Source organism: Melopsittacus undulatus, chromosome 11 (assembly GCF_012275295.1).
Source record: "Melopsittacus undulatus isolate bMelUnd1 chromosome 11, bMelUnd1.mat.Z, whole genome shotgun sequence".
In the NCBI taxonomy this organism is placed as follows: domain Eukaryota; kingdom Metazoa; phylum Chordata; class Aves; order Psittaciformes; family Psittaculidae; genus Melopsittacus; species Melopsittacus undulatus.
Window position 1 is genome coordinate 13,857,354 of NC_047537.1, and position 64,055 is coordinate 13,921,408.

General features: G+C 41.8%; 2 protein-coding genes across 5 annotated transcripts; both read left to right on the forward strand.

Moving 5' to 3' along the window:
* The first annotated feature begins 6,399 nt into the window (after nt 1-6,399).
* Nucleotides 6,400-22,039, forward strand: LOC101873100 (myosin heavy chain, skeletal muscle, adult-like). Of its 4 annotated transcripts, none has more exons than XM_034067710.1 (38): nt 6,400-6,603; nt 6,689-6,832; nt 6,925-7,081; nt 7,438-7,465; nt 7,564-7,678; nt 7,772-7,864; nt 8,713-8,776; nt 8,927-9,025; nt 9,129-9,232; nt 9,309-9,447; nt 10,547-10,665; nt 10,759-10,908; nt 11,585-11,755; nt 12,527-12,840; nt 12,952-13,030; nt 13,537-13,624; nt 13,717-13,834; nt 14,003-14,126; nt 14,212-14,348; nt 14,445-14,700; nt 15,666-15,908; nt 16,120-16,296; nt 16,379-16,524; nt 16,612-16,702; nt 16,789-17,178; nt 17,296-17,422; nt 17,526-17,644; nt 17,904-18,100; nt 18,507-18,690; nt 18,777-18,942; nt 19,115-19,239; nt 19,438-19,746; nt 19,903-20,106; nt 20,466-20,591; nt 20,687-20,857; nt 20,944-21,048; nt 21,179-21,274; nt 21,884-22,039. In XM_034067710.1, exons 1-38 carry the CDS (start codon nt 6,400-6,402, stop codon nt 22,037-22,039), a joined length of 5,835 nt encoding a protein of 1,944 aa, XP_033923601.1. The 4 variants fall into 4 exon arrangements, with proteins under 4 accessions (XP_033923601.1, XP_033923600.1, XP_033923603.1 ...); XM_034067709.1 differs by having other exon boundaries at nt 12,527-12,836; nt 12,945-13,030; XM_034067712.1 differs by having other exon boundaries at nt 12,527-12,836; nt 12,963-13,030.
* A 15,159-nt stretch (nt 22,040-37,198) lies between these two features.
* LOC101873057 (myosin heavy chain, skeletal muscle, adult-like) lies at nt 37,199-52,669 on the forward strand. Its single transcript, XM_034067761.1, has 37 exons — nt 37,199-37,402; nt 37,492-37,635; nt 37,729-37,885; nt 38,247-38,274; nt 38,373-38,487; nt 38,581-38,673; nt 39,775-39,838; nt 39,931-40,029; nt 40,123-40,227; nt 40,968-41,086; nt 41,176-41,325; nt 42,214-42,384; nt 43,522-43,828; nt 43,937-44,016; nt 44,453-44,540; nt 44,630-44,747; nt 45,316-45,439; nt 45,525-45,661; nt 45,758-46,013; nt 46,579-46,821; nt 47,009-47,185; nt 47,268-47,413; nt 47,500-47,590; nt 47,673-48,062; nt 48,180-48,306; nt 48,547-48,665; nt 48,949-49,145; nt 49,423-49,606; nt 49,693-49,858; nt 50,031-50,155; nt 50,352-50,660; nt 50,816-51,019; nt 51,381-51,506; nt 51,602-51,772; nt 51,859-51,963; nt 52,106-52,201; nt 52,511-52,669. The coding sequence occupies exons 1-37, from the start codon at nt 37,199-37,201 to the stop codon at nt 52,667-52,669; spliced, it is 5,694 nt and encodes a 1,897-aa protein (XP_033923652.1).
* The last annotated feature ends 11,386 nt before the right edge of the window (nt 52,670-64,055 follow it).

A 64,055-nucleotide genomic window follows, 5' to 3' on the forward strand; every position in this document is an offset into this window, starting at 1 on the left:
ATGTTTGCAGCATTGCCTTCTGAGATGTCACAGTTTCCTTCAGATGATACATCCTTGGGAACTATGGCTTTCCTTGCTACTTCAGTGGACAGAAGGTGCAGTTATCAGAACATCATTAAGATACTTTTAATTGCACTGAATTTTCTCTTTGAACTATGGCACTGACATAATTGACTCAAACATAAGACCACATTTTTCAACACACATAGTACTGACCAGGTATACCTGAGTGAACAAAAATTATCTGCTACTGAGTAGGATCAGAGTTAAGTCAAGGATAAAAATACTGGAGAATTTCAGTTCTATTAATGTATGAACTGTGACTGTCTACATTACCTTGGATTCTAGATCTTGTAAAGCAGATATCGATGCACTACAAACTTTTGCCATGATTGTTCAACATGGTGTTATTTCCCTCAGAAACTATGCTTGATCATAGAATGAGATGTGAGAGGGACAATGAGAAGGGTTCAGTTATATATCACCCTGGGAATGGGGGCAAAGAGCAGGAGACATTAATACCAGAGAGAGGACATAAGAAGGAATTAATTTCTCCAGCCACCCTGTGCTGAGTTTCCATTAAATCCTGGCAGCAGTTGGAATCAGCTACTTCTTTTCTCAGCTGTTGCTGTAACCTGAAAAGGGCCTTGAAAGGCTCACTTCAAGGTCATACTAAGAAGATAGGTCCCTGCTGCCCTAGACCATGTGGCTACTGGTAAAGGCAGTGGGACAGTTTCTTTTATGAGAAGATTTCATTTTTTAGGTGAGCTCAGTACATAGGCATTTTTTTCAGCTTTCCTGCAGAGCACAGATGATTATATTCTTCCCCCTACACATTGAAAATTAACTGAATTTGCCATTGTGCCTAACTGCACATACACATCATCAAGTTTAAATTGCTATTACTCTCTTCAAATTCATTTCACTCGATGTGTAGAAATTGTGTGAGGCTCCATAAGCTAACCAAAACTTATTCATCATTTTGTAATTTGAATTTTTTCAATTGTCTTTTGACAATATAAGACAACCACAGGGGGAAACTGCCTATAGTTTGAATTTGGTAACACAATTCAGTAAAAAGATAGTTCTGTAAAGTAGACTTTTAAGTAAAGATGAAGACTGGAAAAATATCCAGATAATTTAGAGCATTTGAAAAGACTGAAAAAGCACTCTGTCTCTATTTATAACAATAGAGGTAATCACCTGAGTTTAAGACTGTGAAATACAGAGGGTACAGTTAATATCTTCCTGGGAACACTGATCAAACCTACTTGAACTTTAACAGTTCTTTACAGCTAAACAAAATGTCATCTGACTGTTGAGAGGATATTAGGGAGCAAGGAAGGAATTCTTTCCCATAGCCTGAGTAGTTACCTTGGGGTTGGAACCAATTCCACAGAAGGCTTCTGGTTTCTAAACTCTTTTGTGAACAGACCTGCATTGAAGTTTGCCATTCTAAAAGCACTGCTAAGTGACTGCTAACACCTAGAGACGCCTCAACTCACCAGCTACTTCCCTTCCAAATTATACCTTCCCTCTGCTGACCGCATGCCCAGAACTGCCTGGCCATGTGCCTTACTCCTGCCTGTTACACACTTGGGTCCACAGACTAGACAAAACCCCAGCAAAACCCCAGAATAGCTTTACTGAGAAGACAGGCTTTGACACTGGCCACTGGAAATTCAAGGATTTTCAGCCCACAAAGTCACACTCAGCTAGACTCTCTATATAGCTCCTGGAGATCCAGGAACATCCTGAAGGCATTTTGTCCTTGTAGTGCTGCATTAAGACAGACTTGCTACATATTACTGAGAGCAGGACCTCAAGGAAAAGCAATACAGCTTACTCAGGGAAGAACTTGGGGATACTACTGGACATGAGCCACTAACGTGTGTTTGAAGCCCAGAAATCCAATTGGATCCTGGGCTGCTTCAAAAGAAGTGTGAGCAGCAGTTCAAGGGAGGTGATTCTCCCCTTCTACTCTGCTCTTTTAAGACCCTACCTGCAGTATTCCTGTTAACTCTGGTATCCCCACCACAAGAAAGATGTGGACCTGCTAGAGTCAATCCAGAAGAGGGCCACAGAAATGACCCAAGAGCTGGAACATCTCTCCTACAAAGAAGGTTGGGTTGCTCAGCCTAGAGTTGAGAAAGGTTTGAGGAGACCTTTCTGTCACCTTGCAATACTTACAGGGGGCTTATAAGAAAGACGGAGAAAGGCATTTTATCAATGCCTGGGGTGACAGGACAAGAAGCAATAGTTTTAAACTGAAAAGGGGTATATCCTGAGTAGATATAACAAAGAAATATTTTACTATGAGTGTTATGAGACATTGGAACATGTTTCCCATAGAAATTACAGATGCCCCACCGTTGGAAGCGTTCAAGAGCAGATTGGATACGGCTTCTAGCAATCTAATCTAGCAAAAGATATCCTTGCCCACAGCAGGTGTGTGGGACTAGATGATGTTTGAAGAACCCTTCCAATGCAAGTTATTTTATCGTTCTACTTAATACTTAACCTGTTGCTGCTGGAGGAAGCTGCCTTTACAGTTCAGATATTACAGCTTCTGTGGGAACAGGAGACCAGAGCTCCCTTTCTAACCTGATGGGAGAAAATCCTCAGCTCTTGTGTCCTGGGAGAGGTCTTAGATATCCTTGCTTCTCCCATGGTCTTCTTAACCCTATTCTGTGATCTGCCAAGGCCCTCCTGTCCCCTTCTTGGCCAGGACCAATAACCCATTGGGCTGCTAGACACCACGTAACATCCCAGTGCCTCAGTTTGGAACAGGTTTGGGTTCCAGGCTGAGGCCCAGCCACACAAAATGTGGGTGCTGCAATGTCAGAGCCCTTCTTGGAGCAAGCTCTTAATGTGCAGGGTAGCACCTGATGCTGGACCCTTGTATACTAGGCATCATTTTTCTAACTTTGTCCCTGTGCCCTTCACCTCTTTCAATAACCAAAATGGCAATGACCAGAAGAAGAGTGTGTTTAGATCTGACAGCATTTAAAGCAGCTCAAATAACAGCGCCCTTTCCCTAAAACTAGATGAGTCATTCCCCAGGACTATCAGCAAATCCCCTTTTCTCAGACTATCAGGGCTGTCCTCCACCTATACCTAGTGCTCTGATACAGGCAGTAACCTGATGACAACTTTTGTTGCAGGAACTATATGAATATGTGAATGTGCAAGATTGTAGTTTCTGTGAGTTTTGAATAGGGAAGGACTGAAGGGGTCTTAGCTTTCATCCTGGTTAGTGAATTTGACATTGGGAGCATACATATGGGAGACAGGCTTCAGATGAGATTGTGGGGTTTTCATGTTAGAGGAATCAGAAAGAAGTGCCGTGGATTTATCTATACACTGACGATTCCTAGTCTCTTTACCTAGGTTGTCTTCTGGATGTGTGAGCTGAGCTGTGGAATGGTGGAAGGGCTCTGTAATTCTGCAGGAGCAGACATTTCAGTAGGAGTGGAAAAAAATCCCTTGTTTTATTTAGAGACTAACAACTCCTTGTTGAAAAGGGGAATGAATATACAAATTACATAGATTTTTACAGTCCTAAATATTTACCTCAGCAATTTTCTTTATTTATGGTACAGATTGACAGGTCAGACTTAGAAAAAAAGACATAAGAACTGATGTCCTTTCCTGAAATACCAATGTGGCTACTTTCTGATTAATTAAAATATCATCAAGAAAAGAAAGGAGCACCTGTTGTTTAGTTGCACTGACCTAGATAGGCAGAAGAAATCACAGAATACCTTATGACATCCTTCTTAGTATGAATTCATGTACAGACCTGTAATACCCCTTCTTGGACAATCTCCCATTCAAGTGTACAGATGGACATATGTGCATGAGTGTATGTGTGCTCTTCTTCATACATCACAAGTGACCTTATATCTCTCTCTGAGACTCCAATCCAGTATTTCAGCTAGTCCCCAGCCTCCTATTGTTTTGACCAAATCTTTGTCTCTTGGCTTTTGTCTCTCATCTCTTTGTCTCTCTGGATGTCTGTGACTCTCAGGCACCAGCACTATCACACTGAATGATCCACATTCCTCCTCTACTTTCAGAATTTTTACAACACAACTGCCAAATGCTTTTAGTAATACTTATTTTCCTCTTAGTGGCCTGCTTAATGTATTGCTTTCAGGCATTTCTTATAAGCCTCACACCATCACATAGTGTGATTAATGTTGTCACCTCCATTGTACAGCTGGGATAGCTGCAGCACAGACATTCCAAGCAATCCACTCTGGGACCGACAGTGGGTCGGTGGGAAAGCCAGCAATAGAATCCATAAGTCCAGTATCCAAGTTCCGTAAGTGCCTTGAAGAGTCCAGATTCCCTCCTTAACACCCTTGTCAAATTATTTATAGGACATGTATTCATATAGTCAGTAAGACAGCAAAAATTTCTAATTATATCTAGTCATGTCAAATGACAATTATGCCCTTAGTTCAGTTTGCCAGACAATGCTTTGCCAAAGAAGGTTTGCCAAAAATTTTTTGACCGAAGAAAGAGTAGGCATCTGTAGCATCTGCAGACTAGATCATATAAAACATCCCTGCGACAAGTCTGCGCTGTCTCCAGGGAAAGCTTCAAGGTAAGTGTATGGTATTCACAGGCTTGGAGGGAAAGGATGGTGCCCTTATGTGTTTGCCACAACATTCCTGCTACCTTCAGTGCTCATTTGCAGGACAGCACACATTTTCACAGCTGAAGTTTTAAATGTGCTTTCAAGCCACCTGCCTTTTTTCACTCTGGATTTCTGTGCAGCAGGAAGTAAGGATTTGCCTTTTCTGTTTTACAGTACTGACCAGCTGCCAGCCTTCAAGCCACCCATCTGGTATCGAGAGAGGTAAGAGCCTGATTTATTAATTCTTAGAGGGCAGAGAAAAATCCTTTTGGTTGGAATTTCTGGAAGGGTCACTGCTTCACCCTATATTCAAACCCAGTGTGATTACAGTAAAGGCAGTGGGGTGCCCAAGGCTGGTAAAGTTCTCAAGTGAATCATGGAATCATAGAACAGTCCAGGTTGGAAGTGACCTCTGAAGATCATCTGGTCCAGTTTTTGACTGGCTGTGTTTGAAGTCTCTGACCACTGTTGGCAAACCAGTAAATCCCCATGGGCACATTCCTAACTTCTGTTTAATTGACTTAACAAGGAGCGAGGCAAGCTGGCTTCCAATCTTTGCTCTTGCAACAGTAGAATTGGACCAAGATGAGCAGAGTAATCAAAACAGAGCATGTGAATTAATGTGTTATTATGCCCAAAACTTGTTATGAAGTAGGAGTACTACTTACAAGAAGTACTACTTACAAGAAGTAGGAGTAGAAAGAACTCTAATACGAACAGAATACACTGCTTGTTATCTCTGTAAAACACAACACTGTTGTTTTTTCCCCTTATCACTCTGCCTGTTCTCTACCTCAAAAAATGGAAGCTGCAGCCCTCCTGTGTAAGCAGCCACCTGTTCCTCCAGGGACAAAGGAAGAATTATCATGCTGCTCTCTCATTTTGATAGAACAGAATATTAAAGGTTGTGTGAATGTTAGGTACATATGTCTATACATGATAGCATTAAAAAAAAAGATTTCCTTAGCTGCTCACAGTATTTGGGGGGGGGGGGGGGGAAGTTTTTCAGAGAAATACTATTGACTTTACAATACCTAACTTTTAGAATTCCTGACTTTCAGTATTCATGCTTCAACTTGTTATCCCCTGAAATTATATTAATTTTTAAAAAGTAAAGAAACTAATAGCAATAGAGTTGTCAGTGTGTTTTGGAACAGAATTACTCTTCTTTTCACAGGCATTGTAGCCATTTATTCCTGGATTCTGGAACTCACTAAAACTAGCAAATAATTGTAGTATTAATACAATGATAAAAACACTTTAGAGAATGAAACAAAGCCAGCAAGATACTTGAGTTGTCTATATACCATTTAAGACAATGGTGTATGAGACTTCTGAGCTTTCTGAATTAGTATCACTTGGGAAAAAAAATGCATTATACTAATTTCAAGTGAATTTTAAAAGAATGCCTCAGCTGCTGAAAGGAATTTTCAAGTTCTTAACTTCACAGTGCAGTGCCTAAACACTTTACTACTAAGTGACTATGGATTATTTAAATGTAATTTCAGTATAGTGGATCCTACCACAAAGGATCTGCTGAAAAATAATTTCCACAATTTCCACAAATGTTGACTCACACCAATGCAAAAATATACAATTATATACAAAAAAACCCTATGAATAATATTAATACAGTATCTTTCTTTTCCTGTCTTTTCTTCTACTAACAACTGATTACTTTTTGACATATTTGAGCAACACATCTGCTCTTCCACAGTGTTCTCTGCTGACAAGCCTCTCCACAAGCTGCAGCCATGTCATCAGACTCTGAGATGGCCGTCTTTGGGGAGGCAGCTCCTTATCTACGAAAATCAGAAAAGGAGAGAATTGAGGCCCAGAACAAGCCTTTCGATGCCAAATCATCAGTCTTTGTGGTGCATCCTAAAGAATCCTTTGTGAAAGGGACAATCCAGAGCAAAGAATCAGGGAAGGTCACTGTCAAGACTGAAGGTGGAGAAGTGAGTAAGAAGCAAGACTGAAGGGCACCAATTCCCACTCTCAGTTCTTAGCTGACATACATGCATTTCCTTCTTCCTCTGACAGACCCTGACCGTGAAGGATGATCAGGTCTTTCCCATGAACCCTCCCAAGTACGATAAAATCGAGGACATGGCCATGATGACCCACCTCCATGAACCCGCTGTGCTGTACAACCTCAAAGAGCGTTACGCAGCCTGGATGATCTACGTAAGTACCAGCAGCAGTCTTCCTCTGGTGGCTGGGAGGAACTGCTCTGCCAGCCTAAGTGGAAACCAACATACTGTCTCCCTTCCTCACAGACCTACTCGGGTCTCTTCTGTGTCACCGTCAACCCCTACAAGTGGCTGCCGGTGTACAACCCGGAGGTGGTGTTGGCCTACCGAGGCAAGAAGCGCCAGGAGGCCCCTCCACACATCTTCTCCATCTCTGACAATGCCTATCAGTTCATGCTGACTGGTGAGTGGTTCTCTTTTTTCTCAGAGGGATTGTACCATGAAATTCTCTGAAGGAATACTCTGTCTCACTAATATGAGGAGACATTCCAGAACCAGCTTTCCTGGTTCTGATGCATACATGACACTGTGTATTTTACTATCTTCACACCTTTTTTTTTTTTTTAGTATTTTAATTGAAAGACACTTCTGCACTTACTGAGATGTTGTGGAGATATTTTTGTTTGGTTGGTTTGATTTTGAAGTCAACATGACAGCATAGAGTTAAAAATATTAAACTTACCTAGCTATGTTCCATTCTTTCTGTACTGTTCATTGTGTTTTAAAACTCAATGTACTGTATTTCTGCCTCCTTCACAGATCGCGAGAACCAGTCGATCCTGATCACGTATGTACACTCTCTGCTCTGATCCCTGTGAGGCTGCCCAGGTCCAGGGGACATCCTGCCTGACCACACGCTCTCTGCTTCTCTCTTTGGTTGCGCAGCGGAGAATCTGGAGCAGGGAAGACTGTGAACACAAAGCGTGTCATCCAGTACTTTGCAACAATTGCAGCAAGTGGGGACAAGAAGAAGGAAGAGCAGACATCAGGCAAAATGCAGGCAAATTAACAGACAGTGGCTGGAATCTATGCTGATCTCTGCTTCTGATCTGGTTTTTTGAAAGGATAACCAGCAATAATTTTTATTCTGCAGGGAACGCTTGAGGATCAAATCATCAGCGCCAACCCACTGCTGGAGGCCTTTGGAAATGCCAAGACTGTGAGGAACGACAACTCCTCACGCTTTGTAAGTGGATTAAGCAAATGAATCCTGGAAAAAACAGTAAACAGGAGTTTATGGCAGTAATTTTTTTTTGTTGTTCAGCCATTGTGTTTTCAAGAGTGAGACTGAATTTTCTTAACATGACTTTATCACTTCTTCTAAAGGTATATCTCCAGACTTCAGGAAGAGTGATTCTATAAACAAAGAATAACTTTGCTTTGCACTGAGATGCAAATCAAAGTAACTGATTGCATTCTCTTTCTCCTATTATGTATTGCAGTTTTAAACAACAGTTTTGTTTATTTTTCCTTATATCTCTGCTCTTTTCCTAAAATGCAGACAGACAGAATGCCAAGTAAGAAGAAGAGGGAGATTAGGAAAAATGTGAAAGAAAGATGGAAAGAGAGAGAAAGTGAAAGAAAACTAAGAGAAACAGGTTGGGGGTGGGGAGACAGAGGGTTCTGAGAGAGAGTTTCTACTTATATAAGTTTGATTTATGTCAAGTTTAAATTATCAAAACTGAAATGGATTATTCGATACAAGACATTTAAAAGCTGAACTATTTGAATTGTTATTTCTATATCATTAACTACTCTCTGTATGCAGGATATAGTTAGAAGACTTTGGCTAATGTAATCCACCCATTCCTTCCCATTTGTACATTCAGTATACATACAGAGCTATGCCTCTGTGGACAATTTTCATGGTCAAAAATGTAGAAGACAACTTTTTGTCAATAGTGGAAATATAACAGATTCTTAAGAAAACGTCTCTAGGTAGAAATATTGTGCCCAGCAGAATAAATATCAAACCTCTTAACTTTAGATGTATTTTTATAATGTAAGTATTAAGACACTTTTGTTCTTTTAAAGGGCAAATTCATCAGAATTCACTTTGGTGCCACAGGAAAACTTGCTTCTGCTGATATTGAAACATGTAAGACATTTGCCTGAATTATTTGTTCACAATCCAATCATCCACCCATCCATCCAACACCTTCTCACCCAACCATCTATTCTGTCTTCTCTCTTTTCCTTTCTTTTTTTTTTCTGTTTCTTCTTGGTTTTAACTAAATTTTTATTCCAGATCTGCTGGAGAAGTCCAGAGTCACTTTCCAGCTCAAGGCAGAAAGAAGCTACCACATATTCTATCAAATCATGTCCAACAAGAAGCCAGAGCTAATAGGTAGGAAGAATGATCAACCTGAAGGAATAATTGCCAAACTTCAGTTCACGCTATTGCTTGCATGGCTAAACTCAGCCTTCATGTCTCCTGTTCTTACTTTCAGACATGCTTCTTATCACCACCAACCCATATGACTATCAGTTTGTTAGTCAAGGTGAAATCACTGTTCCCAGCATTAATGACCAGGAGGAGCTGATGGCTACAGATGTAAGTAAGAATTAAAAATGTTGTACCTATTTTCATCTCTTCTAGACAAAGCTTTATTTTATTACACCTCTTGCAGAGTGCCATTGACATCCTGGGATTCACCGCTGATGAGAGGACAGCCATCTACAAGCTGACAGGGGCTGTCATGCACTATGGGAACTTGAAGTTCAAGCAGAAACAACGAGAGGAGCAGGCAGAGCCTGATGGCACCGAAGGTATTTGCAACATCTGTGGTTTGCCTGTTAGAAATAGAAGTAGCAATAATAATTAAATACATGGAAAATGGAGAAAGAGAACAATGGAAATGTATGAAAAAGTGTTTAGGTGAGCTAGTACATGCATATGAAACTGCCATCCAAAATATATTCTTTTTTCAATTACTACCTAATCTTTTTTTTAAGTATAAATTGCATGCATGTCCATAATTCTCTCCTGGGCCATCAGTTTTAGAACTTCACCTTCGTAAATCACACATCATTTAGGAATTTTGCTCAGGTAAAAGGGACCTTTTTTTCCATTTATTTTTTCTCCTTTGGAGATTCAAATCCGTAACTGCCACTGTGTAGTACTGTTATTACCTAAGTGAAGCATAGGTACACCGTGATAGGGAGGAACTGACACAGGTCTCTGCCTCTTAGCTGACTACTTAATCATTCAAATATTATCTATCATCTAATGCATTTATGGTTTAAAATTACTAAGTCTTGTCTACTTCAAAAGAATGCTCTTAGATGGCCAGCTTCAGGACTGAATTTTTAGGTTTTGCTCTTGAATGAATGAATATGCTTGGCTTTCTGCTATGACAATAATAGTAAGTCTACTGAAGAGGACACTTCTTAACTGTTACCTCTAGTTTTGGAATATATTCCCATTTAGGACTATAGCTGCTGCTGAGTAATACAGGTAGCGCAAGTACTTAAGTGTATGCCTTGGATTAGTGGCCACCACTCAAGTGGCCAACCTGTTAATACTTTGATATTTTGTTGCCTGGCTTACAAATGCCAATTAGCATGGACTGAAGTGATGAAATTCAGCTTTCAGGATGAATTTTTAATATATACACTGTTTCAGGATACTTCTGTGAGGATTTTCAAAAATACAAATAGCATTTAGTTGTACTGCTCTGAAAAGCTTTCAAAACAAATTAATTTTGTTTTAATGACTTTAGTGTTTTCTCTGAGATCCACTAAGAAGAATTTGACCACAAACACATTCAATAATGTTGTTCAGTAATTCAGTTGCTTTGGAATAGCTTCATTGCTCAAAATCCTACATGTCTTGTTAGTCTTAGTTTTTCTATTTCCTTTTCCTTAGTGGCTGACAAGGCTGCCTATTTGATGGGTCTGAACTCAGCTGACCTGCTGAAGGCCCTCTGCTACCCCCGAGTCAAGGTTGGGAATGAATATGTGACCAAGGGTCAAACTGTGCAGCAGGTAACAATCACCTGGAGACTGAGAACTTCTGGCTGGCACCTCTTACTATTTGCTCTGAATATTGTTTTTCTTCTCCATTCTTCTTCGGGTTAGGTGAACAATTCAGTTGGTGCCCTGGCAAAAGCTGTCTATGAGAAGATGTTCTTGTGGATGGTTGTTCGCATCAACCAACAGCTGGATACCAAGCAGCCCAGACAGTACTTCATTGGTGTCCTGGACATTGCTGGCTTTGAGATCTTTGATGTAAGGATTCTAGGTTTAAGGACTACTCTTGCAGGGGTAGATTACTATATCACAGAGTAATAAACTTCTGAAGGTTTAGCATGATAGTCATCTGCAATTTTCTGAGAAAAGTCCTTCATTTTCTTTTGTAGCACAGAGCAAAATCCTCAGAAGCTTCATCTGTGCAAGAACAGTTTTATTGTTTATGCAGAAGTAGCTAATAGAATTTTATATGTTGTAATATCTCAACAGTTTGAAATTAATGCTAATGGTATTTTTAAAAAAAACAACATAATTATAATAATATTATAGAAGTACTAGAGCAGAACTAAGATTTGAAGACCCATTGACAAACATGTAAGAGATTAAATGTGTAAACTGTTTAAATAATCAACGAATTAATATCTAAGTGTTTAATCAGAGCTTTAAAATTGGAGACTGGAACTGTTTTGGCCAAATAAAAAAAAATGCCAAAATGCTTCATGAATTTTAGGAGGTCCACTAGAAAGATTTGCTCTGGAAAGAATTTTTTTTCATTATGCAGATATTTCTGTGGGGAGCTGCATGTAGGTATTGTAATGGTGCAGTCCTGATAATACAGTTTTGTTTTAACTGGAGAGATTTATAAAGGGTTGAGAATGACCAAGAACTGTGCATGTTCATGATGGGTGGTTGTTGATTGTTTTCTACTGAGCAGTTCAACAGCTTGGAGCAGCTGTGCATCAACTTCACCAATGAGAAACTGCAACAGTTCTTCAACCACCACATGTTCGTGTTGGAGCAAGAGGAGTACAAAAAGGAAGGAATTGAATGGACATTCATTGACTTTGGGATGGACCTGGCTGCCTGCATCGAGCTCATTGAGAAGGTAATTTTTTAATTCAGAATGCTTGGTATTTTAGAAATTCATTATTTTAGTTAAAAATGGTAGATGCTCTTAGAAAACAAGGTTTCTTCCATGATCAGATTCATGCATTCAGTTATAGTTCTTGAAATACCTTTTAATCTGTACTATTGCTTATTATGCACTAGAGATATTAAGAAGTCCACTATGGAAGTTATTCCTCACACACCTACTCTGAGTGGAAACTATCTCAACTTGCTTGATTAAAGTATTTTTTTTCTTTTTTTTAATTTCAAAACCACAGACTACCACCCAAAGTAAAATAAAATGTATTTTAAGATCCTGGCATTAAGTTATTTGGACAATACAGTATTTTCTAGATGGTTCACAGCAAAGTAAATGCAGGCCAATACAGTCAGTACGTGACCTTTGAGTGCAAGAAACTGAAACAGATTTTTTGTAGTTGCGTAGAACTTAGGGATTTGATTAAAAGTAGAGAAACTGGAGTAAATATACAACAGACACATTTGTGAAAGATATTTTCAAATATAATATTCCTCCTCACTGTTTTTAGCATAGTTTTTGGCATAAAAAAAAAATTCCTGAAGCACTCTGCCAAAGTGAGATTCAAGCGGGTGAATCTTTTAAATTCACTTTTTTAGGAAGATATATTCTTCCTGTCAAGGATATTGGTTCATTTATCAGGTTCCTGTATTTTACTATATTTTCTTTCAGAACAATTAGTGATCACGTTATTCTACAGCATTATCTCTTCTTTATTGTACTATCTTCCAGCCCATGGGCATCTTCTCCATCCTGGAAGAGGAGTGCATGTTCCCCAAGGCAACTGACACCTCTTTTAAGAACAAGCTCTATGATCAGCATCTGGGCAAGTCCAGTAACTTCCAAAAGCCAAAGCCTGCCAAAGGCAAAGCTGAAGCTCATTTTTCACTGGTGCACTATGCTGGCACAGTGGACTACAACATCACTGGCTGGCTTGAGAAGAACAAAGACCCTCTGAATGAAACTGTCATTGGGCTGTACCAGAAATCATCTGTAAAAACACTGGCTTTACTTTTTGCCTCCTATGGTGGAGCAGAAGCTGGTTAGTTTTCTACATTTTTTTTTCTAAAATTTTGTTTGCAAACATTTTTTATATGAAAAGATGCAGCAAAAAAGAGATGATATTTAAAAACTCTTTTTATTTTTGAAGAGGCTAGTGGTGGTGGAGCTGGTGGGGGAAAGAAGGGTGGCAAGAAGAAAGGTTCTTCTTTCCAGACAGTCTCAGCTCTTTTCCGGGTAAAGTATGAATCACATTATCATTAAATTAACGTAACTATAGTTTCAAATCTGAGCTATATAAAATCCTGTTCTTTTCATGATGCTGGTTTTATAATGAAACAATAGAAATTTTTAATTGAGCAGATGTTATTCACTGCTTTTTTCCCAGTAATTATTTGTTCACATTTGGGATTTGTTTCAAGCAGTCTTCAGCTGGCCCCCTGAATTTTATTAAAAGTTCACTTAAATTCTTCATGAAGAAAATCTTTTCAGAGTCTGGGATGTAATATAAATATTAATCCTGTAAAGACTTGTGTTAAAATATTCACACAGTACTGTTTATTTCCTCCAGATTAAGGTGAAGGAATTATTTATTTTGGTTTTCTTATTTTAATGAGAATACATAAGATTAATTAAATCTATATTTTGAAGTTGAAAGATTCACTGTATTAGTTTTTTGGCATGAAGATACAGAAAATAGAAAAGTAAAAATTTAAATGAAGCTACAACATATGTTCCCACAGGAGAACTTAAACAAACTGATGACCAACCTACGGAGCACTCATCCTCATTTTGTGCGTTGCATCATCCCAAATGAAACAAAAACACCTGGTAAGATGCTTAAGCAGAAAGAGAACTTGCTCTGATTCAGCAATTCCCCTCTGCACTGGAAATTAGTGTTCATTTATGGACTATATTTCTAGGTGCCATGGAGCATGAACTGGTACTTCACCAGCTGCGCTGTAATGGTGTGCTGGAAGGCATCAGGATTTGCAGGAAAGGTTTCCCCAGCAGAGTGCTCTATGCTGACTTCAAACAGAGGTAAGAGGGCTGCTCTTCTCAGCATCATTATAAGTAACTCTGGTTCATTCATACGGCTTCATTCAGGATGTGTTCTGTTGCCACAACTGGTTACATTTGAGATGGTAGGTTCAGCAGCTAGTGTGTACTGGACAGGAAAAAGTACCCTTTTCCTTTCTCCTTTGACAGATACAAGGTCCTTAATGCCAGTGCAATCCCAGAGGGACAATTCATTGACAGCAAGAAAGCTTCTGAGAAGCTTCTTGGGTCAATTGATGTGGACCATACCCAGTACAAATTTGGTCACACAAAGGTACTAATCTTTCTTGAGCCATTCACTGCATCTCTGTGCTCTGCTCTACCTGCCAGTGATGGGCAGCAACATTCCCTTTCTCAAGGTCTTCTTCAAAGCTGGGCTGCTGGGACTCCTGGAGGAGATGAGGGATGAGAAGCTGGCACAGCTCATTACCCGCACACAGGCCAGATGTAGGGGCTTCCTGAGTAGAGTGGAGTACCAGAGAATGGTGGAGAGAAGGTACATATTCCTCATCTTCAGTTAAAATCACTTAGGGGAAAGTGTTGACGCTCGTCCACCTGAAAATATTTGACATACATTTTAATTGTTCTTCAGGGAGTCCATCTATTCTATCCAGTACAATATTCGTGCATTCATGAATGTGAAGCACTGGCCCTGGATGAAGCTGTTCTTCAAGATCAAGCCCTTGCTGAAGAGTGCAGAATCTGAGAAGGAGATGGCCACTATGAAGGAAGAATTTGAGAAAACCAAGGAAGAGCTTGCAAAATCTGAGGCAAAGAGGAAGGAGCTGGAGGAGAAAATGGTGAAACTCGTGCAAGAGAAAAATGATCTGCAGCTCCAAGTTCAGGCTGTGAGTGACTTCTGAATTACTTTTTTTAACAGAGGAAATGAGAAGATAATATCTAACCCTTCTTCCATACTGCAGAACTCTCAAACTACACACTTATCTGCCTTTACAACATATTTTACGTTGCATGCCATGTAAAAAAAAAAGGTAAAATTCAGGCCACCTTCTTTCCATCCCAGTCTCACTATTAAAAAGCCAAGGAATAACTTTTTAGTCCTAATGCATATATTTCTCCATGTGAGTTCATGGCATAAGGCATCAGTGCAGTCACTGTTGTATATTTAGTGGAGTAGACACAGTGATTGGATTGACCAACTGTACCTTAATGCAGCTGTCAACATGTAGAGCCTGATATTCTTACAGCATATCTCACTCGGGCTCCTGTAGCTCCCAGAAGACACTGATGCCCACTGTACCCTACCACACAAGTTCAGCCTTATATGTTTCCTTCAAAGCCATTTGGCCTCTCTGGACACTTAGGCAACATGTAGGCATTATCCTTGAAGTGTCCATTTGAGGCAAAGCTGAATTTTCTCCTGGAACACTGAACTCTAGTATCCACTTACTGTATTGGCTTGGTACAAATATACTAATATGAGTTTCAAATATTTTCTCAGGGGTGCAATTATTTACATTTCTCAGTGCTTCTACATAAAATTGAACATGTGGAATTATAAAATACTATCACTCCTAACTTTCTAAAGGAGAAAAGGGAAACATCAATTAAATTCAAATAAGTCACCCACATACATGCAATAAAGAAGGTGAAATGTAATGTATCTAGATATAATATGTGATGATGAAAAAGGTCAGGTAAAAGTAACGTAACAGTCATCAAAACAATTTTCAAAATTGCTAATTTGCAATGTAATTATGCAGTAACCATTTCCCAAAAAGTCATCCCAAAGGTCTTGCTGATGCACACGTTCCATCAACGAAAAATAAACTTTCCTGTATTTTCCCACCAGGAAGCTGATGCTTTAGCTGATGCTGAGGAAAGATGTGACCAGCTCATCAAAACTAAAATCCAGCTGGAAGCCAAAGTGAAGGAGGTGACTGAAAGGGCTGAGGATGAAGAAGAAATTAATGCTGAGTTGACAGCCAAGAAGAGGAAACTGGAGGATGAATGTTCAGAGCTGAAGAAAGATATTGATGACCTTGAATTAACATTGGCCAAAGTGGAGAAGGAAAAGCATGCTACTGAAAACAAGGTAAACACACAGGGAATCACATAAGGGATCAAAGAATTATCGTTTCTTGAAGCAAAACAGACTGCTACCCAGGACATGTTAGCTTTGGAAGAACTTAGCTGGCCCTCACTGGAGTAGCAAAAGGAAAAATGCAACTCCTGACTAAATACTGCAAAGTGCACATTTCACTGCATGCTTTCCACCCCGTTTTGACAATTGCTTATATGTGTAGGTGAAAAACCTCACAGAGGAGATGGCAGCCCTGGATGAGACCATTGTCAAACTGACAAAAGAGAAGAAAGCCCTCCAAGAGGCCCATCAGCAGACACTGGATGACCTGCAGGCAGAAGAGGACAAAGTCAATACGCTGACCAAAGCTAAAACAAAGTTGGAGCAGCAAGTGGACGATGTAAGTAAAGATGCATGTGAGAAGACTAAAGCTGCTACACAGTCAGACACTACCAGCAGAACACTGATGGTCTTTGCTTTAGCTGGAAGGGTCCCTGGAGCAAGAGAAGAAACTGCGCATGGACCTTGAGAGAGCCAAGAGGAAACTTGAAGGAGACCTGAAGCTGGCCCAAGACAGCATCATGGATTTGGAAAATGATAAGCAGCAGCTGGATGAGAAACTGAAGAAGTAAGTGTGGTGTGGAGCATGTGGGTGTTGGGCTGCTGTGCTTGTCTTTTTTTCTTTCAGCTCTAACATGGTTTTCTTTGCCCAAAGGAAAGACTTTGAAATCAGCCAGATCCAGAGCAAAATCGAGGATGAACAAGCCCTGGGCATGCAATTCCAGAAGAAGATCAAGGAGCTGCAGGCAAGTCTCTGTTCCTTGCCCCTCTCACAAAACCTCAGGTAAGGTAGGAGGAGAGCACGGGTGTGAATGGTCCCTGGTATCGCCAGGCTCGTATTGAGGAACTGGAGGAGGAAATTGAGGCAGAGCGAACCTCTCGGGCAAAAGCAGAGAAGCACCGGTCTGACCTCTCGAGGGAGCTGGAGGAGATCAGCGAGCGCCTGGAAGAAGCAGGAGGGGCTACAGCAGCTCAGATCGAGATGAACAAGAAGCGTGAAGCCGAGTTCCAGAAGATGCGTCGTGACCTCGAAGAGGCCACGCTGCAGCATGAAGCAACGGCTGCTGCCCTGCGGAAGAAGCACGCGGACAGCACCGCTGAGCTTGGGGAGCAGATCGACAACCTGCAGCGAGTGAAGCAGAAGCTGGAGAAGGAGAAGAGTGAGCTGAAGATGGAGATCGATGACTTGTCCAGTAACATGGAGTCCGTCTCCAAAGCCAAGGTACACAAATACCTTCTAGATATTTCTGCCCCAAAGGAATTCTATTAAATTCAAGGTTTTGCAGCTGCTATTATTAAGAATTAGCGTCATTAACTGCTTCTATATATTACCACACAGGCAAATCTGGAGAAGATGTGTCGTACCCTGGAAGACCAGCTGAGTGAGATTAAGACAAAGGAAGAAGAGCATCAGCGCATGATCAATGACCTCAGTGCTCAAAGAGCTCGTCTGCAGACAGAAGCAGGTGAGAGAACCTCCACTATGTCCTTGAATGGAGAGCATCCCAAAAGAGGTATTTTAGCTCACAAATGGCACTGTATATATTTTCTTTCTTTGTGCTTTGCAAGGTGAATATTCACGCCAAGTGGATGAGAAAGAATCGCTGATTTCTCAGCTGTCAAGAGGCAAGCAGGCTTTCACCCAACAGATTGAGGAGCTCAAGAGGCACTTAGAGGAAGAGATAAAGGTAATGAGTTTTTCTACAGCTGGCCAGGTAGAATGCTCTAAACTCCACACTGCCTAGTGGAAAAAAGTGTTTGCTTACCAGAAGCCACTATATGGGAAGATTTTCACTTCTGCATGGAATGTGATTACTGGATTTTATCATCAGGTCTACATCTGTCCTTCATTGCAAACACTCCGTCAGATGTCATGGTCACAATGTTAAACTAATTCATTAGGAGAGATTTCTTAGGATTTTACCATTCTTGTCACAATCTACCCAGGCCAAGAATGCGCTGGCCCACGCCTTGCAGTCTGCTCGCCATGACTGTGACTTGCTCCGGGAACAATATGAGGAGGAACAGGAAGCCAAGGGGGAGCTGCAACGTGCCTTGTCCAAGGCCAACAGCGAAGTGGCCCAGTGGAGAACCAAGTATGAGACGGATGCTATTCAGCGTACAGAGGAGCTGGAGGAGGCCAAGTACGTGGGAAAGTTGGGGAAGACTACAAAAGGGGTATACTAACTAATAAAACTGAAGACAAAACTGTGATATTATCACAAAAAAATTAAAATTGTGCTCTTGGGTAAAGTAAGTGCTGAAGTAAAGTATATCATCCAAAGTCTGTGGTGTAGGATATGTAGATGAAAACAGTACACTGACCCAAAAAATGGTACAGAAAGCCTTTGGACAGTAGATATAGAAGGTGTACTGGTTACTTAAGACTGGGAATCAGAAACGGTAAAAGAAAAAAAGACTGGCTAGTAGTGAGTATCTGTGCATATGATATATAATCCTGAAGTGTTAAAATGTCCCATAGTGAAAAAACGTATGGTGAAAAGCCTCTGCTTTGCTTTCAAATCATGACCTGTGCTTATCTCCTTCCAGGAAGAAGTTGGCACAGCGCCTGCAGGATGCAGAAGAACATGTTGAAGCTGTCAATGCCAAATGTGCCTCCCTGGAAAAGACAAAGCAGAGGCTGCAGAACGAAGTGGAGGACCTCATGATTGATGTGGAGAGATCAAATGCTGCCTGTGCAGCTCTGGATAAGAAGCAGAAGAACTTTGACAAGGTCCTTTAGACTTCAGACTCGGGGCTCCTGGGCAGAGCATCCCCTCCTCTTTGTCACAAGTGTACTGACACCCTGTTTCTCTTCAGATCCTGGCAGAATGGAAGCAGAAGTATGAGGAAACACAGGCTGAGCTGGAAGCCTCCCAGAAGGAATGTCGCTCTCTCAGCACAGAGCTCTTTAAGATGAAGAATGCCTATGAGGAGTCCTTGGACCACCTGGAAACGCTGAAGCGCGAGAACAAGAACTTGCAGCGTAAGTGCCTGGCCCGTTGTTCCTGGCAGGGCTTTCTCAACACCCACCAGTACCCACTGCTTCACATGGGTCTGTGCCTGCAGGTGGGCAAAGATGCCTGTCACGTTGGTGTGTGAGGGCCCTTCCCATTCTGCTCTGTGCCTGACGATGCCATTGGTCCTTGTTCCCACAGAGGAGATTTCTGACCTCACGGAGCAGATTGCAGAGGGAGGAAAAGCGATTCACGAACTGGAGAAAATCAAGAAGCAGATTGAGCAGGAGAAATCTGAAATCCAGGCTGCCTTGGAGGAAGCTGAGGTACATGTCTGTATTGACTGTTTTCCAGAGAGGCCTACTTGCAAGCAGTTTAAGATTGGGATGACAAGGAACATCAAAGGCTCAGGTTCCACATCATCCAAAGACAAAGAGCCACATTTTTATTCATAAGTGGTAGTTTAAAATAGGACAGATGAATATAAAATTATTTCATTGATACCCTGCTTCTTTCTTATTCAGGCCTCCCTAGAACATGAAGAGGGGAAGATCCTGCGCCTTCAACTTGAGCTCAACCAGGTCAAGGCTGAGATTGACAGGAGGATAGCAGAGAAAGATGAGGAAATTGACCAGATGAAGAGAAACCACCTTAGAATTGTGGAGTCCATGCAGAGCACCCTGGATGCTGAGATCAGGAGCAGGAATGAAGCCCTGCGTCTGAAGAAGAAGATGGAGGGAGATCTGAATGAAATGGAGATCCAGCTCAGCCATGCCAACCGCTTGGCTGCTGAGGCACAGAAGAACCTGAGAAACACACAGGGAGTGCTCAAGGTACAGCACAACAAAGCTGGTGCTCACTGGTTTATGAATCAACTAAATATTTCCCTGTTGTGCAATTCTGTCAGATCTATACTGATGTAAAAACAGGAAATAGGAAAATAGCAAAAAAAAAACCCACCTCCCAATCTCTTGTCTTTCCCTGTCCAGGATACCCAAATACACTTGGACGATGCTCTAAGGACACAGGAAGACCTGAAGGAGCAAGTGGCCATGGTGGAGCGCAGAGCAAACCTGTTGCAGGCTGAAATTGAGGAGCTACGGGCAGCCCTGGAGCAAACAGAGCGGTCAAGGAAAGTGGCTGAGCAGGAGCTTCTGGATGCCACTGAACGTGTGCAGCTCCTCCACACTCAGGTTGATTAATGCAATTCAAATGTCAAGAGCCTTTTTATTTCACTTTCCACATTTTTCATCTGTGTGAATTCTTGAATCACCTCATGTAGCAAAAAGCTTAACCTAAACCAGAACTGTTAACCCTGTGCAAAGAATTGGGTTATTGCTAAATGAGGAGGATTGTACATACAGGAGTCAGAAATATTTCTTAGAATTTCAAGAACTCTCTGCTCCCTAGCTCTGTCAGACCTCACAAGATGCATCATTTGAAGGACAATGCTAATATTAGATACATAGATGATAAACTTAAATTTACACAATTACTAAACCCAGTGTTTGGTTCTGGAACTAAGTGGACAATATTTGTTGCTGTTCAACAGAACACCAGCTTGATCAACACCAAGAAGAAGCTGGAAACAGATATTGCCCAAATCCAGGGGGAAATGGAGGATACCATCCAGGAAGCGCGCAATGCTGAAGAGAAGGCCAAGAAAGCCATCACAGATGTGAGTTGCAGGCTCCTTTCATTGCTGATGGTGGATGTATTGTCCGCCAGAATGTCTCCAGACCCAAAATGGCTTTGACCCTTTGCTCTCCTCAGGCGGCCATGATGGCAGAAGAGCTGAAGAAGGAGCAGGACACCAGCGCCCACCTGGAGAGGATGAAGAAGAACCTGGACCAGACAGTGAAAGACCTGCAGCTCCGTCTGGATGAGGCTGAGCAGTTGGCCCTGAAGGGAGGCAAGAAGCAAATCCAGAAGCTGGAGGCCAGAGTGCGTAGGGCTGGTGTTTGTGCAAGAGTGAGCATGTCCCTTGGAGAGATGGCAGGGAAGCTGCAAAGATGGGCTTGTGATTGCAGGTGCGGGAGCTGGAAGGGGAGGTTGATGCTGAGCAGAAGCGCAGCGCTGAAGCCGTGAAGGGTGTGCGCAAGTATGAGAGGAGAGTGAAGGAGCTGACCTACCAGGTAAGGCAGGTGGTGTCCTTGCTCTCACAGCAAGTCCCATTTTGCACACACCATCCCCAAAGGGAATTCTTAACCTCACATGATGAAGAATTAATAATTCACTTTCTTTCCTGCTTACCAACCACTCTAGTCTGAAGAAGATCGGAAGAATATTCTGAGGCTCCAGGACCTGGTGGACAAGCTTCAAATGAAAGTGAAATCTTACAAGAGACAAGCAGAGGAGGCTGTAAGTATGGCCTGAAGAATAGGCACTTTACATCGGGACATCAGGCTCATTGAGATGACTGAATAGCAGGAAATGGGCATGAAAGAAACTGCCAAGACCCACCAGTCTTAGCCATGCCATTTAGTTTCCTGCCAGGAGGCCTTTCTCATTTGTGGGCACCCTGGAGTAGTCAGGGGTGAATTGAGAGAAGTTCTGCAGCCTGTGTTATACAGCAGGTCAGACTAAACAATTCCAGGGGCCACAACAACTGACTGAGAATTTCATGACTCTGCTAGTAATCCACAGCAGAAGGTGTCAGGTTCTTCTTCAATCTAAAATGGTTTTTACTTCATACATTGTGTGTGAAGTAGTGGTAGCATAAGTACATAAACGACAAATCCAAGTGACAAAATTTATGCTCAAGTGTGACATGGTGCCGGTGAAGCCTATCACAATGAGACCCTGAATAAGGGAGGATAAGGAGGACTGTGTGGTGCTTTTGTATAGTGGGTGGAGGATGGAAGTTTGTGCCTTCCCCAGGGAAGAGCTGTAGCCTTTCAAGGCTGAGATGCAGAAGCAGTAAAACCCTTGCCTTGAGCTGCTCACCACCAACTCCCTCTCCCTGCACAGGAGGAGCTGTCCAATGTCAACCTCTCCAAGTTCCGCAAGATCCAGCACGAGCTCGAGGAAGCCGAGGAGCGGGCTGACATTGCAGAGTCCCAGGTCAACAAGCTCCGAGCCAAGAGCCGGGAATTTCATGGCAAGAAGATAGAAGAGGAAGAGTGAGCCTGTCATGAGGCAGCAAAGTGACTGAGGGCTGCACAAAATGTGAACCTCTTGGTCGCTTTCTCCTGTAATTAGTTTTTGTAGCCATGTCAATGTCTAGTGAATAAAGACCATAGATTCCTCTGCATATACACCAGAAACAGTGCTTTTGCCTGTTACAATTCAATTCTGCAATTGCATAGGTCTTAGGCATTTACAAACAGAACATTTGATTTCACGTAACCCTTGGATAGCAGTAGATTCTTAATTATTCCATCTATAGTATTTTTCCACTATCTTATTACATTACTGGGTAGGAAATAACACTGATTTAATTCCCATCCTTGGAAAGGGTTAGGATCATGACAAAGGCAGGAGAAGCATCCTGTCTGTCCTAGCACAGCAAATATTTTTCTACCTTGGGGAGTTCTTTTTCTGAATGAGTGCAGTACACAGAGGCTCTCTTTGCTGGTCCCATTCACATTTCGACAAGCTGGATTTAGAGGCAAGTTGTCCCATTAAAAAGGAAGAAATGGAGTCCCAAACCCATCTGAAAGTCTCTGAATCCTCATGGTGTAACTTATGGGAGAACTGAGGTGCTGCCTCCTTTGAACAAGGCAGGTGAAGGCCATGAACTGTAGAAAGTGGCTTTTTATTGGGCAATACTAAAGATCAGGTAAAGCTTTTTTTTATAGAAGAGGTTATTAATAATTAGTTCTAAAGCAAAACAAGCAATGTATTTGGTTAAGAAGACACTGGAGTTCCTCACTTTCTCTTAGAAACAGAATAGCCAAAATTCTGACAGGATAGCCAAAGTTAAGACATAATGCTTCTCTTGTAAATTAAATGGAGATTGATGAACAGATTGGTAGAAGTAAGTGTGAACAAGAAGACTCACTATGGGATAAACCCCAGCCAACATAATGTGTACAGCCAGCAAAACTAGCGGCTAGCTGCGGCAGACTGCTCCAGTATGATACTGTGTTTTCGGTACTGAAGTATCAATATAATTCTATAATAAGCTTTTGTGCCAAAGAATAATGTGTAGTTATGTAAATACAAAAAGCTAAAGGAACTACTTTTGATCATGAAGATAAGACTCCAAGTGGGAATAATTCTGGGAACATTACAGCTTTAAAGAAATCACAGTACCTAGAATTTACAGAGATAAAACAACCCAAATATCCTACCTGTCTGACTCTTCCATCAATGGACGAGTTGTAATGTAGATACTAAGCGCACCCAGGCTGGATAAGGAAGAAAAACGTCACCAACATAATGTGTACTGATACAAATTCTTAAAAATGACAGCCTGTTTCCTGCAGGGCAAGAAGTAGTACTTAAAATACAGAAGAGCCATTCTGGTAGCACTGGACCATTCTGCTCAAGGCAGATTCTATAGCCAAATGTCAGGAATGGTAAAGGAGAGTCATCTCTCACACTGCAGAGACACTTATGGGTCTCTCAAAGCTCCTTGCAAGCTCTACACTGCTGCATTTCCAGGAAGTACTTCAAGAAGCCTTGAATTTGCTGGGGAAAAGAGCTGGGGCTGGAGTTGCAGGAGGCAGCTGCAGAGGAGGCAGCAGGAAGAAAACCTTTTGCACTGACCACAGCTGTCAGCGTTTTTGCAGGACTGGGAGGTCCTCCTCACAAACATGCTGAGGTTCAGACCCAAGGAATCCTCCCATGTTCTAAATATGGAAGTAGTTTGCTGGGCAACAGCTAAATATATTAAAGGAAAAGATGACACCCTGTGTTGACTCCTGCGTCACCTTAAGTGATGCTCTTGAGAGAGACCGTCTTTATGGGTGAAGCTGTGAGAGCTGCATCAATGCCATCAATATCTGGGCATCAAAGAAGGGAAACAACCTCTCTCCTCTCCCCCTTCCCACACTTCTTTCTTTCCAGACAAAACCTTTGTTGTCAAAATTTGAAAGGAAGCAGAAAGATTTTGGTTTACTGCACATATTTCATTAAAGAAACAAACAAATGACCCCAAAAGCTTAGTTCGGAGGTCAGTGTATTGCAACTGTGGCTCAGTAAAAGCATGAACAAGCATTTCAAACTCCACCAGTACCTTTTTAAACCTGTTGACTGACTAGCAAATACCACAACAACTCTGGACACCATGTTTTGTTACCTAAAACTGCTGTTCCCCTCGGACAGCATTACAAGGATAGATTTGTGATTTGGATGGATTTGTAACATTTGGATTACCATCCAAAATGAACAACCTGGTCTGACTGTGGAAGAATCGGGATGCACTTCAAACACTGCGGTTCATCTCTCACCTGTAAGAAATTATGGCTTGAGAATTCTTTCCTAAATCATGCTCCAACTAATGAAAGGTAAGGCTGAAGGTTCCTTAAATGACAATTATTGGTCAGGTTATCTACTTCAAAATGCATGTGTGGGAAATGGAGAGAAGTCCCACACATTGCACTGGACTGACCTGGCCTTGCCAACAGACATTCTAGAAAGCGTGATTGGAGACTTTTTGGAATCAGAGTGCAATATTAATGGTGGGGGGGTGTTTCTCCTCACTTTGTGATTTGCTGCCTTAGCTGAGGACAGGAGTCATTTTGCATTGACACACTATTTCTGGAGTCAGAGGGCTTGTGACCTTATACGTGCTGATGCACAAGTAACTGATCTTGGGAAAAACACGGATCCATAATAGGAATAAAGGAGCATCGCTAAGAGAAGGTTTAAAATAGATGCAGCTGATGAGCTCCACTAGAGCTGCTGCTGCATGTGGGCTATAGAGTTCTCTGACCTTAAACAGCTTGGGCATGAAAGTGTGTGGTGTGTCTCCTGAGCACAAAAGCATCAGCCCTGTGAGAGGTGCTAAGACATGGAGAAAGTATTTCTGCCCTGCAGAAAGAAGCTCCTTAAGAGATTTCTTGCCAACAATGCCAAATTCTGTTTTCAGCCCTTTGACAGGTGTTGAGACATGGAGAAAATGTTTCTGCCCTGCAGAAAAAAGCTCCTTAAGAGATGTCTTGCCAACAATGCCAAATTTAGTTTCAGTTTTCTAAGTACTTACAAGCTATGCCACAAAAATACCAAAATGTGCATTCCTACCCAGTGACAGAATAGGAAAAGGACAGAGAGTGAACAATCACATGAACATCATCTAGCTTTTGGTACCTGACTTTGGACTTTGAGCCAGCTCCTTTTGATCATCTGTGATAGCATTTGCTAGCTACAGCATCAGTCCTCTTCAATATAATTGGGTTGTGGTGCATGTAGCTGCTGTTACTAGGTGCAGAATTGTAGCTTCAGTTGCCAGATATGTGACAAGAACAAAGAGAGAGGAATCCACAAACTCCAGAGGGGAATCCACACTGATCTTGTAAACCCATTGTCTCAACCCATTTCATGATCATTGAGTTTTGTTCTTCAGTTGCTGTGCTCCTGGGTAAAAGTGCCTTGGCGAACAGATCTGTTTTCTGAATCTGCTTTGTCTAGGCACTGCAGGAGAAGCAGTCAGCCTATGTCTGGTGCCTCCTCTCACCCCAAGTCCTTTTGAGTGATTGTTCCAAACAAATGCCTGAAAACAGTGAAGTGCACCTTGGGAAAGCTGAGGTACTGGTGGGAACTGGGTGGATGTGTAGAGTATAGGACGCTTCTGGGAGAGTGGGGAATTTAAGGCCACACTTACCTTTGCATGAGATGCTTTTTATGAGTAGGTAACTGAGGTACAGTTAGTGTGAATGTGACCTTCATGCAAACAACAATGAAGTACAGAGCAGCGATTTCATGGTCCTCCTCACAACTCCAACCTTCTCATAACATTGGCGTAAGTCTACCCTGCAGGGCCACAACATTATATTCCATCCAATAGACCAGTGGCCCTATGTGAGATAACAAAAAATTGAAATTCACCATTTAGTGAACGCAAATCTGATCCTGGACTGCATCCATAAGTGTATTAATAGTGGAGTTAGATTAGAGATGTGATTTTCCTACTCTAGTCAGCACTTGTCAGACCACACGTGGAGTACTGTGTCTGTTTCTGATGTCTACAGTTCCATAACGACATGGACAGAGTAGAGAGAGTCCAAAGGACAACCATAAAGGTGATCAGTGGACTGCAGAACCTGCCTGTGAGGAAAGACTAAGCGAGTTAGCTCTTTTCTCCCTGGAAAACAGATGGCTCAGGGGAAGGCCTCATCACAGTTGTCCAGTAATTAAAGGTCACTGCAAAGAGACTAGTCTCTCTTCTCATAAAGAGCCACATGGAGAGGACAAGGAGTAATAAGTGCAAGTTGCACCAAGAGAGGTTTCACCTTGGTATATGTAAGAAATTCTTACAGTGAAACAATTATTCACTGGATCAACCACCCCAGGGAAATGGGTGGACTCTCAGTCACTGGAATTTTTCACAATGTGACTGGACAGTGTGCTAAGTAATTTCATCTAGTTCTTTTTCTCATGAAATGCTGAGACAGGTGATCTCCTGATGTTACTTACAACCTCGGTTGTTCAAAAATTCTGATTTTTGAGATTTTTCGTAAAGAAGGTTGTGGCAAAAAAGATGCAATAGCTGAATAACTAAAATGAAAATGAAGCTGATATACTTCCATACAAAGACTTTTAAGTTTTTACTGTATTTAGATCACGCCTCATCATCTTTTTTCTTGTCTCAATACGAACTGTTTGCTGTTTCTAATATTGAACTTTCAACATTGATTTCTGTCATTTCTAATTCATTTTCCATCATCTCAGACATTTCCAGAGATTCTCTTCTTCCCATTGACTTCTCAGTCTTTCTACCCTTGTCCTCTTCTGTGTAACTGACCCTCCACTGTGTGGTGGAAAAAGTATCCTCTCTACCACCCTCCTTTTATTTAAAACACTGCTCAAATATCATCCTCTCAAGTCTGCCCTGATGGTAGGAAGAGGATAATTGGCTAGCACTGACATGCTTTCAAGAACTGGTTATCCTGACATCACACATCAGACCTCCTTCATGGAATATCACCTTCCCTTCCACTGCCCAGTGAAATATCTTCTCTTTAACTGCAGATTATCTGTCATTGTAGCTTTTCAGGAAGTCTTTAGGAATTCACTCTGGAAACGAATGGCATCACCTCTACAAAAATGCAACTTCCAAAATTCTGTATCAGAGGAAGTTGATTTCCATTAACTGAAGCAAAATCACGAGTACACCTACCAAGCACAAAGAACAGAGGGACAGGACTTGGAGAGGGAAAAGACAGATATTAATTTATAAATAATAAAATAAAAAATAAAAAAATAAATAAATAAATATAAATCAAGTGAAAGAACTCCCCACAACTCTCACTAGCAGCACTATCCTCAGTCTTATGCTCTAGCTGCATGGATTTTAGCTTGCATCTCTCACAGCCCATGCAATGAACATCCTGAACTGTTTTTCATCCAAGAGGATGTATTCAAGTCCCTTGTTAGTTATGATCATTATCAACTTTCTCCCAGAAGTCAGTACAAGTTTCAGACTTTTTGACTTTTCCTTCTCTGTACCAGCATGGAATTCTCTATTAGGGATGCCAGAGCAGATCTCTAAAACATGTTGCCTTATCAGGCAACACATTGCGCCAGCCACAGTATGGCAAACAAGCTGCCTGCAAGAAATACAAAATATCCCCTCACTTTAATTTAATCTAACCTAATCCTTACTGATTTTTATATGCAAAGTATGCTCTTACCATTGCAATGGTCCAGTACTCAGCTGCATCTTAGCAGAAAGGCAGTAATCAGAAGTTTTGCACTGGTAGATTGGAGCATCAGCATTTCTTTTTTGCTGCTGCTAACATTTCTGGGAGCTCTCATTTTACACAGAGGGCAGCAGAAATGCTGGTGTGGCAGAGGCTGGGCATTCCCTGTCAGAGATTTCATCAGGGTCCACAGGGTGTACTGATCCCTCCAGCATGCCCTGCTCATACTGACAGCATGGCTGACAACAGCACTTGCAAACTGCAAATCTCATGGGGAACATTTTTGAATAAAATAACATGGTGTATCAGATATATAATCAAAAAAAGTAAGAAACTTAATTTTACTGGAAATGTTGGCATGTTTGTGTGTGTTATCTGTGAGCTTTTTAATGCAGGTTATTATATAGCAGATATGTCTGCACATCTGTTTCAGTGTTTGCTACAATTTTTCTGACAGCTTCAGTATTAACATTAAAAGTGACAAAAACTATCACTGAAGAGTGACTACATTAACTTCATCACTTGGACTAATTTGTTTCAATGTGAGAAAAGGTTCCAAAATACAACCCAGATGGTTATATGCCTATTATAAGCATTTTATGAACAGAGGGCTTGTGTGGGAGATTATGTAAGAAACAGTAACAATTATATTTTTAAAAGAGCACTGACAGTAAACAAGCAGAAAAGCTGAACAGTTTGTGCTGTATTTTCCTTCAAAAGGGAGTAAGTTTTCAGAAAGAACATCTATTAATAGAGGGAAAACTTGAGAAACCCAGCTAACTTAGGGTCTTCATTCAATACTTTAGGTTGTAGGAGAAAAAAATATATTGAGTACATCTGTTTCAGCAATTTTTTATACCCAGGAATAGCTGAAACAAACAAACAGATTGAATTATTGTAGAAGTGACCTGTTGTTTAAACTGTGCTTAATATGACAGGAATTAAATGTTCTGTGATAGTAGATTTCTAAAACTTCTCTAACAGCGGGGAAGTAGATCTGTTAGTATGTCACCTGCATAAGACAAACTGGTAGAAACCACAATAGGAATAGAATTTGCAGGTGAAAGCCATGTCTCACAATACATGTGACTTCAAGAGAAATCAACTGGGACATGGATCTAGTCAATACAGTATGATGAGATTCTGAAAAGTATACACATGCCCCCACATGATATTGGCAAAAGCTGCTTTGACTGGAAAGAAATATTTACCTTGTGAATTGAAAGACAGTGCATGTAATGTGGAAATAAATGCCTAGCTGAGGTGGGAAGCCATCAAAAGATGAGTGTGCAGTTTAGCATTTATGTATAAATGGTCTGGGGAAAAGGACTTTAAAAAATTACAAAATCATGGTAAGATCTGCTGTGACACCAAAATGACACAAAACATCATGACACAGAATAGTTGGTTGATTTTCTGCACAAAATGTCATGACACAGACTAATTGGTTGATTTTCTAACAGGTGAGCTGAAATACAAGTTAGTGGTGTTTAACATTTATAATCTAATCATTTCTCTATATCCCCAGAACCTGTTTATTCATGAAAAAGGTCTTGGTAAATTTATTATGATTCTCTGAACTGTCATCCCAAAAGCAGGTTGACAACGCAGATGGATTTTTTTTTTATGTTTTTATGGAAGATACTAATAACAGATTAGAATATACCATTATGTCATGGTATAAATTCTTCATGTGCCCAATGCTTGGATACTGAATTTAGTTTTGGTGACCAGATCCCCAAAATGCAGAAAGGGGTCTCAAGTAATATCAGAAACAGAGAACTGTTTCCGTACAAGGACATCTTCAGATTGGAGAAGAGATGACTGAGGCAGGATGTGATAGACATCTATAAGATTCAGTCATGGGGAGAAGGGCAAGATAGATAGATTGTGTCATGCATAAGCAAGTAAACTTATTTTTGATGTTAGTAACACAGACATGCCTTTCTGCATTTCCTTGTCAGCTGGTACATGAGGGAACAGAAGATAAATTTTCCTGTGCCATCTGGCACGCTTTAAACAGCACCTCATGTGACAGTCCACAGTGCTCAACTGCAGTGTCTCTGGGAGACACAGCAGGATGAATCATCACAGCCTATGGCCCAGCTGTGCACCCAGCAAAGCATCCTTGAAGCACACTACGTCCTCAGAGTGGTTTCTTAACATCTCCATGATCTTTGTGCCCAAGAGAACATGTCTTGGGCACAGCATCAGGTAGTGCAGCCTTGGTACCACCACTACTGTGGCCACTTGAATGGTGTGCTGTCTTCCTTCTGTGTACGACTGTGGTGTGACAACAGTTTCACAGCTCTCTGGATTTCCACACCTTAATCTTTATTGTACACAGTGTGCATGTGACTTTTCTGCCACTTAACTCATGAGCACAATAGCATTCACTGTAAAAGGGGCTATTTCCCAAACAAATCCTAGCTTCTCCTTAGCACTTATTTTACTCTCTTGCTGACTGCTTATCTAATGCTTTCCATAGAAAGCCAATGACACTGAGGATTTGCTTCAAGGCCACCTATGTGCAGTGGCCTAAGGCCAGGCCAAATGTGACTTTAATGGCCCAGTTGCCAGCAGCAACAAAACTCAGACCTCTGTTATTAAGGAAAGTACTGAGCAGTGAAACTACAGACCTATTACAGGCAACACCAGGTAATCTCAATGGAAATGTAAGTTCTCTGGAGTCTGGGATTGTCTTACAACAACCTGTGTTGAGCTAGCAGGATGAGCAAGTTCACCATAAGCCTGCTGGTGGCTGACATCTTGCAGACCATGCTTTTTCCTGTGGTCAGCATGAGTGTGCAAGGAGCTTTGCTTAGAAAGGTTTTCCCCGCTGCGGGATATACTCCTACATTTGCAGAACTGTTGCTTTGCTCTTGTAAATAAATGAAAGACCTTGTTATTTTATAAGGCACTTTTTTATCATAGAAAATTCTTCGATGATGCAATGAATTAGGTTAGCAAAGTTTATTATAATGATGCTTCATGATGATAACATGGAATTTTTTTTGCAATGGAATACATTAGGTTTTGCACCAGAGTGATATACGTGTGTCCCTCTGGTATAGAACTAGCAAACTCCAGCTCCAGGAAATGGACAAGTTCATAGAATAAAAATTAGGTTTAGATGCAAAATACAAAGACATTATCACTGTCTTAGAAAGTCTACAAACAATACATCAGAGGGCCTGTGGAAGTATTCTCAGTAATATCACTACACACTTGCAATGTTCATATATTCTAACTGGGTATCTCCTCTTGGCAGGTGTCAGAGAGAAGATATTGGGCTTATCTTCCTTCCCATAATATGAATGGCTAGGACTCAAATGTGGCAAGGGAATTTTCACGGGGTCAGAGACTGGCATTCTTGAGACATTTCCACTTACTTCCACAATTCAAGCTGCACAAAAATGTGGCCTCTCACTTTCAGACCCTTTTTGACATACACAGAACATGGGGGAGAAGGAGTAGTATCTAAGATGTGGCAGAAAGTGAGGCAGCTGCCTGATCTGGCTCTAGGCGGCCCTGCTCTGCAGGGGGGTTGGACCAGATGACCTCGAGATCCCTTCCAACCTCAGCCACCCTGTCACTCTGTAATTTGTGATCTTCTCAAGAAGGATCTATTTTCAGCATGAATCCCCTCTCCTCGACAGGGAGTATCAGCACCCCAGCACTTTGCCCAAGCTGCATTGCTGTGCAGGGCAGTCTACACCCAGAGCTGTCTTTCAATCTACTTCTTCTCTTTCAGCTGTTCTGTGCTTTTCTTCCAGTGTGGATGGAGTCCAGCCCTGCAGAGATGGACAGGAACAAGAATGGAAGCAAAATTATGATTAGCAGGAACCACTTCGTTTTTCTTTTTGCTTCAAAGTTTGTTTCATTCATTGGATGAAAGAAAACATTGATCAAATGAAATCTGAGCAGTTTTACATGGTAAATGTTAAGACATTTCTTTCTCTTTTAGTAGGTTTAGAAAAAGAGCAAAATGCCTTCTGTTTTATTGAGAGCTCTCACAAATAAACCTGACTTGGACTTTCAATCTCACTTAGCTCCTTCAAGCTGACAGTGGCAGAGATTCATTAACACTGAAACTATAGCTCAATCTAAAGGAGTTCCTCAAGATGAGGTGAAGTTGAAATGGCAAATAGGGTCTGCATATGGTGGAAGATCCCACATCTCCTCTCCAAATCCTCCTTTTCCAGGACTGAACAAAAATGAGGAGCAGGGGAAAGAACAGGGAGAACAAAATCTCCTATTTTCCTCAGAAGTAAGCTGCTCCATTGGGTCAGTAGACTTTCACTTAGCAATACCTAAGTTTATCCAGTCGGGAGATAAACAGATAGCAACAGGCAGTGACAGTAACTATGGTAGCCCTATACTGAGTAACACCACTGAATCTTCTTAGGAGGAGTACAAAAGCCACAATCACCTTTTCAAGCAGAAAAAGTGATTTTTCAACATAAGGCTGTAATCCTTCATGTGAGATGCCTTTGGAATTCCTGGACTCTTGCAGAAGACAGGAAAAAGAAATGATCCTGCAGTGACATAGCTCATAATACCAGGGAAGCAGGAAACAAATTACTAGAATCACTCTGTGAAGCAAGAGACACATGTTAATAAGTAGCAGAAAATTTCTTTCGATTGAAATTGCAAGCCAAAGCAGAAAAATGTGATAATTCTGAAAGGGAATATCAGTGTTTAAAAGAAGGCTATAGAAGCTAGACCCAATATCTCGATCTTGATATATTCATCTAACCAAAATGTTGACAACAGCCTGAAGGGGAGCAAGAGGCTGCAAGGCAGGAAACACCACAGCAGTGGTAAATTTAACTATTCCTGTGTAGACTAGATAAATAATATATCAGGTTGTGATACAATGAGTGAATGCTGATGGCAACACATAGCATCGATAAGTGAAAGGGTGCACTTGCCATGCAGCAGGAAACTCTCTAGTGGGGTGTATTACTGTGCTGCAAATGTGCAAATATACTTCCACTGTGGCTTTCAAAGGCACATCTGAAGGATTTCCCTTTGCTTGGGAAGAAGCATTTCGAGGTAACTTGAACCTTAGAACACCAGTAATTGTAAGTCATCTTATCCATATTGTTTATTTCAGTTTGCATGACACCATCTGCCAAAACTGTTCGAGCACTAGTTCTCTCTCTCTCAGGCTTTCCAAAGCCTTCAGGCCTTTCATGCAAAACATGAAGAGTATGAAGCTATTGCTCCCTGTATCACTCACTGAGACCTAGCCTCCTGTGCCACCCAGCAGAGAATGTCAAAGTTAACAAAAAGAGAAAATGTTCAAAGTGGTTCTTGCCACCTCTGTTGGACAGGACAAGCACCACTCAAATGTCAGTAAGAGCAATCATAACTGGCTGAACTACTCATAAGGTGAGGTAACCACCACCAAGTATTTTTCCACAGAGAGGAGCCCTGTCTAATGTCAGAGGAATAAACAAATGAAATAGGAGAACATGAAACTTAAGCAGTGGTATGACCACTTTTCCTCCATCAAGACATAGCTAAGAACAACAGTATGGGATGCATCAGATACTCAAGAGTACATCAGCATCCACCGTCTACAGTTAATAGTAGTTATCCTTATCTCTCTTGTCAGCATTAGTTGAAATTCCCTCCTTAGGAATCTGCTCATATTATTTATAGGGGATTTATTCACATAGCTAGTCAGAGACCAAATATTTCTAATTATATCTAGTAGCATCACTTCCCAATTTTCAGTTCATTCAGTTTGCCAGACAATGCTTTGCCAAAAACAAGGTTTGCCAAAAATGCTTTGCCCAAAGACAGAGGGAGGCATCTGCAGCATGTGCTGACAAGACTCTATAAAAGAGGCCTTGAATCTGGGTTGTCCCGTCTCCGAAGAAAACTTCATGGTAAGTTCATGTCTGTGGCCGGCAGAAAGCAACAGCGTCCTTGCAGTCCACACATCCCACTTCAGCACTGCTGTCCTGGTGTATGCATCTGTGTCTGCAAGGATGTAATATCTGTAAGATAAAGAATGCTGTTATTTCTGCTTTCTGACCTGCCTGTGGAATTCTTTGCAGCAGTAACGAGGGATCTGCCATTTTTGCTTTACAGTATTGATTGTCTTCCAGCCTGCAAGGCATCTTCTTATTAGGTAAGGCATCTTCTTAATTAGTTAAGAGCCTAATTTACTCACAATTAAGGGACAAACAAGGAGGTGGCAGATTTCTGTAGAGCAGATTTCTTCATGGTGACAAATTGCTGTAAAATGTTATGGGCAATTGCTGTGTGTCCACGTAGTCCTGGCCACCACTTGGGTATGGTCAATACAGCATGGTTGTGTAGGCTACTCATGGCAAGAAGACTCTCCAAAGTGGCTGTGCTTGAAGCCACTAGCTACTGATGTCATGCCAGGGAATTCTTCTTGGGGATTCCTTATGTTTAATTATGGACCAGTGAAGTAAATGATACATTCTGGCACAAAGTCCAGATAGACAGAGCCAGCCAGAGGCAGAACAGGCTATCACAAAATCTTACGGGTTTGTAACAAATTCTATGTACTACCGTATATGATATTGGCCAAAAGTTTATATGAAAATACTTTTCAGATGATACTGCAGGGTGATGATCTACATGTGAGCTTTGTATTAGGAAACTTGGTAAAAATGTAAAAGCTAAGTAACTAAAAGAACAAAAAAGGAGATGCAGTGCTCCTATTCCTCTGAAACAAAACAGATTAAAATGGAGGATCTGTATGCTGCTAGGACTTGATGTAAATGTTAACTTTTGATTGCGTTATTTAGGTAACGAGAAGTCATGACATGACATCTAATTAAGTTGCTTATTTGTCCGATTTCCTAGAAATTTGGGCACTTTCTTTTACTAGACATCGGTTTGCGTTAGAAATACAGTACTGTATTTAGATATCCAGCTTTGATTTGTAGATTCTTGAACTAAGGATTATAACTTTGTATATAATTCTTTTCACAATTAGCACACAAAGAAATAGTTGATGATGCAGTATTTTAACATATTGTCTCTCCTTACATATAATTGCTCAAATACTACTTCCCAGAGTTAAATCACAACAGATTTCTACCATTGTCAAAGAAATATCAGTGCAGTTGATTCAAGGTGAGAGTCACACTAAAATTTAAGCATGAGATCAAATATGAAGTTAACTAGAAACTAGACTTTAAAGTTCTTGGACAATGGAACATGGGAGGAATAGTATTTTGCTCAAGACAGATCTCTAAAATTTTCAGTTTGACTTTCTTAAATCATTGAGATTGTTCTGTTGTCTACACCTAGGATTATTTCTAATTTAGACTGGGGTATATGTCTCTCTTTAAACCCAGAAACAAATTTGTTTGTATCCCTAAGACAGCTAAAGGACACAATTTGATAGGCAAAGGAGTCACAGAGAGCACTGATGACACAGCTAATATTTACAGATCCTTTCAACAGTAACAAAGCAGTTTTACACATTTAATTCCCGCTTTACAATCAGAGTCTATACTAAAAAGTGAGGAGACTGGAAGCTGAGCTTCCTTTAGCCTGAGGGAGTTTGATTTGCCCCATTCATGCTTCAGACGATTGCCCTTGCCACAAGGCTGAAGGCATTCTTCATCACAGGACTTTTCTTTCTGCTGGAAGAGGTGTGGCTTTGTGAAGCAAAGAAAGCAACATTGTTCAGTGTGGCAGGAGGAGTAGCAGGATGGTAGTTTCTGGAAGGGTGCAGTTGTTTGGAAAACTGCATTTGGTGTTTCTAGCCCTAAAACTCTGCTTTGAGAGACAAAGTACACACCTTATTTCAAACACTAATGCTACCATGTTGGACTACTTAAACATTTGTGATGAGAAGCAAGCAACTCTAGTGAATGATTTAGAGAAGCAGCAAAAGACACCATGCATTAGTTAGTCCTCAGAACACCTTGTGAACTCACCCATCTGTATTTTGTGTACTGACAAGTGGGGCTTTTTGGTTTGGTAACTCCAGGTAGGTGTGAATATCTTCTTCCTCTGGCATGGTGCCTCACTGTGGTGCCTCAGTTCTGCTTTGGAATCCATTGCTTGATAATTACCTGCAGAGGGACACAAAGCACTTGCAGCATGGTGTTAAAGCTTTGAGCTTAAAAAACTGTAAGTGCTTTATTGATGTTGCAGTCAGTCACAGCAGCGCTCCTCCACAAATGCTTTCATTTAAAATTTTCCTGGTGAAATCTCCAGTCTTCTGAGATCTAGCAATCTAACTGGAAAGAGTAAGGTTGTGAGGAGGATTGGGATCCCTAGACCAGAATATTAAAAGAGTGTAAAAGTTACCCTGCTTAGCTTGACAAGGCATGACTTAACCATTTTTGGAAATTATGCCGATACCTATGTAAAAATGTAAAAAGAATACTCAAATCTTTCAGTGGACACTTTCCACAGTACAGAGCACACCAGTGCTGGGAATATGTGAGTTCTAGGAGCCTGATATTTATCATCACCATTACCAGTTCAGTGACAGATAAAATGTATCCTCAGGAGCTGAGCAGATGAGATCAAACCAAGGGACTCATGAATATGCTACAGACCAGTGTTACCTTTAAGAAGGCTCCTAAAATTCTTCAGCCTCGAGCTGAAAAGAGGCTCATGAATTTTACTAAAGGCAATATGAAGTCCTGCATACAGGAAAGAATAGACCCATACACCAGGATATGTCAGCTGTCATTTGACTAGAAAATACTTTTGAGAAAAGGGTTATCTGTCCTGGTGCACATATGTCAGCAGTGTGCCTTTTGGGGGAATGGAGGCCAAGTACGTTGTCAGGCAGTCATAAAAGTGTCAGCAGGTAAAAGGAATTTGATTCTTCCCCTGCATTCAGGTCCCATATCTGGAGCATTGTGTTCAATTTGGTGCTCCCCCATGGCAAGAAAGACACTGACATTCCTGGGTGAGTTCAGTGGAGAGTTTCCAACACAGGCAGGAGCAAATGCTATATGAGGAGAGCCTAAGTGGTGAGGGCTGTCAACTCTGAAGACAATGTTGAAATGGGGTTGTCTAATTGCTATTTTTAACCAAAAGTTGGTGGTTATATGGTAAAAAGAGCCAGGCTGTTCTCATACCTGCAGAGTGAAAGCATGAGGGACAACAGACCTGTGATGAAACAACAGAATATGATTAGGTGTGAAAATGAAAATTTCACAATCAGGGTGGTCAAACATCAAACAGGGATGAAGAGGGGATGAAGTGGGATTGAAGTATCTACATGCCTGGAGATAACCAAAACTTCACTGGAAAAGGCTCTGGGTAATTTGGTCTCATATTTGACCTCCTTTGCATGGAAAGATGGACCTAAGAACTGCCTTCCCAAATCACACATACTATGATTCTGTTTAAGTTTTTCAATAAACTGTGTGGCAATGAAGCAAGTTGACATATTTGAGCAACACATCTGCTCTTCCACAGTGTTCTCTGCTGACAAGCCTCTCCACAAGCTGCAGCCATGTCGTCAGATTCTGAGATGGCCATCTTTGGGGAGGCAGCTCCTTATCTCCGAAAATCAGAAAAGGAGAGAATTGCTGCCCAGAACAAGCCTTTTGATGCCAAAACATCGGTCTTTGTGGCCCATCCTAAAGAATCCTTTGTGAAAGGGACAGTCCAGAGCAAAGAATCAGGGAAGGTCACTGTCAAGACTGAAGGTGGAGAAGTGAGTAAGAAGCAAGACTGAAGGGCACCATTTAATTCCCACTCTCAGTTCTTAGCTGACATACCTGCATCTCCTTCTTCCTCTGACAGACCCTGACTGTGAAGGATGATCAGGTCTTTCCCATGAACCCTCCCAAGTATGATAAAATCGAGGACATGGCCATGATGACCCACCTCCATGAACCTGCTGTGCTGTACAACCTCAAAGAGCGTTATGCAGCCTGGATGATCTATGTAAGTACCAGCAGCAGTCTTCCTCTGGGTAGCTGGGAGGAACTGCTCTGCCAGCCTAAGTGGAAACCAACATACTGTCTCCCTTCCCCACAGACCTACTCGGGTCTCTTCTGTGTCACCGTCAACCCCTACAAGTGGCTGCCGGTGTACAACCCGGAGGTGGTGTTGGCCTACCGAGGCAAGAAGCGCCAGGAGGCCCCTCCACACATCTTCTCCATCTCTGACAATGCCTATCAGTTCATGCTGACTGGTGAGTGGTTCTCTTTTTTTTCTCAGAGGGATTGTACCATGAAATTCTCTGAAGGAATACTCTGTCTCACTAATATGAGGAGACATTCCAGAACCAGCTTTCCTGGTTCTGATGCATACATGACACTGTGTATTTTACTATCTTCACACCTGTTTTTTTTTTTTTTTAGTATTTTAATTGAAAGACACTTCTGCACTTACTGAGATGTTGTGGAGATATTTTTGTTTGGTTGGTTTGATTTTGAAGTCAACATGACAGCATAGAGTTAAAAATATTAAACTTACCTAGCTATGTTCCATTCTTTCTGTACTGTTCATTGTGTTTTAAAACTCAATGTACTGTATTTCTGCCTCCTTCACAGATCGCGAGAACCAGTCGATCCTGATCACGTATGTACACTCTCTGCTCTGTTCTCTGTGAGGCTGCCCAGGTCCAGGGGACATCCTGCCTGACCACATGCTCTCTGCTTCTCTCTTTGGTTGCGCAGCGGAGAATCTGGAGCAGGGAAGACTGTGAACACAAAGCGTGTCATCCAGTACTTTGCAACAATTGCAGCGAGTGGGGACAAGAAGAAGGAAGAGCAGACATCAGGCAAAATGCAGGCAAATTAACAGACCGTGGCTGGAATCTATGCTGATCTCTGCTTCTGATCTGGTTTTTTGAAAGGATAACCAGCAATAATTTTTATTCTGCAGGGAACGCTTGAGGATCAAATCATCAGCGCCAACCCACTGCTGGAGGCCTTTGGAAATGCCAAGACTGTGAGGAACGACAACTCCTCACGCTTTGTAAGTTTTTGACTGGAGAAGTTGGTATCTAGAGTTGAACAAGGATGACACAACAGAAGTTGTCACTTCTGAACTATTCATGGTCAGATGATTGAATTAATTGAAATAATATTTTTGTCAACAAAAACTACCTAACTAGACTAATTAACAATATAACTTTAAAAGTGTAGTACAGCAAAGATGTATAAATATCTCTTTTATTTAATGTTGGTAAATATATGTATTTATACTCCTGATATCTGTCATACAGCATGAATAAACAGGTTTGTGTGAATTGAGATAATGTAGAACAAAGGGAGGAGAGAGGAAAAGACAAGATGGGATTGGCCTGCATGAAATCAGCAAAAATATGGACCTCTTTTTCTGTAGACACAGAATTGAGCAGGTCTATTAATCAGACATTGATACAAGTTTTCTGGAAAGCGATGACTTCAAGACATCCTACCAGATACCAAACAAACCTATGATATGTCCTTTCGATAATTTTAATGCAAAAAGGCATTTGTAAATTTTATTAGATATCCTGTGAATATCCTTGAGAAATCACAATACCAATCCCTAGCCTCACCTTAAAGTTCCATGTTCTGGGTGCATTGCCCTTATCTCCACAACTCAGAAAGTAACAGCTGTTTTTTCAGCAGCTTCTAAAAATATGGCCTAATATTTATGCCATCAAAATCCACAGTGTCCCAGCTGAGTAAAACTCGCAGCAACTTCATCTTGCATTCTCTATACCCGTCTGTCTGAACTGAGGCATAATTACCCTAATGAAATGCTTGTTTACTGTTTTTTTTTCTTGTTCCTGTGCATTCAGAGTTATCTGTTGAAAAATAATACCTCAGATCAGTTCTTCACCTAAGTATTCCTACTATAGAGAGTTTCTTAATATATTTTTCTGTTTTATTTTGCTTTTTTTAAGAAAAATAAAAACTAATGAAAATAAAAACAAAATAAAAAACACCAGCAAACAAAAAGCCCCAACTGAAACCAAACAATACAGTAACTCATAAGCTTAAATCTTGTCCTCTGTGCAGCATATAAGGTAACATACTTATCATCTTAGTGAAATTTCAGAATGCCTTTTTTCTTTCCCCTCTAAAGGGCAAATTCATTCGAATCCATTTTGGGGCCACAGGGAAACTGGCTTCTGCTGACATTGAAACATGTAAGAGACTTTCTGACCTGATCACATTCCTTCTTCCCTTTCTGCCTCAATGTACATTCTCAGACCTAACTCTGTCTTACCATCCTTGCCAGATCTGCTGGAAAAGTCCAGAGTCACTTTCCAGCTCAAGGCAGAAAGAAGCTACCACATATTCTATCAGATCATGTCCAACAAGAAGCCAGAGCTAATTGGTAGGTAGTATGAGAAATTGTTTGCTAGCATCTGAATGTGTTTAACATTTATCTTCATTCTTATGCCTAAATATATTCCATTCCTCTTTACAGACATGCTCCTTATCACCACCAACCCGTATGACTACCAGTTTGTGAGTCAAGGTGAGATCCACGTTACTTTGAGAGCTTATGATCACAGTGAAGATAGCTCTATGAGTTATCATCCATAGTTGTCCCAGAAGAATAAGATGAAAAAAGTTCAGCTAGGTCCAGATTAGACATTACTTTGCATGCGAGTCCTGATAGACATCCCTATCCCAAGCACTGATGACAACACAGATCCATCTAGCCAAACACCACACCAGAACATTATATAGTTTAAATTATTGAATGATACTTTAGTGCCATTGATGAGCACAAAGACACCACTCAAGCTGAGAATATACAACCCACAAACAAACAATAGAAAACCCAATAATAAAACACTTGAACCCATATCATACATCAGCATCGATTAGCATCAGCTATCTAAGTGGCTCATTGAACATTCCAGAATCTGATATTGCTCATGACTCTTCCCTGACGTAAGCTACATGTCATGCTATACTTGAAGTTTCATCACAAGCCAGAGCACACTGACTCCAATATGTGTTACATAGCTGGAAGCTGACATTCATGTCTTCTAACTAAGATCATCTAGCAAAACCTGCCCTGATGGCTAAACCTGCCAAGGCTTCGTCCAGCCTGGCCTTGAACATTGCCAAGGATGGAGCATCCACAACTTCCCTGGGCAACCAAGTTACTTTCATAAAGACACGAATATAATTTTCTACCATATTCATGTTTCTGAATTTTCCTTCAAGCTTTTGTAAGATTACAGTGCTGAAACCTACAGCTACATCTAACATTGACTTCCAGTGATCACTTCTCTTCTGTTCCTGTCTCTTTGAGTATAGTTGCTGACAAGGCTGCCTATTTGATGGGTCTGAACTCAGCTGACCTGCTGAAGGCCCTCTGCTACCCCCGAGTCAAGGTTGGGAATGAATATGTGACCAAGGGTCAAACTGTGCAGCAGGTAACAACCACCTACTGGGAACCTCTGTTTTGATTTATTTTCTGGCTCTGGGTATTGTTTTTCTTATGCTTCATTCTTCTTTGTTTTAGGTGATCAATTCAGTGGGTGCTCTGGCAAAAGCTGTCTATGAAAAGATGTTCTTGTGGATGGTTGTTCGCATCAACCAGCAGCTGGATACCAAGCAGCCCAGACAGTACTTCATTGGTGTCCTGGACATTGCTGGCTTTGAGATCTTTGATGTAAGTGCTACAAAAATCGTAATAAAACCTTGAAAAGGCACCTAGACCTCAAGAGAAACTGGACAATTACAGTAGTTTTTTTGAAAAAATTCTATTCACTTGCAATTCCAAATCAAGTTTTGTGTGTTGGTTTGGTTGTTGTCTTGTTTGTTTTGTTTGGGTTTTTCTGTGTGCGGAGGTGGGGGTTCTTAGGTAATTTTGGGGGTTTTGTTGGTTTTGTTGTTTGGTTTTTAATTATTAGTGTTTTATTTTTTATTTTGTGGAAATGTTTTCCTCCTTTTATATGTCACTGATTTTTCTAGGACAATTCATGAGCTTCAGTGGATCTGCATGTAATTGCTTTATGCAATACACAGTAGTATTAAGCTTAGTATCAAGAAAATCCACTGACAAAAGCACACAAATACAGACTATTATGAAGTGTAGGAAGAGAAAGGTAGACTTATGCTCCACTCACAAAACTGGGCCTAGGCTTTGGAAACAGAGAGCAATATATATATATATTTGTTTTAAAGAGCCAAAGGGTGATTCCCTGAGTCCAAGCCAGGACTGGCAATCACTGGCAATGTCTAATTTTATCATAAGGGCAATGGGAAAATTTACATAATACAACAGAACAGAGAAATATATGTTGCACCTTGATAGGAATAAGACTAACAAATAATTTTGGAATCTGAATTGACAAATAAAGATGTAAACATTATTCATGTAGCAAAAAGCAAAAACCCCCAAATCTGTTTAAAAGTAATTAATCAGAAGCTTTAACATTAAAAAAAATCTTCTTTTTAACTGGACATCCTCTGTATGTGATCCTAAGTGTGCAGAAAGAAGCTATGCAGGTGGTTCTTCCTCTTGAGAATGAGTAAATCTTGTCTTTGCACTGAGCAGTTCAACAGCCTGGAGCAGCTCTGCATCAACTTCACCAATGAGAAACTGCAACAGTTCTTCAACCACCACATGTTTGTGCTGGAGCAAGAGGAGTACAAGAAGGAAGGAATTGAATGGACATTCATTGACTTTGGGATGGATCTGGCTGCCTGCATTGAGCTCATTGAAAAGGTATCCTTCCTGTTCAGGTACATTGTGCATTTGGTAATTTTTTTGCTACGTGGCATCGGTTTTCAGAGGACTCTTTCACATTCATGTCCAAAGCACTTATTCAAAATACCTGAATATGTAATTTATTTTATCTGTGAGCTCATTGAAAAAGTGTGTTGAGTTCATTTAAGATTTTGTTATTTATTCTTTGTGACAGAATTACAGGATTTTTCTTTAGCTTTATATTGTCTTGCCCTAATGCTTCACAAAACTACCTATCATTATCCATCATAGCCATATCTGGTTCTTTGACTTCAAAAAAGCTTCGGGTACCTTTTAATCTCAAATATTATTTTTATTCAGAAAGTAATTTCTGAGGACCCTTCTGATTAAGCTACAAATGAAATAACTTTAAATTACTTATTAGCTACATTATTATGCATTTAAAAAAGAAAAATAGCTGCAATTTTTCTTGTTTGGCAAAGGCAATAGAAGAAATAATGTGATCACACATAATGTGATGACAAGGGTTCACTGTAGGTGTGTTTTCTAGTCTACAAAGATGAAAGACCTCTTTTCAGAAATCCAGACAGTTTTTAGTATCATGATAATAAGACTAATACTGTGATTTCTGAAAAACAATTTCAGATTGAAATCATAGGCGTATATAGAAAAAAAGTACTGGATGAGCTAGGATGAATGAAACTATCACTATGAGCTGACACCATTTTGTGTAACGTCATTCTATACAGGAATAGAAAGGCAGACATATCTCATAAGAAATAACATCTCAGGAAGTAGCTGAAAGATCTGTTGATCTGTTGAACAACAGACAGTTTTAGTTTGACACTTTCATCTACAAAAATCTACATCATGAAAGAATTAATGCACAAAATAAAAATCTTTTGATTCATCAGTTTCTAAATTATTTAGAAAACTTTGTGTGATGATTGTGACACTATCACTTCTGAAATGCATTAGTTTCAGACACAAATTCACATCTTGTCTAGAACTGCATATGCAAAGCTAAACAAAGATTTGATCCACTTTTTGATCCAAAATTGGAATCTATTTCTCAGTTCCCTCTGCCTTACTGCAGTCTCCTTCCAAAGGCAAATCTATATTTTATTGCTGCAATTTTTTTGCTGCTTTTCCCAGCCCATGGGCATCTTCTCCATCCTGGAAGAGGAGTGCATGTTCCCCAAGGCAACTGACACCTCTTTCAAGAACAAGCTCTATGACCAGCATCTGGGCAAGTCCAACAACTTCCAGAAGCCCAAGCCTGGCAAAGGCAAGGCTGAGGCTCACTTCTCTCTGGTGCACTATGCTGGCACAGTGGACTACAACATCACTGGCTGGCTTGAGAAGAACAAGGACCCCCTAAATGAAACTGTCATTGGGCTGTATCAGAAATCATCTGTAAAGACACTGGCTTTACTTTTTGCTTCTGTTGGTGGAGAGGCAGGTGAGTTTTCTAAACTCTCATCTTCTTGTTGCACAGTGGTTCTTCAAAATTGTGGAATCATGAATGAGTTACAGAGCCATAAATGTTTCATTATCTTTACTTTATCAGAGGCTAGTGGTGGTGGTGGAGGCAAGAAAGGTGGCAAGAAGAAGGGCTCATCTTTCCAGACTGTGTCAGCTCTTTTCCGGGTAAGTAAACATTTTATCTTTTCAGCCATGCAAATTAGAATTAAACAGCACTTTGAAATCACTCAACAACAGCAAAAAAAAAAAAAGAAAAATTTTACTCAAATTATCATTAAAAAACAACCCTACCCCACTTACAGAAGAAAAATGATTCTGTAATTTCCTAAAACTCCACTTGAAATACGTAAGAATTTTCTCATCAGACTAAGAAATACACACCCTCTATCACTCATTGGGTGATGGCAACTTTTTTTCTTAATCTAAAAGATCATGTTCAATGCTCAGAATCAGAGGGCCTTGAACTATTTTTCTGAGGTATCAGTTGATAATTTTTATCACAGTGCATCTTCATTTATAGGCTTTTATGCTAAGTTCCCAAAATTTAAGAGTTAGTTTTTTCGTATTTCATATAAACACACACTAAATCATGGTCCAACAGGAGAACCTAAACAAGCTGATGACCAATCTACGGAGCACTCACCCTCATTTTGTGCGTTGCATCATTCCAAATGAAACAAAAACACCTGGTAAGACACTCATGCAGAAAGAGACTTTGCTTGATAACTATCCCACTCTGCACTGGAAACTGGTATTCATTTGTGGTCTACACTGCTAGGTGCCATGGAGCATGAACTGGTACTTCACCAGCTGCGTTGTAACGGTGTGCTAGAAGGCATCAGGATTTGCAGGAAAGGTTTCCCCAGCAGAGTCCTCTATGCTGACTTCAAACAGAGGTAAGAGTTTTAAAATGAAGAGGTAAGACAGTGTCCTCACTGTTTGCTATTCATCACACAGCTGTGTGATGAATATATCTCTGAATTCTGTGTCTCTGAATATGGAAGCACAATAACACTATAGAAACCAGTGATCACAAGATTTAAAAATGAAGATTGGCATGTGGCTACAATAAGTTCTCAAATAAAATTTCCACACTCAGTCGAGTGTTTTGGCCATTGTATCAGCTGCAAGTTTCAGGGGAAGATGCTTTCTTCCTATACACATAGTGGCGATGTTCCTCTCTAGATGTTTTCTACAGCATAGGTTAAGTGAAAAAGATCTCGGAATAAAATGGCTGGAGATCAATGTCCTCTTCTCATCTACAACAGATCACCTAAAGACAATAAAAGTTTCCCTAACTTTGTTATCTGATTAGAACATCAATATCACTGTATCTCTAAACAAGAGATGAAATTCAAACATCCTCAGACCAATTCTGCTGCACAAACTAATGGTAACTTCAATCAAATTTATACCATTATGACTTGAGATTATGCTTATTCATATTTCCTCCTCATTCCACAGATACAAGGTCCTTAATGCCAGTGCAATCCCAGAGGGACAGTTCATTGACAGCAAGAAGGCTTCTGAGAAGCTTCTTGGGTCAATTGATGTGGACCATACCCAGTACAAATTTGGTCACACAAAGGTACAAATCTTTCTTGAGTCATTCACTGCATCTCTGTGCTCTGCTCTACCTGCCAGTGATGGGCAGCAACATTCCCTTTCTCAAGGTCTTCTTCAAAGCTGGGCTGCTGGGACTCCTGGAGGAGATGAGGGATGAGAAGCTGGCACAGCTCATTACCCGCACACAGGCCAGATGTAGGGGCTTCCTGAGTAGAGTGGCGTATCAGAGAATGGTGGAGAGAAGGTAGACATTTCTTATCTTCAGTTAAAATCACTTAAGGGAAAGTGTTGATGCTCGTCCGCCTGAAAATATTTGATGTACATTTTAATTATCCTTCAGGGAGTCCATCTTCTGCATCCAGTACAATATTCGTGCATTCATGAATGTGAAGCACTGGCCCTGGATGAAGCTGTTCTTCAAGATCAAGCCCTTGCTGAAGAGTGCAGAATCTGAGAAAGAGATGGCCAACATGAAGGAAGAATTTGAGAAAACCAAGGAAGAGCTTGCAAAGTCTGAGGCAAAGAGGAAGGAGCTTGAGGAGAAAATGGTGAAACTTGTGCAAGAGAAAAATGATCTGCAGCTCCAAGTGCAGGCTGTGAGTAACATTTTTATTTTTACAAAATATATTACATTGCATACCATGAAAAAAAAGGTAAAATTCAGGCCCCTTTCTTTCCAATCATAGAATAGTTAGGGTTGGAAAGGACTTTAAGATCATCTAGTTCCAACCCCACTACCACGGGGAGGGACACCTCACACTAAACCATGCCACCAAAGCCTCTGTCCAACCTGGCCTTCAACACCACTAGGGATGGAGCATTCACTGCTTCCTTGGGGAACTCATTCCAGTGCCTCACCATCCTTACAGTAAAGAACTTCTTCCTTATATCCAATCTAAACTTCCCCTGTTTAACTTTGATCCCCTTACCTCTTGTCCTATCATTACAGTCCCTAGTGAAGAGTCCCTCTCCTGCAACCTTGTAAGGCCCCCTTCAGACACTGGAAGCTGCTCTGAGGTCTCCACGCAGCCTTCTCTTCTCCAGGTTGAACAGCCCCAGCTTTCTCAGTTTATCTTTACTCAAGAAAGTCATCCCAAAGGTCTTGCTGATGCACACATGTTCCATCAACGAAAAATAAACTTTCCTGTATTTTCCCACCAGGAAGCTGATGCTTTAGCTGATGCTGAGGAAAGATGTGACCAGCTCATCAAAACTAAAATCCAACTGGAAGCCAAAGTGAAGGAGGTGACTGAAAGGGCTGAGGATGAAGAAGAAATTAATGCTGAGTTGACAGCCAAGAAGAGGAAACTGGAGGATGAATGTTCAGAGCTGAAGAAAGATATTGATGACCTTGAATTAACATTGGCCAAAGTGGAGAAGGAAAAGCATGCTACTGAAAACAAGGTACACACAGGGAATCACATAAGGGATCAAAAAATTATCATTTCTTGAAGTAAAACAGACTGCTACCAAATGAGTTGGCCCTCACTGGAGTAGCAAAAGGAAAAATGCAACTCCTGGCTAAATACTGCAAAGTGCACATTTCACTGCATGCTTTCCACCCTGTTTTGACAATTGCTTATATGTGTAGGTGAAAAACCTCACAGAGGAGATGGCAGCCCTGGATGAGACCATTGTCAAACTGACAAAAGAGAAGAAAGCCCTCCAAGAGGCCCATCAGCAGACACTGGATGACCTGCAGGCAGAAGAGGACAAAGTCAATACGCTGACCAAAGCTAAAATCAAGCTGGAGCAGCAAGTGGATGATGTAAGTAAAGATGCATATGAGAAGATTAAAGCTGCTACACAGTCAGACACTACCAGCAGAACACTGATGGTCTTTGCTTTAGCTGGAAGGGTCCCTGGAGCAAGAGAAGAAACTGCGCATGGACCTTGAGAGAGCCAAGAGGAAACTTGAAGGAGACCTGAAGCTGGCCCAAGACAACATAATGGATTTGGAAAATGATAAGCAGCAGCTGGATGAGAAACTGAAGAAGTAAGTGTGGTGTGGAGCATGTGGGTGTTGGGCTGCTGTGCTTGTCTTTTTTCTTTCAGCTCTAACATGGTTTTCTTTGCCCAAAGGAAAGACTTTGAAATCAGCCAGATCCAGAGCAAAATCGAGGATGAGCAAACCCTGGGCATGCAATTACAGAAGAAGATTAAAGAATTGCAGGCAAGTCTCTGTTCCTTGCCCCTCTCTCATCATTTTCAGGTAAGGTGAGGGCACGGGTGTGAATGGTCCCTGTTATCGCCAGGCTCGTATTGAGGAATTGGAGGAGGAAATTGAGGCAGAGCGAACCTCTCGGGCAAAAGCAGAGAAGCACCGGTCTGACCTCTCGAGGGAGCTGGAGGAGATCAGCGAGCGCCTGGAGGAAGCAGGAGGGGCTACAGCAGCTCAGATCGAGATGAACAAGAAGCGTGAGGCCGAATTCCAGAAGATGCGTCGTGACCTCGAAGAGGCCACGCTGCAGCACGAAGCCACGGCTGCTGCCCTGCGGAAGAAGCATGCGGACAGCACCGCTGAGCTTGGGGAGCAGATTGACAACCTGCAGCGAGTGAAGCAGAAGCTGGAGAAGGAGAAGAGTGAGCTGAAGATGGAGATTGACGACCTGGCCAGTAACATGGAGTCTGTCTCCAAAGCCAAGGTACACAAATACCTTCTAGATATTTCTGCCCCAACGGAATTCTATTAAATTTATGGTTTTGCAGCTGCTATTATTAAGAATTAGCGTTATTAACTACTTCTATATATTACCACACAGGCAAATCTGGAGAAGATGTGTCGTACCCTGGAAGACCAGCTGAGTGAGATTAAGACAAAGGAAGAAGAGCATCAGCGCATGATCAATGACCTCAGTGCTCAAAGAGCTCGTCTGCAGACAGAAGCAGGTAAGACATACACATCTCTGATGTGCAATTTAACAATGTCAGACAGTTAATTTAGAATGACCTTTCTGGAAACATAATTTGTTAAATATGTTTTGTCGCTCTTGTAATGTGAAATGTGTAAAAAGGCATCATAATTATGACTTTCTACAAGGCCTTCTAAGTGTCTGGTTTGCAGCCCCAAGTGGCCACAATACTTTCATCAATACAATAAAAAGCTTCTTTATCCGATAACTTGTGCAGGTGAATATTCACGCCATTTGGAGGAGAAGGATGGTCTGGTTTCTCAGCTGTCAAGAGGCAAGCAGGCTTTCACCCAACAGATTGAGGAGCTCAAAAGGCACTTAGAGGAAGAGATAAAGGTGAGAAGGCATTCTGTATTCATTCTTATTTTTTAGATTCCTATTTTCTAACAGAGTTTTTGGCACGCAACTGTAGAATTATCATAAAACCTCTTAGTTAATTGTTAGTGCTTCTTAGATATTTGCTGGAGTTTAAACATTCTTTCTTTTGTCAATCCCAGTTCCTTTCTACATTCAACATACTGTTGCCATTTTGCATAGAAGAATAATCCAGTGTACAACATTCCAGTCAGGATATTTGCCAGGAAGTCTATTCATTGTCCCAACACACTTGTTGCTGCAGGCCAAGAACGCGCTGGCCCACGCCTTGCAGTCTGCTCGTCATGACTGTGACTTGCTCCGGGAACAATATGAGGAGGAACAGGAAGCCAAGGGGGAGCTGCAACGTGCCTTGTCCAAGGCCAACAGCGAAGTGGCCCAGTGGAGAACCAAATATGAGACGGATGCTATCCAGCGTACGGAGGAGCTGGAGGAGGCCAAGTATGTGGCAACTGAAATATAGAGAGAACTGGAGAACACTGAAGCTCTGCAGCGAGATGGGAGTCTCCAAAAACGAGTTAGGTCAGGGGAGGAAAAAAAGGCTGGGAAGTACTATCATTTGGTAGAATGCAGAGAAGGAAAAATGCATAGACTGGAAGGAGAAATGTCACCTTTATGGCAAGAAAGCTTAAGACAGGCCTAATAATCAGTAGGTGCTGGGACACAGCTGTTGCAAACCCTTTACCTCTAACCTGCAGCTGTACTTACCACATTGCAGGAAGAAGCTGGCACAGCGCCTGCAGGATGCAGAAGAACATGTTGAAGCTGTCAATGCCAAATGTGCCTCCCTGGAAAAGACAAAGCAGAGGCTGCAGAATGAAGTGGAGGACCTCATGCTTGACGTGGAGAGATCAAATGCTGCCTGTGCAGCTCTGGATAAGAAGCAGAAGAATTTTGACAAGGTCTTTTGGGCTCCAGACTCGGGGCTCCTGGGCAGAGCATCCCCTCCTCATTGTCACGTCCATACTGACACCCTGTTTCTCTACAGATCCTGTCAGAATGGAAGCAGAAGTATGAGGAAACACAGGCTGAGCTGGAAGCCTCCCAGAAGGAGGCCCGCTCTCTCAGCACAGAGCTCTTTAAGATGAAGAATGCCTATGAGGAGTCCTTGGACCACCTGGAAACGCTGAAGCGCGAGAACAAGAACTTGCAGCGTAAGTGCCTGGCCCTCTGCTCCTGGCAGGGCTTTCTCAACACCCACCAGTACCCACTGCTTCACATGGGTCTGTGCCTGCAGGTGGGCAAAGATGCCTGTCACGGTGGTGTGTGAGGGCCCTTCCCATTCTGCTCTGTGCCTGACCATGCCACTGGTCCTTGTTCCCACAGAGGAGATTTCTGACCTCACGGAGCAGATTGCAGAGGGAGGAAAAGCGATTCATGAGCTGGAGAAAGTCAAGAAGCAGATTGAGCAGGAGAAATTTGAAATCCAAGCCTCACTGGAGGAAGCTGAGGTACATGTCCATATTGACTGTTTTCCAGAGAGGCCTACTTGCAAGCAGTTTAAGATTGGAATGTCAAGGAACATCAAAGGCTCAGCTTTCACATCATCCAGAGAAAAAGAGCCCCATTTTTGTTCATAAGTGGTAGTTTAAAATAGGACAGATGAAAAAAAAAATTTTATTGACACCCTGCTTCTTTCTTATTCAGGCCTCCCTAGAACATGAAGAGGGGAAGATCCTGCGCCTCCAACTTGAGCTCAATCAGGTCAAGGCTGAGATTGACCGGAAAATAGCAGAGAAAGATGAGGAGATTGACCAGATGAAGAGAAACCACCTCAGAATTGTGGAGTCCATGCAGAGCACCCTGGATGCTGAGATCAGGAGCAGGAATGAAGCCCTGCGTCTGAAGAAGAAGATGGAGGGAGATCTGAATGAAATGGAGATCCAGCTCAGCCATGCCAACCGCTTGGCTGCTGAGGCACAGAAGAACCTGAGAAATACACAGGGAGTGCTCAAGGTACAGCACAACAAAGCTGGTGCTCACTGGTTTATGAATCAACTAAATATTTCCCTGTTGTGCAATTCTGTCAGATCTATACTGATGTAAAAACAGGAAATAGGAAAATAGCAAAAAAAAACCCACCTCCCAATCTCTTGTCTTTCCCTGTCCAGGATACCCAAATACACTTGGACGATGCTCTAAGGACACAGGAGGACCTGAAGGAGCAAGTGGCCATGGTGGAGCGCAGAGCAAACCTGTTGCAGGCTGAAATTGAGGAGCTACGGGCAGCCCTGGAGCAAACAGAGCGGTCAAGGAAGTTGGCTGAGCAGGAGCTTCTGGATGCCACTGAACGTGTGCAGCTCCTCCACACTCAGGTTGATTAATGCAATTCAAAATGTCAAGAGCTTTTTTTATTTCACTTTCCACATTTTTCATCTGTGTGAATTCTTGAATCACCTCATGTAGCAAAAAGCTTAACCTAAACCAGAACTGTTAACCCTGTGCAAAGAATTGGGTTATTGCTAAATGAGGAGGATTGTACATACAGGAGTCAGAAATATTTCTTAGAATTTCAAGAACTCTCTGCTCCCTAGCTCTGTCAGACCTCACAAGATGCATCATTTGAAGGACAATGCTAATATTAGATACATAGATGATAACCTTAAATTTACACAATTACTAAACCCAGTGTTTGGTTCTGGAACTAAGTGGACAATATTTGTTGCTGTTCAACAGAACACCAGCTTGATCAACACCAAGAAGAAGCTGGAAACAGACATTGCCCAAATCCAGGGGGAAATGGAGGATACCATCCAGGAAGCGCGCAATGCTGAAGAGAAGGCCAAGAAAGCCATCACAGATGTGAGTTGCAGGCTCCTTTCATTGCTGATGGTGGATGTATTCTCCCCCAGAATGTCTCCAGACCCAAAATGGCTTTGACCCTTTGCTCTCCTCAGGCGGCCATGATGGCAGAAGAGCTGAAGAAGGAGCAGGACACCAGCGCCCACCTGGAGAGGATGAAGAAGAACCTGGACCAGACAGTGAAGGACCTGCAGCTCCGTCTGGATGAGGCTGAGCAGTTGGCACTGAAGGGAGGCAAGAAGCAAATCCAGAAGCTGGAGGCCAGAGTGCGTAGGGCTGGTGTTTGTGCAAGAGTGAGCATGTCCCTTGGAGAGATAGCAGGGAAGCTGCAAAGATGGGCTTGTGATTGCAGGTGCGGGAGCTGGAAGGGGAGGTTGATGCTGAGCAGAAGCGCAGCGCTGAAGCCGTGAAGGGTGTGCGCAAGTATGAGAGGAGAGTGAAGGAGCTGACCTTCCAGGTAAGTCAGGAGGTGTCCTTGGGCTCACACACCCTCATCCCAGAAAACCAAAGCTGTTTCAATGCAATCCTGGATAAAATGTTGGTTTGTGGTGTGGAGAATCTAGTAATTCACTTTCTTTTCTGTTTGCCAACCACTCTAGTCTGAAGAAGATCGGAAGAATATTCTGAGGCTCCAGGACCTGGTGGACAAGCTTCAAATGAAAGTGAAATCCTACAAGAGGCAAGCTGAGGAAGCTGTAAGTATTGTTGGAGAACAGTCAAGCATTGCTTTCTGTGGGTGTCACACATGTGCTGAGCAGAATAGCAGATATTTAGAAAATGCAAGTCATCAGCATTCTAAGGTTTTGGGATCTTTACATCTAGATAAACAAGTGTGACACAGTGCTGGTGAAGCTTGTCATAGGGGGATCCTGAGTAAGGGAGGATGAGAAGGTCTGTCTAAGGCTTGTGTGCTGTGGGTGGGGGATGGAAGTTTGTGCCTTTCTGCAGAAGAGCTGTAGCTCTGCAAGGGCTCCTCACCACCAACACTCTCTCTCCCTGCACAGGAGGAGCTGTCCAATGTCAACCTCTCTAAGTTCCGCAAGATCCAGCATGAGCTGGAGGAAGCCGAGGAGCGGGCTGACATTGCAGAGTCCCAGGTCAACAAGCTCCGAGTGAAAAGCCGGGAGGTATTTCACGTCAAGAAGATAGCAGAGGAAGAGTGAAGCTGTCATGAAGCATCAAAGTGACCTGAGGGCTGCACAAAATGTGTACCCTCTGTCTTTTCTGTAGTTAGTCTTTGTAACCATGTCAATGTCTAGATAATAAAGATTGTAGATTCCCTTGCATACACAGCAGAATCAATGATTTTGATTGTTACAGTTCAATTTTGCAGTTACCTAAGTATTGGTTGTTTATAAGCAATTAATTTTCGTAGTATCATAGAATCATAGAATACCATGTTGGAAGGGAAATCATGGATCACCTGGTTCAACTTTCTTGGCATATTCACAGTTTAGACTAGAAGTCCCAGCACCCCGTCCAGCCAAATCTCACAAGTGTCCAATGTTGGGAAATCCATCACTTCCCTGGGGAGACTATTCCCATGGCTGATTGTTCTCATTGTAGAAATTTTCCTCATGTGTCCAACCAGAACCTCAACAGGAGTAACTGGTGTCCATTAACCCTCTTAATTTCTGTGTTACTCCCTGTAAAAAGCAAGTCTCTTTATCTTCTTTAGGGATACCCATGAAATACTGGACCATAGGGATAAGGTCTTCCCTGAGCCTTTTTTTCTCTAGGCTGAACAAACTCAGTTCTCCCAGCCTTTCCTCACATGGCTTTCCAGTCCTTGGACCATCTTTGAGGCCCTCCTTTAGACCAACCTCTTCACATAATTTTTGTATAGCAGGAACCAAAACTGAGCACAGTATTCCAGGTGTAGACTGCCAAGAGCCAAATAGAATGGGACAATGACATCTTTATCTCTGCTGGTGATGCCCTTGTTGATGTAATCCAGCATCCTGTTGGCTTTCTTTACTGCAGCAGCACAGTAAGCTATTTAGCTTACTGTCCACCAGGACCCCATATTCCTTTCCACAGAGCAGCTCCCCAGCCAAGTAGATCCCAGCCTGTGCTGCCCTCCTAGATTGGGTTTAGTCAGTTGCAAGACCTTATGTTTGTCTTTGCTGAACTTCATAAGTTCTTGTTAACACATTCATGCAACTTATCCCTGTTATGCTCCAGAGAGACTGTTTCTTCCAAAGTGTCGACTTCTCCAATCCACTCTACTCGATTTGGTATCAAACTTGGTCAGAGTGCACTTGCAGATCATTTATAAAAATTTGAAAAGGTGCTAGGCCCAATATCAATCCCTAGGTAACCCCACTAGTGAGAGGTCACCAGTTAGAATATAAGTATTGTGTGCAGCCAGTTAACCAGCTCACCACCTACCACACAGACCATTTGTCTAGACCATAACACGTCAGTTTCTCTAGGAGGAGGCTGTGGGAAACTGTATCAAAAGCACAGGAGAAGTCCAGGTGGATGATGGCCACTGCTCATCCCCACCAACTGAGCAGGTTACTTTATCCTAGAAGGTGATCAGGTTTGTCAAGCACAATTTGACCCTTGTGAATCCATGCTGGCGTTTTCTAACATGTGCTTCATTTGACTTGTGATAGCCCCATGAGAGTTTGCTTCATTACCTTCATGGAGACTGAAACAAGACTGATGGGTCTGCAGTTTCCTGGATCCTTCTCTGAGCCTTTATTGGGGTGATGGGGTGATATTTGCCTCTTTCCAATCTTTCGGGACATACCCCTCTCTCCACAAATACTTAAAGATTATGGAAAGTGGTCTCGCAACAACATCAGCCAGCTTTCTTAACACATTTGCGTAGATATGGTTTGGGCCCATCAATTTGCAGGGATCAAGCTCCTTTAATAGTTCATATACCAACTCTTTCTTCACTGATGTTAGGTCTGTGTTTGCATCAACTTGAATTTTTGTCCCCAGGGCCTGGAGCTCAACAGTTGTGGTAAAGACAGAGTTAGAGAAAGTGTTGAGGATCTCTGCTTTTTCAGTGCTGTTAAGCAGGTTACCCCTACATGCTTAACAGCAGCCATTAATTTCCTTCTGTTTCTGCTTGTTTACGTATCTGAAGGAGGAGTAAGCTCAAGAAATTATTTTCTAGAGTAAGATCCAGAAACTGTTCTACTCCAGCTGCTCTAACAGTTACAACAATCAGAGCAAACAAACTTTTTTTTTGCTCTGCACTACAGTGTTTCCTAGCAACAGAATTACAATTTAAAGGTAGAATTATTTCTTATAAGAAGAGAAATTGTAAACCTATATTTTACAAGCATACATGTCGAGAGGAGCTGCTTTTGACTATCTAAATATGGAAATGAGAAAAATTCTGGGATCACAACAACATGAGAGAAATCACAGAGTCTGGCACTCTGATAATACAGGGAAGAATTAAACATGGCAGCTCCACACTTCCAACCAGTGCTTCTTGTCTGCCTTTTGCAGCAATGGATGAGGTTTTTTGTGTAAGTGAACTGAACATTGGGAGGACAGAAATAGCCAACAGTCACTGATGGTTGGTTTTTTTTATCCCACATGGGGTAACTATACAAACAATTAAAAAGAGAATATAATGTGTTGACAGGATAAAAATAAGGAAAAGCTAACCATTAGGCAGAGTTTCAAGGCAGAAAGGATGGCTCCCAAACCCAGCTATTCTCATCAGTGCCACAAGGGGGCTGTGCAGCCTGAGCAGGTGGCTACCGCTGATGCTTCCACCCTGAAGCAAAGACCGTTATACCCACTAGGGAGACCACAGAGACACATTAGTGCTTCGTTTATCTGGAAGAGGTGTTTAACAGAGACAACTGCCTAATCAACTGCACCTGAACCAACAGTGCATCTTACAGGACAGAACAGCCATTCTGGCAGCACTGGACCATTCTGCATCACATATCTGCTCAAGGCAGATTCTATAGGCAGATGTCAGGAATGGTAAAGGAGAGTCATCTCTCACACTGCAGAGACACTTATGGGTCTCTTGAGGTTCCTGGCAAGCTCTACACTGCTGCATTTCCAAGGAGTACTTCAAGAAGCTGTGAAGTTGCTGGGGAAAAGAGCTGGGGTTGGAGCTGCAGGAGGTAGCTGCAGAGGAGGCAGCAGGAAGAAAACCTTTCGCACTGATCACAGCTGTCAGCATGTTTGCAGGATTAGGAGGTCCTCCTTCTCACAACCATGCTGAGGTTCAGACCCAAGGAATCCTCCCATGTCCTAAATATGGAAGTAGTTTGCTGGGCAACAGCTAAATACATTAAAGGAAAAGATGACACTCTGTGTTGACTTCTGCGTCACCTTAAGTGATGCTCTTGAGAGAGACCATCTTTATGGGTGAAGCTGTGAGAGCTGCATCAATGCCAGCAGTATCTGGGTATCAAAGAAGGGAAACAACCTCTCTCCTCTCCCCCTTCACACATTATGCTACTGTGAAATAGATGGGATCCTTTCTTTCCAGACAAAATCTCTGTTGTCAGGACTTGAAAGGAAGTAAAAGGATTTTGTTTTACTAAAGCACATAATCCTTTAAACAAACAAATGACCCCAAAAGCTTAATTTGGAGGTCAGTGTATTGCAACTGTGGGTCAGTAAAAGCATGAACAAGTATTTCTAACTCCATGGGTGCCTTTTTAAACCTGCTGACTGACTAGCAAATACCACAACAACTTTGCAAACCATGTTTTTGACCTAAAATCGCTGTTACCTTTGGGCAATATTGCAAGAACCATCTAAAATCAACAGCCTTGTCTGACTGTGGAAGAATCAGGATGCTTGTGAAGCACTTGAAAATGCTGGGGTTCACCTATCACCTGTAGGAAACTATGGCTTGAGAATGTGTTCCTAAATCATGTTCCAACTAATGAAAGGTAAGGCTGCAGGTTCCTTAAATGACAATTATTGGTCAGGTTATCTACTTCAAAATGCATGTGTGGGAAATGGAGAGAAGTCCCACACATTGCACTGGACTGACCTGGCCTTGCCAACAGACATTCTAGAAAGCGTGATTGGAGACTTTTTGGAATCAGAGTGCAATATTAATGGGGGTGGGGTGGGGGGGTGGGGTGGGGAGGAAAACAAGATTCTCCTCACTTTGTGATTTGCTGCCTTAGCTGAGGACAGGAGTCATTTTGCATTGACACACTATTTCTGGAGTCAGAGGGCTTGTGACCTTATACGTGCTGATGCACAAGTAACTGATCTTGGGAAAAACACGGATCCATAATAGGAATAAAGGAGCATCGCTAAGAGAAGGTTTAAAATAGATGCAGCTGATGAGCTCCACTAGAGCTGCTGCTGCATGTGGGCTATAGAGTTCTCTGACCTTAAACAGCTTGGGCATGAAAGTGTGTGGTGTGTCTCCTGAGCACAAAGCATCAGCCCTGTGAGAGGTGCTAAGACATGGAGAAAGTATTTCTGCCCTGCAGAAAGAAGCTCCTTAAGAGATTTCTTGCCAACAATGCCAAATTTAGTTTTCAGTTTTCTAAGTACTTACAAGCTATGCCACAGAAACACCAAAATGTGCATTCCTACCCAGTGACAGAAAAGGAGGACAGAGAGTGAACAATCACATGAATGTCATCTAGCTTGTGATACCTAGCCTTGCTCCTTTTGATTCAGCTTTCCAGCTCTTTAAGAACTTACAGGCCATGGAATCTGACCACAGAAACACTAACTTGACCAAGAAGTGCATTCCTCACTCTTGACAGAAAAGTGAGAAAGGGAGAGCAAGAAAGAGAGTGAAGGAGACTTTAGGAGATGTTTTGTGTGTTCAAACTGATGTTTGGATCATAAGTAATTTGTGAGAGTGCTTAAGAAGGGTACATCCACAGCTCAGACAAAGGATGATACATATGTTCTTTTCACTCACAGCATTCAAAAGCAAGGCATCAGAACTATGTTAATTACCTGATATTATGGTACCTCTGTTACCTGTGTTACCTGTTGCATCTGATCCACATGTTCCCAGACCTTCTCTGGGGGAGTAGTCACTTTCTCAAGCTTAGACTATGCTAGTAACCCTCATTTTCCTTCACTCCAAATCCTTCTCATTTTTCACCTGTTTCTACCACCTGTCGTCCCTCTTCTTGCCTGTTCTACCCTAAGAACACCCAGCTTACTCACTCCACTAACCTGCTCTGTAAGAGGAGCTCCTCAGCTGCTTTAGTGGGTGATAGAAAGGGCATCCTGGATGTCGCATCATCATCCAATACGCACTCTCCAGTTCTCTTCCACTGATGCCTGCTGGAAAGCTAGGAAGAGCCTAACTTCAACTTTGACATTCATTCAACACCTGCCCAGGTATTATTTTTTACTTTCTTCTCCACAATTAGGTGGTGCTGAGCTATCTCTGGAGTTCCAGTTGCTCTCCTCCTCGTCTCTCTTCTGAAAGACATTTTAAATGTGAAATATTGTACATAGGTGGCATGTTTCTACTTACCATTAAGCTATACCACAAGTGCATTGGAAAAACTATCCTAGGAGCAGAGTCAAAAGAGTACAATTAGGAAATACAAAGATCTTCACAGTCTCTCCATGCTTTGGTGCATAGGACAGGTCAATCCTTACCATCAGCTTCTGGCCCCAGAAATGTTATTCTACCTTTGCCATTGGCCAATGTCATGAAAAGCCAAAATTGCCCTTAACCCACTACGCATGTTTCTCCTGGTAGTTCTCTTCATCAGTCTGTTTTCCTCAAAGATACTTAATGCCTCTAATTTTATTCCATGTTCATTACAGGATTTTTTTAACTACATAGCACATCACCTCTTGGGACTAGATACTTCCTGCAGGGAATATTAAAAGCATGCATTTCATTTGTCAACAGAAGAAATAGAGGTTTTATAAGGGAAGTGTGTCCTACCATCTCCAGAGTCCAGTGGCCAGCTTCATCTTAGTGTTGGGAAGTCCTGGGATGAGAAAACTTGCTCTGAGCAATCACTGTTTCAGCAATTCCATTTCTTTGGTGCTAACATTCCTGGGAGCTCTCATTTTACACAGAGGGCAGCAGAAATGCTGCTGTGGCAGAGACTGGGCATTCTCTGTTAGGCAGCTCATCAGGGTCCACAGAGTGTACTGATCCCTCCAGCATGCCCTGCTCATACTGACAGCATGGCTGACAACAGCACTTGCAAACTGCAAATCTCATGGGGAATATTTCTCAAATAAAGTGTTGTACTGACAATCCATAGGTTCATAAGATCTCACCACTTTACTTGATTGGGGGTTTTTTGTTTGTTTTTTGCGTTTGTGGTTTTTTTTTCTGGAGATCCTGATGGATTTATTTCCTTCTGAATCCTAGTATAGTCTTTATCTGGAAAGATTCATACCTGGTTTGGCTACTTAGCTGCTTGCAAAGAAGGACAAACATTGCTCATAGAAGGGAGTAAAATTGCTTCTGTGAGTAAGGTTAGCCACTGCAAAGGTGCTGCAGCAAGAACAATTCTTATCAATATGACTAAAAGAAAAGTTATTTTTACATTAAAAGCAAATTGTGGAGCTAAGTCTTGATTATGAGAAACCCTGTGAAATTTCTTGTAGGATTTTTAGTTGCAGTGAAGATTTCAGGAGCATTTAAAAAAGTCAACAGATGATCAGGCTGAAAAAGAACACAAAAGAAAGTAAGACCTCTGCACGAAAGCTGATTTTTCACTACAGAGAAATTAAAGATAGCCCCACTTTTTTTATACAAGATGTTTTTAAATAAATAGAAGAGAAACAATGCACCAGGAATAGATGGTGCTCACCCAATATTGCTAAATGAATTAAAATCTTAAGAAACTGAATTATTTTCTGTAGTATATAACCAGTGCATAAATCAGTGCCAAAGAAACTGAAATGGGAAATACATTAGGCTTTGCCAGGTTGGACAGAGCCTTGGTTGACATGGTTTAGTGCTTTAGTGTGAGGTGTCCCTGTCCATGGCAGGGGGTTAGAACTGGATGATCTTAAGGTCCTTTCCAACCCTAACTATTCTATGATTCCATGTGTGATTTCTTTATCAACAGATTCTGCTAAAAAATGTAGAAAGAAAATACACCACATGAATACCAGCACAGCTTTTGTAGAGTTGAGTAATGCTTTAGAAGCCGTTAGGTGTTGTAAAGACAAAATTGCACTTCTCTCACTAGTAAATCTCTGGATCCATACAAGCTGGCTTTGTGCCTTGCACTCTTCTGTATTGGTACACCAGTTTTCAAGAAGCCCTTACTTATCTCACCTTTCTGCCACTAGTGCAGGCATACAAATCAGAGCAATGCAAGTCATGGAAGGTGTCCTGGGTTCAGCAGTAGCAGTCATTTTTGTCCTTCTTAGTAGCTGGTGCAGTTCTGTGTTTTTGACTTTCAGCCTGGGAACAGTGCTGATAACACTGATGTTTTTAATTGTTGCTAAATAACGCTTACTCTGACCAAGGACTTTCTGAGTCTCATGCTCTGCCAGGGAGGAGGGGAAGCCGGGAGGAAGCAGAGACAGGACACCTGACCCAAACTAGCCAAAGAGGTATTCCATACCACAGCACATCATGCACAGTATATAAACTGGGGACAGTTACCCAGAAATGTTAGATCACTGCTTGGGTTGGGCTGGGTATTGGTCAGTGGATGGTGAGTGGTTGTACTCTCTTCCCTTTTTTTTCCCTTATCATTATTATTATTATTATTGGTAGCAGTAGTGGTTTGTGTTACACCTTAGTTACTGGACTGTTCTTATCTCAACCTGTGGGAGTTACATTCATTTGATTCTCCTCCCCATCCCTCCAGGAGGAGGGGCCGGAAGGGGGGAGTGAGCAAGCGGCTGCATGGTTCTGGTCTGCTGGCTGGGCTTAAACCACGACAGAAGGTCATTGTTAGTCAGTATTTTCTGAAAATATGCCTCTACTGGAAAAATTTAGTGGCAGCAGCATAAGGTTGCTGCCACCTTGAGTTGGCAGTAACCGGCTTACTTGGTTAAGGCCAGATCTCAGTCTGGTTGAGACCAGATCCACTCCAGAGTAGACCTATGCCTGTTTAGAACTAAAATAAATTAAAAAGGTTATCAAGGAAAACAGAATTGTCCATTCATGGTAACTCATTATCACTCTATTTAGATGAGAAATATTTGTGCATACTACTCTTATTTTCATCCCAGGCCTGAGATCCCTCTATTTGCTAGGACAGTAGGATTCAATGACAGCAGTCCAATTGTGAAGAAAGTAGAAAAAGTTATGAAATGTAAGCACCTTTTTTTTTTTGCAAAGTTGTTTTTAACTACTTTAATCAGTTCATTTGGAGTATCGGAAATAAATAGTTGTTTTTCTCTACACAGGAGAGCACAAGAATTTGCTTAACCAATATTGCTACCAAAGCACTTCACAACCATTATCAAAGTCTTGAGTGTGGATCAGTCTAAGTAACTCTGATCAGTGTTCCTAACATTATCACGGATTTCTATCCTGATAAGCACATGGAAAAGATTTGCAGGAATGGGTTCCCAGTGGAGCAACATCAGAAAGGATATAAGAAGCCCAAAAAGAAAGAAGAAAAAAAAAAAAGAAAGAAAAAGCAACATAGTTCGCACTTTTAACTGTAAATCAACTGGAAGAAATCAACTGCACTTTAAGAAAGGAATTAAGACATAAAGCAAATAAATAAACAAAAAGAGATATTTAGTCTCTCTGTGAAATGAAGCCAGGCAGAAATTAAATGTAAGTTAGTGCAGGCTCTGGGTTGAATAGCAGCAGCAGGCTTGCAGTGCCTGAAGATCTTCTGACACCAAGGAAACGTTTGTTGGGCACAGGGCAGCCACAGCACGAATTTACTATATAATTTCTGTAGAGTCATCACCATTAAAGACCTGTGAGAGAAAATCCTATGGGATACTCATGCAGGGATTGCCCGAAGGCCATGATTTCCAATTCAGAGATGTGTCCAGGTTGTCCCATTCCTTTTCTGAACAAGGAAATAAGCAATGTTGTAGTATTTGGGGGATCAGGGAAAAGAAAGATGCCAATAGACATCAGGCACCAACACAGGAACGAAACTGACCTCCATCAAGAATGTGCACACTGAAGCCAAGTCCAGCACAAGGAAAGGAATATGAACATATGTTCATTTACTCCTCTGCATGATCCAGTAATCTAGCCCTTGCTGAACAATGTGAAAGAGTTTACCCACAGGAGTGAGAGTAACTGCCCCATCAGGCAGTACAGGTAAGCAGCGACATATCTATCTTCACTCTAGAAAGGTGCTTCTAGAACAACAACAGATCTGATGACGACTGTAAAAAAATTACTGTCATCAGAGAACTAGAGCTGTTGGGGCCCAGACCTACAAAACATTTCTGGAAACATCACAGGCTGCAGGTTCTGCAGATTTCAACAAGGTCTAACTCAAAGGAGCTGGGAAAGTCAGGGTTTTGCATGAGTTTAAAAAAAAAAAAAAACCAAACAACAAAATAAAGCCATGGTTTTGAGGTGACCTGAAGGAAAGAGGGAAAGTCCTCCCATTCCTCTGGATATTTAACAGCAGTCCACCCTCAGGACGGATTTCCAGATCTGCCTTCTTATGAACCATGAGGAGCTCATCATGGGATCTGGAGGAGACTGGAAGCCAGGAATAGTTACTGGGCACACCGGGCATCTGTGCCCAGGTACTGGCAGGCTCACTTTGTACTTATCTCTACCTATATTGCCACTACTGGAACTTCATCCCAAGCTGTCAAATGGGAACAGGATGAGGCTGTTTGTTCTGTTTGTATTTGTGCTAGTGCTGAGTGTTCTCATCTGTGCTGATCTGTGTGACCAGCTGTGTATATATGTACATACATGTTGCATATGTGTGCTCTATGTGCACTGTGCCTTCTGGGCACATGCTCAGCCTCACTGCTTGGCTGTACCTGGGCTTGGAACCATGGCAGTCTTGTCCCTGTCACACTGCCAGATTCACCCTGTTCTCTTGCAAGGACCACATCTGGAATAAAGCTAGCAGAGAAATTGTTATTAAAGTAGAAAACAACCAGGTATTGAGCACTGTGAGCTGGGGAATGAGTGTTTCCCTACCAAAGAGCCAGCCTGTCAGCTGGCCCCCTCCAACTGCTGCTCGAAATATTCTGGCAGTGTCTGAGATAACAAATGAATGATGAGACAAGAATATTTGGCAAGTTCCTCTGGCTGACCTGTCTGGGAGGGCACAAACCTCATTATTCCTTTTCTTTATTAGCCATGTTGTTACTCACTCAGTGTTGACAAGGAGGAAGCTTGATGGAAAGCAAATCAATCAAAATAAAATGGAGAGGAACCAACTAAAATGGCATGTTTGTGATTAAAGTGCCTAGCCCAATATACCCTCAAAGGATTGTTTGTAAAAGCCCTTTTCCATAGGCCAACCAGCCTTGTTCACTTGGGATATTTCTCAGTAGGAGAGATGGCACAGCGTCTGGCTCAAAGCAATAAAAAATGCAGGTGTCTGTGGGAACCCCTGCACATTGCCACAGAGAAACACACACATTACACATGCACACACTCTCTTGCACATTTGTGTATAGCCTGAAAAGGTCTCTTTTTGGCACCTGCAATTTGACAGCCACAATTCAGGAAACACCTTTCCAGCATTTTCTCCTCGAAATCTTGAGGTCAAACCCCTCACTTTCCTTTCTCCCTTACGAGAAGACAGAGCTCACAAAGTCTGTACCCTGTCCTAGCTATGAACTACTTATTCCATGCATGTCTCCCTCCTACCACACTGTATGGTTGGCCTGTGTGGGAAGTAGCCTGGATGCTTTGCATAATGTGGAAGTCAAACTCCTAGGTGCCAAACTTCCTTGTTATGCAGATAATCCACTGTTCAGTAGATGACATTCCACAGGTTATTCCCAAACAATCCAAGTGGCCGTTGCATGTTTGGATTGTTTCCTGAGCACGTTAACAAGCTCTTTGCCATTGGTGGACTGCCGTATGAACATCTCAGTGGAGGGTAAGAGGGAACTGCTGCTTTGGCAAGACTCCATTTGTGGAAGTCTTGAGCTAAATGCAAGCCACTGTCAAAACCAGCCCAGTATTCTCCAGTCCCCATGGTATAAAGTTAAGTTCCTGATAACACAGCTTACTCTGCTGCAATACTTCTGTGACCACTGAGCACATGCTGTTTTTTCTGGCACAGATGTAGCATCCCTGGCTGAATAGAAAGCGGAGATAACTCATTTAAGCATGAAGCAGGTTGCTAAGTGAAATATTCCATGATAACATTCAGATACAAGGGATAAAAATTCCCTCCATAATTTTTCTGTTACTGCCTCTTAAGACCCCTGATATTGAAGACTTGGAAGACAGATGCTGCTGCAGACACTTCTCACGAGCCCACCACATGTTGATCCTGGTTCCCTGTGGATATCTGATGCCACACAGGAGACCTTCCTCCTGTCGTATTACACAGAGAACAGGTAAGCGTTGGCTCAACAGGATGTGAGGACTCTTGTTTTTCTCTTCCTGCAGCTCCATAGCCACACTTCCGCTGTCAAAGAAGAAAATGAGTCTACCTTGCACTGCAAAAACAG

What these genes read in the sequence shown, in the direction of transcription:
- LOC101873100 (XM_034067709.1), top strand. Translation starts at nt 6,400, where the DNA reads ATGTCATCAGACTCTGAGATGGCCGTCTTTGGGGAGGCAGCTCCTTAT. An exon ending in CTGGATGAGAAACTGAAGAA is followed by an intron (nt 16,525 to 16,611) that starts GTAAGTGTGGTG and finishes CTTTGCCCAAAG; the next exon opens with GAAAGACTTTGAAATCAGCC. An exon ending in TCCAGAAGCTGGAGGCCAGA is followed by an intron (nt 20,858 to 20,943) that starts GTGCGTAGGGCT and finishes TTGTGATTGCAG; the next exon opens with GTGCGGGAGCTGGAAGGGGA.
- LOC101873057 (XM_034067761.1), top strand. Translation starts at nt 37,199, where the DNA reads ATGTCGTCAGATTCTGAGATGGCCATCTTTGGGGAGGCAGCTCCTTAT. An exon ending in CAGAGAATGGTGGAGAGAAG is followed by an intron (nt 45,662 to 45,757) that starts GTAGACATTTCT and finishes ATTATCCTTCAG; the next exon opens with GGAGTCCATCTTCTGCATCC. An exon ending in TCCAGAAGCTGGAGGCCAGA is followed by an intron (nt 51,773 to 51,858) that starts GTGCGTAGGGCT and finishes TTGTGATTGCAG; the next exon opens with GTGCGGGAGCTGGAAGGGGA.